Below are 72089 nucleotides of genomic sequence, written 5' to 3'. Positions count from 1 at the left end.
TTGAAGTAGTAACATTTTTAATAAAGAAAGAGTAATATGGAATTCCTGGAATTTTGTACAAACTGGGAATTTTTCCAGTTAAAAAAATAAATAATATTTTTTTTGTCCTAGAGAGTAATGTTTTGACGGTAGAACGGTTGAAGTGGGTTGAAAAATGTGGGAGGAGTAGTCGCCAGAAAAAATTATCGGTTTGGAAAACCGAGAATTCTAGAAATTCCTGGAATTTTTGTTGTTGTTGGAATTGTTTAAAGCGGGCAAGAAATATTGAAGTAGTAAACGATAATAAATAATTTCTGGAAAATCTGGAATTTTTTGGAAAATGGTAAAAAACTTGAATGGCCTGAATGAGTTGAAATAGTTGGTTTTGGAATTTTTCAAATCGGTTGAAGTAGTAACATTTTTGTTGAATGTTGAAGTAGCAACATTTTTAATTGAAAAACAGTATTATGAAATTACTGGAATTTCTTGAAAACTGGGAATTTGTCCGATTAAAACAAAAAACTTTGTATTTTGTCCTAATTAAGAGGAACGTTTTGACGGTGGAACGGTTGAAGTGGGTTGAAAAATGTGGGAGGAGTAGCCGTCAGAAAAAAGGGTGGAAATAGGGCTTTGGAAAACCAATAATTCTGGAAATTACTGGAATTTTTGTTGTTGTTGGAATCGTTTAAAACGGGCAAGAAATATTGAAGTAGTAAACAATAATAGGGAATTTCTGGAAAATCTGGAAATTTTGGGAAAATGGTAAAAAATGTGAATGGCCTGAATGAGTTAAAATAGTTGGTGTTGGAATTTTTCAAATCTGTCAAAGTAGTAACATTTTTGTTGAATATTGAAGTAGTAACATTTTTAATTGAGAAAGAGTATTATGGAATTCCTGGAATTTCGTGAAAACTGGGAATTTTTCCAGTTAAAAAAACAACTTTGTATTTTGTCCTAATTAAGAGGAACGTTTTGACGATGGAACGGTTGAAGTGGGTTGAAAAATGTGGGAGGATTAGTCGTCAGAAAAAAGGGTGGAAATAGGGCTTTGGAAAACCAAGAATTCTGGAAATTCCTATAATTTTTGTTGTTGTTGTAACCGTTTAAAACGGGAAATAAATATTGAAGTAGTAAACGGTAATAGGGAATTTCTGGAAATTTTGGATCGTCTGATCGACAGGCGGATCGGTGCGGCGTCTTCAGTAATGCGGACGCTGTATCGATCCGTTGTGGTGAAGAAGGAGCTGAGCCGGAAGGCAAAGCTCTCAATTTACCGGTCGATCTACGTTCCCATCCTCACCTATGGTCATGAGCTTTGGGTTATGACCGAAAGGACAAGATCACGGGTACAAGCGGCTGAAATGAGTTTCCTCCGCCGGGTGGCGGGGCTCTCCCTTAGAGATAGGGTGAGAAGCTCTGCCATCCGGGGGGAGCTCAAAGTAAAGCCGCTGCTCCTCCACATCGAGAGGAGCCAGATGAGGGGGTTCGGGCATCTGGTCAGGATGCCACCCGAACGCCTCCCTAGGGAGGTGTTTAGGGCACGTCCGACCGGTAGGAGGCCGCGGGGAAGACCCAGGACACGTTGGGAAGACTATGTCTCCCGGCTGGCCTGGGAACGCCTCGGGGTCCCACAGGAGGAGCTGGACGAAGTGGCTGGGGAGAGGGAAGTCTGGGCTTCCCTGCTTAGGCTGCTGCCCCCGCGACCCGACCTCGGATAAGCGGAAGAAGATGGATGGATGGATGGATGGATGGATGGAAATTTTGGGAAAATGGTGAAAGATGTGAATGGCCTGAATGAGTTGAAATAGTTAGTGTTGGAATTTTTCAAATTAGTCGAAGTAGTAACATTTTTGTTGAATGTTGAAGTAGTAACATTTTTAATTGAGAAATAGTATTATGGAATTCCTGGAATTTTGTGAAAACTGGGAATTTTTCCACTTAAAAAAAACAACCTTGTATGTTGTCCTAATTAAGAGGAATGTTTTGACGGCGGAACGGTTGAAGTGGGTTGAAAAATGTGGGAGGATTAGTCGTCAGAAAAAAGAAAAAAGGGTGGAAATAGGGCTTTGGAAAACCAAGAATTCTGGAAATTCCTAGAATTTTTGTTGTTGTTGGAACCGTTTAAAACGGGAAATAAACATTGAAGTAGTAAACGGTAATAGGGAATTTCTGGAAATTTTGGGAAAATGGTAAAAGATGTGAATGGCCTGAATGAGTTGAAATAGTTAGTGTTGGAATTTTTCAAATTAGTCGAAGTAGTAACATTTTTGTTGAATGTTGAAATAGTAACATTTTTAATTGAGAAAGACTATTATGGATTTCCTGGAATTTCGTGAAAACTGGGAATTTTTCCAGTTAAAACAAAAAACTTTGTATTTTGTCCTAATTAAGAGGAGCATTTTGACGGTGGAACGGTTGAAGTGGGTTGAAAAATGTGGGAGGAGTAGTCGTCAGAAAAAAGGGTGGAAATAGGGATTTGGAAAACCAAGAATTCTGGAAATTCCTAGAATTTTTGTTGTTGTTGGAACCGTTTAAAACGGGAAATAAATATTGAAGTAGTAAACGGTAATAGGGAATTTCTGGAAATTTTGGGAAAATGGTGAAAGATGTGAATGGCCTGAATGAGTTGAAATAGTTAGTGTTGGAATTTTTCAAATTAGTCGAAGTAGTAACATTTTTGTTGAATGTTGAAGTAGTAACATTTTTAATTGAGAAATAGTATTATGGAATTCCTGGAATTTTGTGAAAACTGGGAATTTTTCCACTTAAAAAAAAACAACCTTGTATGTTGTCCTAATTAAGAGGAATGTTTTGACGGCGGAACGGTTGAAGTGGGTTGAAAAATGTGGGAGGATTAGTCGTCAGAAAAAAGAAAAAAGGGTGGAAATAGAGCTTTGGAAAACCAAGAATTCTGGAAATTCCTAGAATTTTTGTTGTTGTTGGAACCGTTTAAAACGGGAAATAAATATTGAAGTAGTAAACGGTAATAGGGAATTTCTGGAAATTTTGGGAAAATGGTAAAAGATGTGAATGGCCTGAATGAGTTGAAATAGTTAGTGTTGGAATTTTTCAAATTAGTCGAAGTAGTAACATTTTTGTTGAATGTTGAAGTAGTAACATTTTTAATTGAGAAAGACTATTATGGATTTCCTGGAATTTCGTGAAAACTGGGAATTTTTCCAGTTAAAACAAAAAACTTTGTATTTTGTCCTAATTAAGAGGAGCATTTTGACGGTGGAACGGTTGAAGTGGGTTGAAAAATGTGGGAGGAGTAGTCGTCAGAATAAAGGGTGGAAATAGGGATTTGGAAAACCAAGAATTCTGGAAATTTCTGGAATTTTTGTTGTAGTTGGAATCGTTTAAAACGGGAAAGAAATATTGAAGTAGTAAACGGTAATAGGGAATTTCTTGAAAATTTGGACATTTTGGGAAAAAGGTAAAAAATGTGAATGGCTTGAATGAGTTGAAATAGTTGGTGTTGGAATTTTTCAAATTAGTCGAAGTAGTAACATTTTTGTTGAATGTTGAAGTAGTAACATTTTTAATTGAGAAAGAGTATTATGGAATTCCTAGAATTTTGTGAAAACTGGGAATGTTTCCAGTTAAAAAAAAACACTTTGTTTTTTGACCTAATTAAGAGGAATGTTTTGACGGTGGAACGGTTGAAGTGGGTTGAAAATGTGGGAGGATTATTCGCCAGAAAAAAAACTGTGAAAGTAGGGTTTTGAAAACCGAGAATTTTGGAAATTCCTGGAATTTTTGTTGTTGTTGGAACTGTTTAAAGCGGGCAAGAAATATTGAAGTAGTAAACGGTAATAGGGAATTTCTGGAAAATCTGGAATTTTTTGGAAAATGGTAAAAAAAACTTGAATGGCCTGAATGAGTTGAAATAGTTGGTGTTGGAATTTTTCAAATCTGTCGAAGTAGTAAAATTTTTGCTAAATGTTGAAGTAGTACCATTTTTAATTGAGAAACAGTATTATGGGATTCCTGGAATTTCGTGAAAACTGGGAATTTTTCCAGTAAAAAAAAACAAAACTTTGTTTTTTGTCCTAATTAAGAGGAATGTTTTGATGATGGAACGCTTGAAGTGGATTGAAAAATGAGTAGTCCTCAGAAAAAAGGGTGGAAATAGGGCTTTGGGAAAACCAGAAATTCTGGAAAATCCTGGAATTTTTTTGAACTTGGAAAAAAAAAGTAGTTTAAATTTCCAAGATGGTGGAATGTGTTGAAGGTAAAATGGGATGAATAGGTTGAAAAATGTGGAAATGGTGAAAGTCTGAAAAATGGCCAATTCATTTTAAATGGGAAAAATGTCCCGGAAAACTGGGAATTCTGGGAAATCTGGGAATTTTTGGAATTAGTCAAGGAAAAGCCCGCAATTGTTGAATAGGCTGAACAGTTTGAAGTGTGAACGGTTTGAATTGGATGAAAAATGTGGAAGGTAGAGCGCACAAAAATCTGGAGGAGAAGAAGAAGAAGAAGATAAAATTGAAGTTTAATAAATAGATGAATTTTGGTGTCGAAAACCATGTGTGTGAATGTTTTGGAGCATTCACACAACTAGTCAAATCAGACAGCCCTGGAAAAACACCATTTTGTTGTCGTTACCTTTTGTGGTCCCTGAGCTTTGTGCTATTGTTTGGATTGAAGCTCTTCTGCCACCTTAACAGAGTTCTAAGAAGTCAAGTATTGTTTGGGAAAAGCCGGGTAAATAAAAGCCGTTTAAGTCCTGACAAATGTTCAGAATGTGACGAATGACCTTGAAAGAAGTACTATGTTCTTCAAGTCTTACAAACACAAAGTTTACTTTGAAAAATGTCACGTCCATCATTGGTTTTATATAAGTACATCCATTGCCCTTTCAACGGAGCTGGTTAATTTGTGTACATGTAATAAAAGCATCAATCAATTCAGCGCACTTTACTGACAACTATGCAAATGCAATCAAACACAAACAAACTCCAGCTGACGAAATGAGACTCATTTCAATCAATCTTCTTGACAGACAAACTCATGTTGCGTGCGGCATGTCGTCAACATGACCTAACTCTTTCCCCACATTATACTTCAATCTCTGAATTTCACTCCAGTTCTGTGGCTCAAAGACGGTCGAACTCTGAAAGTTCCGAACAGTGATAAAGTATGCTGCTTTTGGAAAAGTATAGTTCCTTTTTTTCCCCTCTAGTCTATTTCCTTTGTCATTGCTGCAAAATGTCAAAACAATGACATGGTGGTCTGGGGCGTGACTCCAGGATGCAGAGAAGGGAGACGACATGCAGGACACAAATAATATTTAATAAGAAATAAGAAAACAAGTTGAGAAGTATCCAATTATAAAAGCAGCTACCATGAAATGCTCAGTCATTCACAAACACGGATGGGGGCGAGGGTCACCACTTTGTCAACAAATGCATGAGTGAATTGTCCAACAGGTTAAGAACAACATTTCTCAACGAGCTATTGCAAATGATTTAGGGATTTCACCATCTACAGTCCGTCAAAAGGTTCAGAGAATCTGGAAAAATCACAGCACGTAACATTGAATGCCCGTGACCTTGGATCCCTCAGGCGGTACTGCATCAAAAAGCGACATCAGTGTGTAAAGGATATCACCACATGGGCTCAGGAACACTTCAGAAAACCACTGTCAGTAGCTACAGTTTGTCGCTACATCCGTAAGTGCAAATTAAAACTCTACTATGCAAAGCGAAAGCCATTTATCAACAACACCCAGAAAAGCCTCTGGCTTCACTGGGCCCGAGCTCATCTAAGATGGACTGATGCAAAGTGGAAAAGTGTTCTGTGGTCTGACGAGTCAACATTTCAAAATGTTTTTGGAAACTGTGGACGTTGTGTCCTCCGGACCAAAGAGGAAAAAAAACATCCGGATTGTTCTCGGCGCCAACGTTCAAAAGCCAGCATCTGTGATGGTATGGGGGTGTATTAGTGCCCAAGGCATGGGTAACCTACACATCTGTGAAGGCACCATTAATGCTGAAAGGTACATACAGGTTTTGGAGCAACATATGTTGCCATCCAAGCAACGTTATCATGGACGCCCCTGCTTATTTCAGCAAGACAATGCCAAGCCACATTCTGCATGTGTTACAACAAAGTGGCTTCGTAGTAAAAGAGTGTGGGTACTAGACTGGCCTGTCTGGAGTCCAGACATGTCTCCCATTGAAAATGTGTGGCGCATTATGAAGCCTAAAATACCACAACGGAGACCCCCGGACTGTTGAACAACTAAAGCTGTACATCAAGCAAGAATGGGAAAGAATTCCACCTGAAAAGCTTCAAAAATGTGTCTCCTCAGTTCCCAAACGTTTACTGAGTGTTGTTAAAAGGAAAGGCCATGTAACACAGTGGTAAAAATGCCCCCGTGACAACTTTTTTGCAATGTGTTGCTGCCATTAAATTCTAAGTTAATGATTATTTGCAAAAAAAATTAAGTTCCTCAGTTCGAACATTAAATATCTTGTCTTTGCAGTCTATTCTATTCACTGGTTTTGGGTTTTGCATATCTTTGGCCGCAGAAGTGAAAGAGGGGTAAAAAGCCACTGCAAGCCGAGCCACAACAGGAAGTGCAACAAAAATAAGAGCGCTGGACAGGAAGAAACTACACAACTTGGCGAAAACATAACATCAGTAATCTGAGTAACAGAAATAAACATAAATACATTTTAATAAGTGTTTTTGGATTATTGTATTCATTTTAGTAGAAGAGAAAGTCAGCTGGTAATTTGTTTATTAATGAATGGCAAAACATGTTAAACTATGAAAATGCGCAACTAATTGTACTTTTTAAAAATACATTATTATTGGTAAAATAAAATAAAAACACAAATAGGTAAATCTAGGTAATCAATGTATGGAAAAACTATCAATATAATTTAATTTGTCATAAGTATTCTCCTTTCTGTCTTATTTCTGTAAATGCTCATCAATGTGTTGTCAAATATTAGGTTAATATAGTCTACATGTCATTACAATGTATACAGTAAATATTACAATATATATATATATATATATATATATATATATATATATATATATATATATATATATATATATATATATATATATATATTAGGGATGTCCGGATCCAGGATTTTGCACTTCCGATCCGATACCGATATTGTTTTTGCATTTCCGATCCGATACCGATACTGACCGATACCGATACTGACCGATACTGGCCTATCCGAGCATGTATTAAAGTTTAAAGTTATTTAGCCTACTTAGTTGTCAGAATCATAATGAAAAGGGTTTTAGTACTCTTGATAACAACTAGCCAGCTGAATTAGGGGAGTTTGAATAATACACAATGGTTGGTAACAAGAAACTGACCTGTTTATTCAAGGATAAACACAAAATAGACAAAATTATACATGACAAAACAGAAATGGCATCATTGAAACTAGGGCTGGGCGCTATGGCCTTTTTTTAATATTGCAATATTTTAAGGCCATATTGCGATACACGATATATATCTCGATATTTTGCCTTAACCTTGAATGAACACTTGATGCATATAATCACAGCAGTATGATGATTCTATGTGTTTTGATTGATTGATTGAGACTTTTATTAGTAGGTTGCACAGTGAAGTACATATTCCGTACAATTGACCACTAAATGGTAACACCCCAATACGTTTTTCAAATTGTTTAAGTCGGGGTCCACTTAAATTGATTCATGATACAGATATATACTATCAGATATATACTATCATCATAATACAGTCATCACACAAGATAATCACATTGAATTATTTACATTATTTATAATCCAGGGTGTGGAGGGGGGCGCCGGATGTAAGTGTCAAAAAGACAGCCAAAAGAGTTTGATATGAGAATAAATCTAAAGTTAAAATATAGGGTAGAAATGCACCCATTTGCAGGAAATGTAGTCTTGATTTTCAAAATTTTCTTTCAAGGCTTGCATGTCTACATTAAAACATTCTTCTTCATACTGCATTAATATATGCTACTTTTACACTTTCATGCAGAGAAGGAAATCACAACTAAAAAAATCACTAATTTTTTCATACGGTGTTGATGTGGACATTTTTGCCTCGGCATTTTGATGGTGTGGACGTGTGGCACCGAATGGAGATAAGCGTCTCGACAGACGTCACAATATTTGAACAATGATGACGAAAACTGTTTTCTCTGTCGTGTCCGTGTGTTGAAAATTGTTATTCGCTTATTTTTTTATTTGATTCTGTGAGTGGCATAGATTTGCTATGCGCAGAGGACGCTTAAACAGTGCGCAATTGCACAGGCGAGCACCTTAGAGGGAGCGTTGCTCGCACGGCTGCGCTAGCATCACAGCTAACGTTAGCCATGCTGCTACCTCTCTGCTCGGGGAGGACGTATACGTATGTGACGTATGACGTGACAGTATGTGACGTATGACGTGACAGTATGTGACGTGTGTAAGAAGGTGCACTTGCTGTCTGTGAGAGGGAGACACAGGAAAGAGTGAGAAGAGCCTGTCGTGTAATGCCAGCAGCTAAATGCAACTGCGTGAGAATCCACAGACCTGTGGATGTGTTGAAGGTGTGCTGGAAAATGTGGAACGGAAATTACGGAGCAGCAGAAAAGTGGAATGTATTATTTAAATCTGCGTTGGAAAACACGGACCGGAGTTTTTTTTTTAAACTGGATCTGGATCGGCATTTTCCCATGCCTTGCCGATACGCATTTTTTGGCAAATATCGGCAGCCGATCCGATCCAAATATCGGATCGGGACATCCCTAATATATATATATATATATATATATATATATAGTTTTGATACACAGTAAATTGTGTTACAGTAAAAACTAGTGCTGTCAAACAATGCATATAAACAAATAAAATAATCAGATCAATCATACTTGAATTTTGATTCGTCAGTACTAATAATTACTTGTTTGCATAATTTGAATTAGTTTTAAAAAAAAAATCGTAATAAATGTCGCGATTAATCTGCATTCATACACGATTAATGCCATGATTTGTCATGATTAATCGCATAAAGACACATTTTGACAGCCCGAGTAAGTCCTGGTCCTACAAAGTACAGTCAGGTGTTAATATTGGTTTAAAAAATAACAAGTGTCCTGTTGAAAAGCAATGCTCGTTTCCAAAGAAAACTACTTGGTGTAAAACGCAACATCCAAGTTGACCCGCACAAAGAACCTTGCCCGCTCTCGCCTACGTGGATCAAAATAAACACAGGCGCACACACTCTCGCTCGCATCTATTGTGATTGCTGTCTTGGTCTCGCCCCTAATTGGCAATTAAAGTGTGTCTGCAAAGCAATCAGGCAAAGGCTTGGGCAGCTGTGAAGTAGAGGAAAGAAAGCGTGTTTATAATTTTGCCGGCAATAACGTCCTGGTCTCTTGTAGAGGACATGGGTCGTTACAGTAGGAGGTATGTACAGGCAATCACCCAGTCAAAACCATATTCAAACGTAATAGGAACTTCATTGTGAAGTTACTATTAAGTGGATGTTGGAACGGTATGAATCGGTTGAGAAATGTGGGATATGGAAAGGTTTGTATATTGCCCTTTCCTTATTTTATGGCGGGAAATTCCTGGTAATATCGGGAAATCAGGTAATTTTACGAACCGGGAAACATGCTGGCTCGATTGTCCAAGGTGAGTGGAGTGTGTGGATGTTGGAACAGTTGGAATCGATTGAGAAATGTGGGATATGGAGAGCTTTGTATATTGCCTATTCGTTTTCAATGGGGGGAAATTCCTAGTAATTTTGGGTAAGCAGGTAGATTTCCTAGCCGGGAAATATGCTGGCTTGAATGTCCAGAATGAGCGGATTGTGTGGGTGTTGGAACGGTTCAAATCGGATGAGAAATGTGGGATATGGAGAGGTTTGTTTCTTGCCCATTCGTTTTCAATGGGGGAAATCCCTGGTAATTTTGGGTAATCAGGTAGATTTCCTAATCGGTAACATGCAGGTTTGAATGTCCAGGGTGAGCGGAATGTGTGGGTGTTGGAACGGTTGGAATCGGTTGAGAAATGTGGGATATGGAGAGCTTTGTATATTGCCCATTCGTTTTCAATGGGGGGGGAAATTCCTAGTAATTTTGGGTAAGCAGGTAGATTTCCTAACTGGTAATATGCTGGCTTGAATGTCCAGGGTGAACGGAGTGTGATGATGTTGGAACGGTTCGAATCGGATGAGAAATGTGGGGTATGGAGAGGTTTGTTTCTTGCCCATTCGTTTTCAATGGGAGAAAATTCCTGGTAATTTCAGGTAATCAGGTAGATTTTCTAACCGGTAACATGCTGGCTTGAATGTCCAGGGTGAGCTGAGTGTGTGGATGTTGGAACGGTTCAAATCGGATGAGAAATGTGGGATATGGAGAGGTTTGCATATTGCCCATTTATTTTCAATGGGGGAAAATTCCTGGTAATTTCAGGTAATCAGGTAATTTTACAAACTGGAAACATGCTGGCTTGAATGTCCAAGGTGAGCGGAGTGTGATCATGTTGGAACGGTTCAAATCGGATGAGAAATGTGGGATATGGAGAGGTTTGTTTCTTGCCCATTCGTTTTCAATGGGGGAAATCCCTGGTAATTTTGGGTAATCAGGTAGATTTCCTAATCGGTGATATGCTGGCTTGAATGTCCAGGGTGAGCGGAGGGTGATGATGTTGGAACGGTTCAAATCGGATGAGAAATGTGGGATATGGAGAGGTTTGTTTCTTGCCCATTCGTTTTCAATGGGGGAAATCCCTGGTAATTTTGGGTAATCAGGTAGATTTCCTAATCGGTAACATGCTGGCTTGAATGTCCAGGGTGAGCGGAATGTGTGGGTGTTGGAACGGTTGGAATCGGTTGAGAAATGTGGGATATGGAGAGCTTTGTATATTGCCCATTCGTTTTCAATGGGGGGAAATCCCTAGTAATTTTGGGTAAGCAGGTAGATTTCCTAACCGGTGATATGCTGGCTTGAATGTCCAGGGTGAGCGGAGGGTGATGATGTTGGAACGGTTCAAATCGGATGAGAAATGTGGGGTATGGAGAGGTTTGTTTCTTGCCCATTCGTATTCAATGGGGGAAATCCCTGGTAATTTTGGGTAATCAGGTAGATTTCCTAATCGGTAACATGCTGGCTTGAATGTCCAGGGTGAGCGGAATGTTTGGGTGTTGGAACGGTTGGAATCGGTTGAGAAATGTGGGATATGGAGAGCTTTGTATATTGCCCATTTGTTTTCAATGGGGGAAAATTCCTAGTAATTTTGGGTAAGCAGGTAGATTTCCTAACCGGGAAATATGCTGGCTTGAATGTCCAGAGTGAGCGGATTGTGTGGGTGTTGGAACGGTTCAAATCGGATGAGAAATGTGGGATATGGAGAGGTTTGTTTCTTGCTCATTCGTTTTCAATGGGGGAAATCCCTGGTAATTTTGGGTAATCAGGTAGATTTCCTAATCGGTAACATACTGGCTTGAATGTCCAGGGTGAGCGGAGTGTGTGGATATTGGAACGGTTCAAATCGGATGAGAAATGTGGGATATGGAGAGGTTTGCATATTGCCCATTTATTTTCAATGGGGGAAAATTCCTGGTAATTTCAGGTAATCAGGTAATTTTACAAACTGGAAACATGCTGGCTAAAATGTCCAGGGTGAGTGGAGTGTGTGGATGTTGGAACGGTTCAAATCGGATGAGAAATGTGGGGTATGGAGAGGTTTGTTTCTTGCCCATTCGTTTTCAATGGGGGAACATTCCTGGTAATTTCAGGTAATCAGGTAATTTTACAAATCGGTAACATGCTGGCTTGAATGCCCAGGGTGAGCTGAGTGTGTAGATGTTGGAACGGTTCAAATCGGATGAGAAATGTGGGATATGGAGAGGTTTGCATATTGCCCATTTCTATTCAATGGGGGGAAATTCCTGGGAATTTCAATTTATTTCTAACATGCATATGATACAATGTAATGCATCACAAGTTTGGGAAATCAGGTAATTTTACGAACCGGGAAACATGCTGGCTTGATTGTCCAAGGTGAGTGGACTGTGAGGATGTTGGAACGGTTGGAATCGGTTGAGAAATGTGGGATATATGGAGAGGTTTGTATATTGCCCATTCATTTTCAATTGGGGGAAATTTCTGGTAATTTTAGGTAATAAGGTAATTTTCCAAACTGGAAACATGCTGGCTTGATTGTCCAAGGTGAGTGGAGTGTGTGGATGGTGGAACGGTTCAAATCGGTTCAGAAATGTGGGATATGGAGAGGTTTGTATATTGCCCATTCGTTTTTAATGGGAGGAGATTCCTGGAAATTTCAGGTAATCAGGTAATTTTACAAACTGCTAACATGCTGGCTTGAATGTCCAGGGTGAGCGGAGTGTGTGGATGTTGGAACGGTTCAAACGGTTGAGAAATGTGGAATAAGGAGAGGTTTGTATATTGCCCTATCATTTTTAATGGAGGGAAATTCCTGGTAATTTCAGGTAATCGGGCAATTTTACAAACTGGAAACATTCTGGCTTGAATGTCCAAGGTGAGTGGAGTGTGTGGATGGTGGAACGGTTCAAATCGGATGAGAAATATGGGATATGGAGAGGTTTGTATATTGCCTATTTGTTTTCAATGGGGGAACATTCCTGGTAATTTCGGGTAATCAGGTAGATTTCCTAACCTGTAACATGCTGGTTTGAATGGCCAGGGTGAGCCGAGTGTGTGGATGTTGGAACGGTTCAAACGGTTGAGAAATGTGGAATATGGAGAGGTTTGTATATTGCCCTATCATTTTTAATGGAGGGAAATTCCTGGTAATTTCAGGTAATCGGGCAATTTTACAAACTGGAAACATGCTGGCTTGAATGTCTAAAGTGAGTGGAGTGTGTGGATGGTGGAACGATTCAAATCGGGTGAGCAATATGGGATATGGAGAGGTTTGTAAATTGCCTACTTGTTTTCAATGGGGGAACATTCCTGGTAATTTCGGGTAATCAGGTAGATTTCCTAACCTGTAACATGCTGGCTTGAATGGCCAGGGTGAGCGGAGTGTGTGGGTGTTGGAACGGTTCAAATCGGATGAGAAATATGGGATATGGAGAGGTTTGCATATTGCCCATGTATTTGCAATGGGGGGAAATTCCTGGTAATTTCAGTTTATTTCAAACATGCATACGATACAATGTAATGCATCACAAATTTCGGGTAATCAGGTAATTTTCCAAAACGGAAACATGCTGGTGCGAATGTCAGGGTGAGCGAAGTGTGTGGATGTTGGAAAGGTTCAAATCGGATGAGAAATGTGGGATATGCAGTCGATTGTATAATGCCCATTCATTGTCAATGGAGAGCAAATTCTGGGGAAACCGGGAATTTTGTAAAAGGGAAAACATGGAGAGTAGAGTGTGTGGATGGTTGAAAGGTCGGAATCGGGTTTAAAAATGGCGCAAATGTTGAGGATTTAGGGCATTGTAGAACTATGTATACATACGTTCATTTGAATGGGAATTTCCTGGAAATTTGGGGGATTTCAAGAAAACTGGAAATTGTCGACAATACTTATAGTAGCACAATTGTCCCAGATGATATACAATGGGTCGGTGTTGAAATCGGTTGAAACAATATTACATAATAACTGTTTGAATTGAGAATGGGTATTTCGGAATTCCTGGAATTTGGGGAAAATCGGGAATTTGTACGAAAAAAAAAATATAGAAGCATTTGTTGTCCCAATTAGGAGGAATGTTTTGAAGGCGGAATGGTCAAAAACATGGACTGTGAACACTTTTCAGGAAGAGGTGAAAATAGGGCTTTGAAAAACCAGGGCATTCTGGGAATTCCTGGAATTTTTCAAAACTTGGAAAATGGTCGTCCAAGGTGAGTCGGGTGTATTCATTTTCAATGGGAAAAATGTCTAGGGAAAACCGGAATATTTGTTGTATATTCTCTTGGGGAGCTCACGATTCTAGGTTGAGCCGAACATTTTGATACTAGAATGGTTCCAATCGAATGAAAATGTTTATTTTTTATCTAAAATCGTATATGTGTGAATGCTTGGACATTCACACAATAATAATAATAAATGCATTTTTTTTTTGGTGTAGAATCTTATATATGTGAATGCTCGGACATTCACACAATATTAATGCATAGATTATGTTTAGTGTAGAATCTGATGTGTGTGAATTATTGGACATTCACACAATAATAATAATAAATAGATAATTTTTTGGTGTACAATCTTATATATTTTAATGCTTGGACATTCACGCAATAATAATAACAACTGATTGTTTTTTTCAATATAAAATCGTATATGTGTGAATGCTTTGACATTCACACAATAATAACAATACAAATATATTGTTTTTCATCTAACATCGTATATGTGCGAATGCTTGGACATTCACATAATAATAATAATAATAATAATGATAATAATAATAATAATAATAGATTATTTTGGGTGTATAATCTTATATATATATGAATGTTTGGACATTCACACAATATTAATACATAGCTTATGTTTAGTGTAGAATCTTATATGTGTGAATTATTGGACATTCACACAACAATAATAATAAATAGATAATTGTTTTGGTGTAGAATCTTATATATGTGAATGCTTGGACATTCATACAATAATAATAATAGATGATTTTTGGTGTATAATCTTATGTGTGTGAATTCTTAGACATTCATACAATACTAACAATAAAAATATATTATTTTTTTTATCTTAAATCGTATATGTGTGAATGCTTGGACATTCACACAATAATAATAATACATATTTTTTTTTGGTGTAGAATCTTATATATGTGATTGCTTGGACATTCATACAACAATAATAATAGTAATAGATGATGTTTGATGTAGAATCATATATGTGTGAATGCTTGGACATTCTAACAATAATAATAATAAATATATATATTTTTTGGTGTAGAATCTTATATATGTGAATGCTTGGACATTCACACAATATTAATACATAGAATATGTTTAGTGTAGAATCTTATATGTGTGAATTATTGGACATTCACACAATAATAATAATAAATAGATCATGTTTTTGTTGTAGAATCTTATATATGTGAATGCTTAGACATTCACGCAATAATAACAATAACATTTTTTTTTTCTCCAGTCTAAAATTGTATATATGTGAATGCTTGGACATTCCCACAATAATAACAATACAAATATATTATTTTTTATCTAACATCGTATATGTGTAAATGCTTGGACATTCACATAATAATAATAATAATAATGATAATAATAATAATAATAGATTATTTTGGGTGTATAATCTTATATACATATATGAATGTTTGGACATCAACACAATATTAATACATATATTATGTTTAGTGTAGAATCTTATATGTGTGAATTATTGGACATTCACACAACAATAATAATAAATAGATAATTGTTTTGGTGTAGAATCTTATATATGTGAATGCTTGGACATCCATACAATAATAATAGATGATTTTTGGTGTATAATCGTATGTGTGTGAATGCTTAGACATTCACACAATACTAACAATAAAAATATATTATTTTTTATCTAAAATCGTATATGTGTGAATGCTTGGACATTCACACAATAATAATACTATTTTTTTTTTGGTGTAGAATCTTATATATGTGATTGCTTGGACATTCATACAACAATAATAATAGTAATAGATGATGTTTGATGTAGAATCATATATGTGTGAATGCTTGGACATTCTAACAATAATAATAATAAATATATATATTTTTTGGTGTAGAATCTTATATATGTGAATTATTGGACATTCACACAATACTAATAATACATAGATCATGTTTTTTTGTGTAGAATCTTATATATGTGAATGCTTAGACATTCACGCAATAATAACAATAACAATTTTTTTTTCCAATCTAAAATCGTATATATGTGAATGCTTGGACATTCACACAATAATAACAATACAAATATATTATTTTTCATCTAACATCGTATATGTGCAAATGCTTGGACATTCACATGATAATAATAATAATAGATTATTTTGGGTGTATAATCTTATATATATATATGAATGTTTGGACATTCACACAATATTAATACTTATTTTATGTTTAGTGTAGAATCTTATATGTGTGAATTAGTGGACATTCACACAACAATAATAATAAATAGATACTTTTTTTGGTGTATAATCTTATATATGTGAATGCTTAGACATTCACACAGTAAAAACAATAAAAATAAATTATTTTTTTAAATCTAAAATCGTATATGTGTGAATGTTTCGACATTCACACAATAATAACAATACAAATGTATAATTTTTCATCTAAAATCGTATATGTGCGAATGCTTGGACATTCACATAATAATAATAATAATAATAATAATAATAATACTTTTTGGTGTATAATCTTATTCGTGCAAATGCTTAGACAATAATAATATATTATTTTTTATCTAAAATCTTTTATGTGAGAATGTTTGAACATTCACACAATAATAACAATAAACATTTTTTTTTTTAATGTAGGATCTTATATGTGAGAATGTTTGGACATTCCTACAATAATACTATTAGATGATTTTTGGTATATAATCTTATATGTGTCAATGCTTGGACATTCACCCAATAACGGCGCAGTAAAAACACAATTAAATTAATTTCTGTTTAAAGAACATCCATGAAGCCATATGAGGCGTTTATCTCTTGAAAGACGGAGGGATTATCCCAGTTCCTGCTCTGAGCTGATGTTTGACTTTGAAGTTATTTTTAATCGTATTATTGCCTGGGCGGGTGCTATTTCGGAAGAAGCTGGGAATTGTTGGACGCACGTCGGCAACACGGATGCTTTAGTCACCAGACCGCCGTTGAAATGCACTCTGACGTCACTGAGCAGCACTTCTCTGGCTGATGACAGCCTCCTGCCGTGGAACATCTTATTTTAGTCAGCCTGGCCATTCTTTCAGGGTCCAATATAGCTTTCTCCCAGAGTATCTGCACTAGTGCAGTCGTTTTGAAGTATGCAAGTTTAAATATGGGTCAAGAAAGTTGTCTGAAAATTGGAAACTCTTTGGCTCCTGATTTATTCAAAGAAAAATATGTTGCTTTACAAAACCCAACACCAGTGAAGTTGGCATGTTGTGTAAATGGTAAATAAAAATAAAATACAATGATTTGCTAATCCTTATCAACCTACCGTATTTCCTTGAATTGCCGTTTCCATATGAGTTGGGAAATTGTGTTGATGTAAATATAAACAGAATACATTGATTTGCAAATCATTTTCAACCCAAATTCAGTTGAATATGCAACAAAGACAACATATTTGATGTTCAAACTGATAAACATTTTTTTTTTTGCAAATACTCATTAACATTAGAATTTGATGCCAGCAACACGTGACAAAGAAGTTGGGAAAGGTGGCAATAAATACTGATAAAGTTGAGGAATGCTCATCAAACACTTATTTGGAACATCCCACAGGTGAACAGGCAAATTGGGAACAGGTGGGTGCCAGGATTGGGTATAAAAGTAGATCCCATGAAATTCTCAGTCATTCACAAACAAGGATGGGGCGAGGGTCACCACTTTGTCAACAAATGCGTGAGCAAATTGTTGAACAGTTTAAGAAAAAACTTTCTCAGCCAGCTATTGTAAGGAATTTTGGGATTTCACCATCTACGGTCCGTAATATCAGTAAAGTGTGCAGAGAATCTAGAGAAATCACTGCACGTAAGCAGCTAAGCCTGTGACTTTTGATCCCTCAGGCTGTATTGCATCAACAGCGACATCAATGTGTAAAGGATATCACCACATGGGCTCAAGAACACTTCAGATACCCACTGTCAGTAACTACAGTTGGTCGCTACATCTGTAAGTGCAAGTTAAAACTCTCCTATGCAAGGCGAAAACCGTTTATCAACAACACCCAGAAACGGCATCGGCTTTGCTGGGCCTGAGCTCATCTAAGATGGACTGACACAAAGTGGAAAAGTGCTCTGTGGTCTGACGAGTCCACATTTCAAATTGTTTTTGGAAACTATGGATGTTGTGTCCTTCGGACCAAAGAGGAAAAGAACCATCCGGATTGTTATAGGCGCAAAGTTGAAAAGCCAGCATGTGTGATGGTATGGGGGTGTATTAGTGCCCAAGACATGGGTAACTTACACATCTGTGAAGGTGCCATTAATGCTGAAAGGTACATACAGGTTTTGGAGCAACATATGTTGCCATCCAAGCAACGTTACCATGGACGCCCCTGCTTATTTCAGCAAGACAATGCCAAGCCACGTGTTACATCAACGTGGCTTCATAGTAAAATAGTGCTGGTACTAGACAGGCCTGCCTGTAGTCCAGATTATTGAAAATGTGTGGCGCATTATGAAGCCTAAAATACCACAGCGAAGACCCCCGGACTGTTGAACAACTTAAGCTGTACATCAAGCAAGAATGGGAAAGAATTCCACCTGAGAAGCTTCAAAAATGTGTCTCCTCAGTTCCCAAACGTTTACTGAGTGTTGTTAAAAGGAAAGGCCATGTAACACAGTGGTGAACATGCCCTTTCACAACTACTTTGGCACGTGTTGCAGCCATGAAATTTTAAGTTAATTATTAATTGCAAAAAAAAATAAAGTTTATGAGTTTGTACATCAAATATCTTGTCTTTGTAGTGCATTCAACTGAATATGGGTTGAAAAGCATTTGCAAATCCGCTTGGTCAAACTCGACACTTCACCTTTCAAGGCATCATTTTCCAAAATGAAGGAGGCTAATTTCAATAATTTAAAATCGCATAAAGGGAAGAAGATAAAGAGCTATTCAGTAGGATTGAAGGTCCAAGCTATTGAATATGCTAAAAAGAACAGTAAGGAGGGAACTGCTCAGTTTATTACCTTCTAAACACATTTGTCAGTCTCATCTCGTGGCCAATACTACTGTAGTATTGTTATTTACAAGCTTGAAATGCTTATTTATGAAAAAAACAATTGTAAAATACGCTTTAAATAAACAATATCAATATGGTGTTATTATATAATTGCAATTCTTATTATAAATATTGTGTTAGTTTGTAGTGGTGGAGAGCTGACTTTTTGTTGTTGGAGTTACGTCTTTCAAAGCGCTTTATTTTGATTTTTTTTTTTTATTAATATAGCTGCGTGTGTCAAATATGAGTCATTAAATGACTCCCGCCTCATGGTGGTAGAGGGCGCTGGTGATCCCAGGGATCATTCTTGCGACTACTTGGCTGCAGAAGAAGTGACAACAACAGTTTTCTAAACTGGACTTTCAATCGAAGCAGGAGGTAATAATTAAAGGAAGATCTCCATCGAGACAGAGAGACTTTTAAAACTAAAAAAAAGATAAGGAAGACTTCTATAAACAAGTTATTGATGCTTTTATTCAGAAGGAGCGGCGCATGGACTTCATTTATAAGTAAAGGTAAGACCATAACGTTTTTTTTTTAATTAAATGTGCTTTTCATGATGGTATCCTTACATCACACTCAAATTTACATCACACTAAATTTACCGCATGCCTTTGGTAAGCGCAGGAGTGAGAAGAGGTTTTAAATTAATTAGCGCATGCTTAAACTTACCGCATGCCTTTGGTAAGCGCCGGAGTGAGGATAGGTTTTAAATTATTACCGCCCCGGCGCTAATTAAAAAAATACGGTATATTCAATTGAATAGACTGCAAAGACAAGATACTTAACGTTCAAACTGGTAAGCTTTGTTATTTTTTGCAAATCTTAGCTCATTTGGAATTTGATGTCAGCAACATGTTTCAAAAAAGCTGGCACAAGTGGCAAAAAAGACTGAGAAAGTTAAGGAATGCTCATCAAACACTTATTCGGAACATCCCACAGGTGAACGGGCTCATTGGGAACAGGTGGGTGCCATGATTGTGTATAAAAGCAGCTTCAATGAAATGCTCAGTCATTCACAAACAAGGATGGGGCGGGTATCACCACTTTGTGAACAAATGCGTGAGCAAATTTTTGAACAGTTTAAGAACAACATTTCTCAACGAGCTATTGCAAGGAATTTAGGGATTTCACCATCTACGGTCCGTAATATCATCAAAAGTTCCAGAGAATCTGGGGAAATCACGGCAAGGCCGAAAACCAACATTGGATGCCCGTGTACCTTCGATCCCTCAGGCGATACTGCATCAAAAAGCGACATCAGTGTGTAAAGGATATCACCACCTGGGCTCAGGGACACTTCAGAAAACCACTGTCAGTAACTACAGTTGGTCGCTACATCTGTAAGTGCAAGTTAAAACTCTACTATGCAAAGCAAAAGCCATTTATCAACAACACCCAGAAACGCCGTCGCATTCGCTGGGCCCCGAGCTCATTTAAGATGAACTGATGCAAAGTGGAAAAGTGTTCTGTGGTCTGATTAGTCCACATTTCAAATAGTTTTTGGAAATTGTGGACATTGTTTCCTCCGGACCAAAGAGGAAAAGAACCATCCGGACTGTTATAGGTGCAAAGTTCAAAAGCCAGCATCTGTGATGGTATGGGGGTGTATTAGTGCCCAAGGCATGGGTAATTTACACCTCTGGGAAGACACCATTAATGCTGAAAGGTACATACAGGTTTTGGAGCAACAAATGTTGCCATCAAAGCAACTTATTTTTCATGGACGCCCCTGCTTATTTGTCTTTGCAGTTTATTTAATTGAATATAAGTTGAAAAGGATTTGCAAATCATTGTATTCTGTTCCTCTGTACTTCCCATTAGTCCTGTTAAGGGAATAATTAAGTAGCTTTGGCCTTGGTTTCGCTCAAAGGAGATAAACACGACGGTCTCACCCTGTTTCTTATCTTTATGCACATTTTAATAGTTTTAGGATAGACCAGGTGCGGGGGAGCGAGAGTGGACAAGAATGTGTGCCTAACACATACGCCGAGTTAAGTTTTCTTTTCGATCCCTAACTAGACGAGGCAACAAGATGGACAAAAGAGTGACCTTTCTCAAAGAAAGTCAGTCACAAACAAAAGTCGGATTAGACACTCTTTGAAGTGAAAGACGGGAGCCAATTCATGATTGAAAGAGCCGGCACCCGGTCGAGAGTGCTTTTTTAAAAATTATCTTTTAAAGCCGCATTGCTCAACAAGTATGGCTGTGGCAGCGAGAAAGGGTTACAGACACCCGCATGGAACACAAACAGGAAGGAGAGAGACGAGAGCCAGAGGAGCGTAGAAGGATTTTTCCAATTTACCCAGGATGAGTGACAGCAGGAAAAGAAGTAAGAGTTGGACACATTTTAAAGAGTGTACACTTTGTCAAATAAAATAAATCCTTTCGAGCAGGCTCTACAAACAACCTGCGCACACAGGCATATGCAAACTAATCATCCAATAGTGTGACGAGTGGAGTCGGAGGAAAGACCAGCAAGGGACTCTGAGAATGAAGGTGCCAATGTGTCAGCTCCTGCTCCTGGTCCTGGTCCTGAGTCTGTAGCATTAGCCAGTAGACCACCACCACAGACACCTGGTAGACCAACACCACAGAACTCTAGTCTGAGGCCAGGACCCCCAGCAAAGTAAGACTCTTTTTACATTTTACAAATTCAAATGGGTCTTTTGTTTACATTAGTTATTTATTCGACACATAATTCAGTAACTAATTACTTTAAGTAACAACAAATCTGAGGAGGGGAAAGAGCCAGCTCTTTTTACTGAGCCTAGTCAAAGGAGTCGGCTCTTTTTAGTGAGCCGAGTCAAAGGAGCCGGCTCTTTTTAGTGAGCCGAGCCAAAGGAGCCGGCTCTCTTTAGGGAGCTGAGCCAAAGGATCTGGCTCTTTTTAGTGAGCTGAGTCAAAGGAGCCGGCTCTCTTTAGTGAGCCGAGCCAAAGGAGCCGACTCTTTCTGGTGAGCCGGGACAAAGGAGCCGGGCCAAAGGAGCCGGGCCAAAGGAACCGGCTCTCTTTAGTGAGCCGAGGCAAAGGAGCCGGCTCTTTTTAGTGAGCCGAGCCAGAGGAGCCAGCTCTCTTTAGTGAGCCGAGCCACAGGATCTGGCTCTCTTTAGTGGGCCGACCCAAAGGAGCCGGCTGATTTTAGTGAGCCGAGCCAAAGGAGCCGACTCTTTCTGGTGAGCCGGGACAAAGGAGCTGGGCCAAAGGAACCGGGCCAAAGGCTCTTTTTAGTGAGCCGAGCCAGAGGAGCCGGCTCTTTTTAGTGAACCGAGCCAAAGGACCCGACTCTTTCTGGTGAGCCGGGACAAAGCAGCCTGGCCAAAGGAGCCGGCTCTCTTTAGTGAGCCGAGCCAAAGGAGCTGGCTCTTTTTAGTGAGCCGAGCCAGAGGAGCCGGCTCTTTTTAGTGAGCCGAGCCAAAGGAGCCGACTCTTTCTGGTGAGCCGGTACAAAGGAGCCTGGCCAAAGGAGCCGGCTCTCTTTAGTGAGCCGACCCAAAGGAGCCTGCTGTTTTTAGTGAGCTGGGTCAAAGGAGCCGGCTCTCTTTAGTGAGCCGAGCCAAAGGAGCTGACTTTTTCTGGTGAGCCGGGACAAAGGAGCCGGCTCTCTTTAGTGAGCCAAGCCAAAGGAGCCGGCTATTTTTAGTGAGCCGAGCCAGAGGAGCCGACTCTTTCTGGTGAGCCGGGACAAAGGAGCCGGGCCAAAGGAGCCGGCTCTCTTTAGTCAGCTGAGTCAAAGGAGCCAGCTCTCTTTAGTAAGCCGAGCCAAAGGAGCTGGCTCTTTCTGATGAGCCGGGACAAAGGAGCCGGGCCAAAGGAGCCGGCTCTCTTTAGTGAGCTGAGTCAAAGCAGCCGGCTCTCTTTAGTGAGCCGAGCCAAAGAAGCTGACTCTTTCTGGTGAGCCGGGACAAAGGAGCCAGCTCTCTTTAGTGAGCCGAGCCAAAGGAGCCGGCTCTTTTTAGTGAGCCGAGCCAAAGGAGCCGACTCTTTCTGGTGAGCCGGGACAAAGGAGCCGGGCCAAAGGAGCCGGCTCTCTTTAGTGAGCCGACCCAAAGGAGCCTGCTGTTTTTAGTGAGCTGGGTCAAAGGAGCCGGCTCTCTTTAGTGAGCCGAGCCAAAGGAGCTGACTCTTTCTGGTGAGCCGGGACAAAGGAGCCGGCTCTCTTTAGTGAGCCAAGCCAAAGGAGCCGGCTATTTTTACTGAGCCGAGCCAGAGGAGCCGACTCTTTCTGGTGAGCCGGGCCAAAGGAGCCGGGCCAAAGGAGCCGGCTCTCTTTAGTCAGCTGAGTCAAAGGAGCCAGCCAGCTCTCTTTAGTGAGCCGAGCCAAAGGAGCCGGCTCTTTCTGGTGAGCCGGGACAAAGGAGCCGGGCCAAAGGAGCCGGCTCTCTTTAGTGAGCTGAGTCAAAGCAGCCGGCTCTCTTTAGTGAGCCGAGCCAAAGAAGCTGACTCTTTCTGGTGAGCCGGGACAAAGGAGCCAGCTCTCTTTAGTGAGCCGAGCCAAAGGAGCCGGCTCTTTTTAGTGAGCCGAGCCAAAGGAGCCGACTCTTTCTGGTGAGCCGGGACAAAGGAGCCGGGCCAAAGGAGCCGGCTCTCTTTAGTGAGCCGAGCCAAAGGAGCCTGCTGTTTTTAGTGAGCTGGGTCAAAGGAGCCGGCTCTCTTTAGTGAGCCGAGCCAAAGGAGCTGACTCTTTCTGGTGAGCCGGGACAAAGGAGCCGGCTCTCTTTAGTGAGCCAAGCCAAAGGAGCCGGCTATTTTTACTGAGCCGAGCCAGAGGAGCCGACTCTTTCTGGTGAGCCGGGCCAAAGGAGCCGGGCCAAAGGAGCCGGGCCAAAGGAGCCGGCTCTCTTTAGTCAGCTGAGTCAAAGGAGCCAGCCAGCTCTCTTTAGTGAGCCGAGCCAAAGGAGCCGGCTCTTTCTGGTGAGCCGGGACAAAGGAGCCGGGCCAAAGGAGCCGGCTCTCTTTAGTGAGCTGAGTCAAAGCAGCCGGCTCTCTTTAGTGAGCCGAGCCAAAGAAGCTGACTCTTTCTGGTGAGCCGGGACAAAGGAGCCAGCTCTCTTTAGTGAGCCGAGCCAAAGGAGCCGGCTCTTTTTAGTGAGCCGAGCCAAAGGAGCCGACTCTTTCTGGTGAGCCGGGACAAAGGAGCCGGGCCAAAGGAGCCGGCTCTCTTTAGTGAGCCGGGGCCAAAGGAGCCAGCTATTTTTAGTGAGCCAAGCCAGAGGAGCCGGCTGTCTTTAGTGAGCCGAGCCAAAGGATCTGGCTCTCTTTAGTGGGCCGACCCAAAGGAGCCGGCTGTTTTTAGTGAGCTGAGTCAAAGGAGCGGGCTCTCTTCAGTGAGCCGAGCCAAAGGAGCCGACTCTTTCTGGTGAGCCGGGACAAAGGAGCCGGGCCAAAGGAGCCGGCTCTCTTTACTGAGCCAAGCCAGAGGAGCCGGCTCTTTTTAGTAAGCTGATCCAGAGGAGCCGGCTCTCTTTAGTGAGCCGAGCCAAAAGATCTGGCTCTCTTTAGTGGTCCGACCCAAAGGAGCCTGCTGTTTTTAGTGAGCTGAGTCAAAGGAGCGGGCTCTCTTCAGTGAGCCGAGCCAAAGGAGCCGACTCTTTCTGGTGAGCCGGGACAAAGAAGCCGGGCCAAAGGAGCCGGCTCTCTTTACTGAGCCAAGCCAGAGGAGCCGGCTCTTTTTAGTGACCTGATCCAGAGGAGCCGGCTCTCTTTAGTGAGCCGAGCCAAAAGATCTGGCTCTCTTTAGTGGTCCGACCCAAAGGAGCCTGCTGTTTTTAGTGAGCTGAGTCAAAGGAGCCGGCTCTCTTTAGTGAGCCGAGCCAAAAGAGTCGACTCTTTCTGGTGAGCCGGGACAAAGGAGCCGGGCCAAAGAAGCCAGCTCCCTTTAGTGTGCCGAGCCAAAGGAGCTGGCTCTTTTTAGTGAGCCGAGCCAGAGGAGCCGGCTCTTTTTAGTGAGCCGAGCCAAAGAATTCGGCTCCCCACAAAGAGCCAGCTCTCTTTAGTCAGCCGAACAAAAGGAGTTGGCTCTTTTTAGTGAGCTGAGCCAAAGGAGCTGGCTCTCCGCAAAGAGCCGGAATTGCCATCACTACTCCGGAGTTCAAAGGGCTTGGTCTTCCCTTCAGCGCTGGTGTTGCCATTGTTTGTACAAACCCTGTTTCCATATGAGTTGGGAAATTGTGTTAGATGTAAATATAAACGGAATACAATGATTTGCAAATCATTTTCAACCCATATTCAGTTGAATATGCTACAAAGACAACATTTTTGATGTTCAAACTGATAAAAAAATATTTTTTTGCATATAATCATTAACTTTAGAATTTGATGCCAGCAACACGTGACAAAGAAGTTGGGAAAGGTGGCAATAAATACTGATAAAGTTGAGGAATGCTCATCAAACACTTATTTGGAACATCCCACAGGTGAACAGGCTAATTGGGAACAGGTGGGTTCCATGATTGGGTATAAAAGTAGATTCCATGAAATGCTCAGTCATTCACAAACAAGGATGGGGTGAGGGTCACCACTTTGTCAACAAATGCGTGAGCAAATTGTTGAACAGTTTAAGAAAAACCTTTCTCAACCAGCTATTGCAAGGAATTTAGGGATTTCACCATCTACGGTCCGTAAAATCATCAAAGGGTTCAGAGAATCTGGAAAAATCACTGCACGTAAGCAGCTAAGCCCGTGACCTTCGATCCGTCAGGCTGCACTGCATCAACAAGCGACATCGGTGTGTAAAGGATATCACCAAATGGGCTCAGGAACACTTCAGAAACCCACTGTCAGTAACTACAGTTGGTCGCTACATCTGTAAGTGCAAGTTAAAACTCTCCTATGCAAGGCGAAAATCGTTTATCAACAACACCCAGAAACGGCATCGGCTTCACTGGGCCTGAGCTCATCTAAGATGGACTGATACAAAGTGGAAAAGTGTTCTGTGGTCTGACGAGTCCACATTTCAAATTGTTTTTGGAAACTGTGGACGTCGTGTCCTCCGGACTAAACAGGAAAAGAACCATCCGGATTGTTATAGGTGCAAAGTTGAAAAGCCAGCATCTGTGATGGTATGGGGGTGTATTAGTGCCCAAGACATGGGTAACTTACACATCAGTGAAGGCACCATTAATGCTGAAAGGTACATACTGTGACGACCTGGTCGCATGGTGATGCGGGGTTTCGTTCTCCCAGGAATGCAGATCGGGCTTCGGACACAGCGTGCCGGTAAGAAATTATTTATTTAAGAAATACAGTATACTGGAACAAACAAAAACGTGCTCGTAGCACTTAAGGCAGAAACAAAAAGAGCTAGCAATAAAGAGCTAGAAGGTAAAAAGGAGTCTAGCGTGGAAGCTAGCAGGTTCAGAGCAGGAAACAAAAGTCGTCATCTGTTGTATAAAAACAAACTAGGAGGCAAGACAGACTGACAGGGAAGGCAGGCATAAATAATAATGTCAGTGATGACAAACAGGTGCGCGTCGGGAACACACGCGGCAGGTGAAAACAATAAGCAGCCATGGCAACAAACTCAGGTGTATAAACAGGCACTCAAGGAGTCCAAAACTAACAAAAAACACAAGTGCCTCGAAAACGTAAACAAAAATATGATCCGGGCAGCGGATCATAACACATACAGGTTTTGGAGCAACATATGTTGCCATCCAAGCAACGTTACCATGGACGCCCCTGCTTATTTCAGCAAGACAATGCCAAGCCATGTGTTACATCAACGTGGCTTCATATATAAAATAGTGCTGGTACTAGACTGGCCTGCCTGTAATCCAGACCTGTCTCCCATTGAAAATGTGTGGCGCATTATGAAGCCTAAAATACCACAACGGAGACCCCAGGACTGTTGAACAACTTAAGCTGTACATCAAGCAAGAATGGGAAAGAAAGAAGCTTAAAAAATGTGTCTCCTCAGTTCTTAAATGTTTAGTGAGTGTTGTTAAAAGGAAAGGCCATGTAACACAGTGGTGAACATGCCCTTTCCCAACTACTTTGGCACGTGTTGCAGTCATGAAATTCTAAGTTAATTATTAATTATTACACCAACTCTGAAACCACGCATAGCAACACCTGTTGCAGGATTGTGGCACAACAAAAACCACAACAACCTCAGGCAACATCAGTGCAAACGCAGAAGAATAGCTATTAAGTAGTTTAAGTAATTGGGTTATCGGAATGGCTGACGAGGTTCCATCAAGCCGGGCTGCGTTAAACTAGGAGCGGGGGGCGGTGTGGGGGGTTGTGGAACCTGATGAGGCCAAACGCGTGGAGTTCATGCACTGATGAACATCTAAAAGTGACCAATTAACTGCATAAAGCAGGGGAGCCACAATCAGCGCTGATGAAAAATGATGGCTGCACGTTGATTGGGGAGGTCACGCAGGATCCGGGGTTAACGAGCATGAGGACGACCGCTGGTGAACATGTTTTGTCCGTTGGAGAGGACGTGACGATGGTTGTTGTTAAACCCAACTGTGCTGTAATTAGAGAATGTGTCTACCTCTACTCTGCTTTTATGATAAAAACTGAACATTCGTTTATTGATCCGTCATTAGGATAACATTTAGTTGTATCTTAAAGGGGAACATTATCACAATTTCAGAAGGGTTAAAACCCATTACAAATCAGTTCCCAGTGGCTTATTTAATTTTTGGAAGTTGTTTTTCAAAATTTTACCCATCACGCAATATCCCTAAAAAAAGCTTCAAAGTGCCTGATTTTAACCATCGTTATATACACCCGTACATTTTCCTGTGACGTCACATAGTGAAGCCAACACAAACAAACATGGCGCATAGAACAGCAAGCTATAGCGACATTAGCTCGGATTCATACTCGGATTTCAGCGGCTTAAGCGATTCAACAGATTATGCATGTATTGAAACGGTAGCGAAAACGAAATTGAAGAAGAAACTGAAGCTATTGAGCCATATCGGTTTGAACCGTATGCAAGCGAAACCGACGAAAACGACACGGGAGGAAGCGAAGACGAATTCGGCGATCGCCTTCTAACCAACGATTGGTATGTGTTTGTTTGGCATTAAAGGAAACTAACAACTATGAACTAGGTTTACAGCATATGAAATACATTTGGCAACAACATGCACTTTTCATCAATTAATATATTCTGTAGACATACCCTCATTCGCTCTCTTTTCCTGAAAGCTGATCTGTCCAGTTTTGGAGTTGATGTCAGCAGGCCAGGGAAGCTAGGGTCGATATTCTTCTCTTGATCATCTTCGGTGGCATAAGGGACGGTGTGAGCCAAGACATCCAGGGGGTTTAGCTCGCTCGTCTGCGGGAACAAACTGCCGCCATTGCTTGCCGTGCTACCGAGGTCCTTTGTCCCTGAATTGCTCACACACTCCGGCAGATTCAATGGGGGTCTGGCGGCAGATTTCTTTGACTTTATCGTTGGAAATGCATCTGCTTTGAGTGTCGCAGGATATCCACACATTCTTGCCATCTCTGTCGTAGCATAGCTTTCGTGGGTAAAGTGTGCGGAACAAACGTCCAATTTCTTGCCACTTTGGCATCTTTGGGCCACTGGTGCAACTTGAATCCGTCCCTGTTCGTGTTGTTACACCCTCCGACAACCGACAACACACTGACGAGGCATGATGTCTCCAAGGTACGGAAAACAGTCGAAAAAACGGAAAATAACAGAGCTGATTTGACTCGGTGTTTGAGAAAATGGCGGATTGCTTCCCGATGAGCGAATAATAGAAAGGCGCTTAATTCGCCAAAATTCACCCATTTAGAGTTCGGAAATCGGTTAAAAAAATATATGGTCTTTTTTCTGCAACATCAAGGTATATATTGACGCTTACATAGGTCTGGTGATAATGTTCCCCTTTAATCATAGGATACGTTGGACGAAATACTTTACTGCTGTGATCGTTCATCCGTCATTATTATAACATTTAGTTTTATCTTGATCATAGGGCACATTGGACAAACTACTTTACTGCTGTGATCGCACGCTCAGTGTTGAGTTTGGTCACAACGAACTCTGCTTTGTTTACTCAGATAGTTTGTTCAATGGTGGACACGGTCATCCGAAACCCACTGGTGCGCATTGCTGGCTTGCAAGTGAACTCGGGTGCGGTTTGGTTCAATTGAGCTAAAATAGGAAAAGCTATGTAGACTAAAGATACAATGAAAGAATAGCAAGCAGGGATTAGAGAAAATGCACTGCTCTCTCAGAGTGTGTGTGATCATGGCACAATTTTAAAACATCTTGGATTTTATTTATTTTTATTTATTTTTATTCCTTCTGTCCGGACAAGCATGGCAAGACGGCGTGGCGCAGTGGAAGAGTGGCCGTGCGCGACCCGAGGATCTCTGGTTCAATCCCCACCTAGTACCAACCTCGTCATGTCCGTTGTGTCCTGAGCAAGACACTTCACCCTTGCTCCTGATGGGTGCTGGTTAGCGCCTTGCATGGCAGCTCCCTCCATCAGTGTGTGAATGTGTGTGTGAATGGGTAAATGTGGAAGTAGTGTCAAAGCGCTTTGAGTACCTTGAAGGTAGAAAAGCGCTATACAAGTACAACCCATTTATTTATCATTTAAGATCAGAAATACTCATCAAGAACAAGACGGAAATCATTGTATTTGACTCCAAAGTATAACAGAATACTCCGCCCAGTGACATGGACCCCGTAGTGCCTTATTTCAAACGCACAGTCACAAATCTTGGTTTTAACTTCCACAAAGATTTTAAATTGGAACAGCAGATACACTCCGTTGTACAATCCAGTTGTTATCATCTAAGACTATTTTAGCAAAAATTGAATCAGTTTTATCTTTTAACGGCTTTGAGCGGGTAATCCAGGCTTTTGTTTCACCACGTTTGGACTACTGCAAGTACCTCTATGTTGGAATGAACCAGACCTTAATTGCTCGATTGTAATTAGTCCAAAAGGCTGCTGCTCACCTTTTAAATATCGTTGTTGGCTTTTAAAATCGTTTAACGGTTTAGTGTGTCCAAAAGTTTGGACACACCTTCTCCTAATTCAATGTGTTTTCTTTATTTTCATGACTATTTACATTGTAGATTGTCACTGAAGGCATCAAAACTATGAATGAACACATGTGGAGTTATGTACTTAACAAAAAAAGGTGAAATAACTAAAAACATGTTTTATATTCTAGTTTCTTCAAAATTGCCACCCTTTGCTCTGATTACTGCTTTGCACACTCTTGGCATTCTCTCCATGAGCTTCAAGTATTCTCTCGATGAGCTTCAGGAAGTTGCTTTTTGACATGAAACTAATAAAAACAAATGTGCCGTGTGGAGATAGAGCGCTTTTGGGAGGCGCTGAGAAGACGGACAAATCCTAAAGTGCTGCCGAGTCTTTTATGTCTTTTTCCGAGGCGCCTGCGGTCTGCGTGTACGGGATTCTGTCACCTTCACGGGGTTTAAATCGCCGCAAATCCGCTCGGTGCCGGACGGCGGCTGGCGTGTGTGAGGGGGCAAGGGTGGGGGATTACGTACACAAACTGTTCAAACGGTTTCAGTTTTGTTTGTTCCTGGAGACCCTGAACGCATCAACATCCCATTTTAGTCACCTGTCCAGCTCAACTTCTTTTTTCTTTTTTTTTCTCTTTTTTTTTTTTATTAAACAATGTACATAAAAGTCAAGGCACTTTAAACATATTCAACAATTTCACACATCAGGTTGAGCAAATTTCGACTTTGACATAACATGTCAAGGAAAGAAAATGAAAGCAAAACCAAGCATTAAAGATAATAATTAAAAAGTTAAAGTAGCAATGATTGTCACACGCACACTAGGTGTGGCAAAATTATTATCTGCATCTGACCCATCACCCTTGATCACCGCCTGGGAGGTGAGGGGAGCAGTGAGCAGCAGCGGTAGCCACACCCGGGAATCATTTTTGGTGATTTAAAGCCCGAATTCCAACCCTTGATGCTGAGTGCCAAGCAGGGAGGTAATGGCTCCCATTTTTTATAGTCTTTGGTATGACTCGGCCGGGGTTTGAACTCAGGGCGGGCACTCTAACCACTAGGCCACTGAGTAGGTTAATTCAAAAAGAAAAAAAGACAATTCAATAAATATATCAATTTAAGGGCTTTTGTACTTTTAATTAATTTTTTTGATAATTTGAAACCATTAAGCCAATTAGAAAATGTAGGTTTTACTTTCAAAAATCGACATTTATGTATGAAAAATGTTGCTTGCAGCATAATACTTCTCGAGCTCAACTTGGTTACCGTGTTTTCCGGACCATAGGGCGCACCGGATTATAAGGCGCACTGGCGATGAGCGGGTCAGGTCAGGTCTATTTTCATACAAAAGGCGCACCGGACTATAAGGCAAATTAAGGGAGTCATTTTTTAATTAATTTTTCTGAATGTAAAACACTTCCTTGTGGTCTACATCAGTGTTTTTCAACCACTGTGCCGTGGGAGATTATGTAATTTCACCTAATTGGGTTAAAAATATTTTTTGCAAACCAGTAAATATAGTCTACAAATGTGCCGTTGTTGAGTGTCTGTGCTGTCTAGAGCTCGGCAGAGTAACCGTGTAATACTCTTCCATATCAGTAGGTGGCAGCCGGTAGCTAATAGCTTTGTAGATGTCAGGAACATGGTTTGTGGTGATCACAATTTGCGGGAGGCAGCGTGTAAAACGATATCTAACGCTTAAACTAAAAGTAAATAAGAGGCGAGTGCCGCTAAGAAAAGGCATTGAAGCTTAGGGAAGGCTATGCAAAACGAAACTAAAGCTTAACTGGCTGCAAAGTAAACAAAAACAGAATGCTGGACGACAGCAAAGACTTACTGTGGAGCAGACGGCGTCCACAAAGTACATCCGTACATGACATGACAGTCAACAATGTCCCCACAAAGAAGGATAGCGTCTGCACAACTTAAATAGTCTTGATTGCTAAAACAAAGCAGGTGCGGGGAATAGCGCTCAAAGGAAGACATGAAACTGCTACAGGAAAATACCAACAAAAGACGAAAAGCCACCGAAATAGGAGCGCAAGACAAGAACTAAAACACGACACACAGGAAAACAGCAAAAAAGTCCAAATAAGTCAGGGTGTGATGTGACAGGTGGTGACAGTACACCTACTTTGAGACAAGAGCTATAGTCATGCATGCTTGGTTATGGTTTGAATTGATATCCAACAATTGCGAGAACGACTTTTTATGGTCAATATCGACTACTGAGTTTCATTTTTCAATGATTTCTGCTGGTTGTGTGCCTCGGGATTTTTTTAATGTAATAAATGTGCCTTGGCTCAGAAAAGGTTGAAAAATACTGGTCTACATAACATGTAATGGTAGTTCTTTGGTCAAAATGTTGCATAGATGATGTTTTACAGATCATCTTCAAGCCGCTTTCTGACGGTCGCTTCAGGATGCGCCGTTTTGTGGGCGGTCTTATTTACGTGGCTCACCTTCGACAGCGTCTTCTCCCCGTCATCTTTGTTGTAGCGGTGTAGCGTGCAAGGACGGGAGTGGAAGAAGTGTCAAAAGATGGCGCTAACTGTTTTAATGACATTCAGACTTTACTTCAACCAATAACGGAGCAGCGTCTCCTCATCCGGAAACAACAACAAGGAAAAAGCGTCCGACTGGAACTCTAGTAACTAAAGTTCCTTGGGTGAATAATGTAAACTCACTACACCGGTATGTTTTAGCGCTTCCATGGCAAGTTTACTGACAGATATAAGTAAGAACTTTACACTACTTTATATTAGAAATGGCAACAGCGGAGGATGAATGTCCCATAACAAGAAGATAGAGAAAAAGAAGAAGCTTATCAAATACAAAGTCACCACGGACTACAAAGGCGGACGCACGCAATTTTTCAGGACTTATGCAGATCCCAAATACAGATCAGCAGGTACCAGAACGTAAGAAATGTTGCTTTTGCATAATATTGTGAAACAAAACGCCAGATAATGTCTTATAATAATACTCCTATGTTGAAGCACAGTACAATCCATCAAGTGGTGTGACTTCATAGCTTACCAAAGTCGTACTAAAAGATTTTGACAGATTTTTGAGCGCCGTGTGTAATGTTCTATATTTTCAATGGAACATAAAACAATGTTGGTGTTTACTTGAGTCATATTGCAGTCTACAAGTATCTCTTATGTGTGACTGCCATCTACTGGTTACACTTATCATTACACCATGTACCAAATAAAATTGCTTCGAGGCCAGTAAACACAAACAAAATGATTCCGTACATTAGACACACCGGGTTATGAGGCGCACTGTCGAGTTTTGAGAAAACGAAAGGATTTTAAGTGCGCCTTATAGTCCGAAAAATACGGCACTTCCTCAGCTGTCGCTACCCTATCGATGCCGGAAGATCGGTCCACGCATGCGCGAAGGTCACGCCACTTGCTGGACTTGCATTGTTTGGAGGCGGAGCCTTGCAACGTCATGTTCTGTGATATTCGAATGTTGTCGATAAATATAGCTTACTTCTGTGTAAAAGGGAACAAGAATATACACATAAACAAAGGGTAGTGTCAGAATAATTGTATCTAAGTTATCACACAACTTTGTGTTTCAACGAGTTCCCGGCGATCAGACAAAAGCTGTCTTTGATCTTGCCAATCAAAAGGCTTGCAAAACTCCACTGTGTAGGATGGGAAGCGACATGACGGTGTTAGTTTCTTTAATGTATTGTAATCCACAGAAAGATCCGAGATTAACAAAGCGGAGAGGAAGCAGGACCTTAACCCTCTCCAGACACCTTTTCCTTGAACTGTTTTGTAAGCAAAGGCGACGGCTGTTTACGACCCCCTTCCTTTAGAAACAGCTGTCGCCATGTAGTCAGGGAAAGTCCAAATAAAAGAGGAGTACAATCTTTCATCAGAGCGTAGTGGAAGACTGTAAAAAGAGTACAGCCCAGACCTTTCTCCTCAATGAGCTAAATTGAATTTTGTATCTGTTTAATTCCTTGCTTCTTGTCTGTTTAATAGATGTCATCGGGGTTTGAACCTGACAGGTAGATTGAAAAAAAACAGAAAGTATTACTGCCACTTTTTCAACCACTTTCACTCCTCCGTCATTGCAATTAATGATAGTTTTTTTGTTTTTTTTTTAAACAAGGCTCTTGTTGTAACTAAAATCTATATATGTGCCCTGACAAAAAGTAGACTTTTAAATGATCAATATTTTGATGTATAAAGTAGTAAAAAACAGATAGATTTATTTCCCATTTAAGGCTGCTGAGCACATTGTTCATGTTTCCGTACGGTTTCCAAATAAACATGTAGTCTTGAACAACGTTTGTTTTGTATGTACTCATTATTTGATATTGTTATTCAAATAAAGATTACAAAAAAGAAAAACATGGTAACACTGATGGCGTGCACGAAAATAACTGCCGTAAAACAAGTAGACGGAAGTGACGCAGTCTTCGCCCATGGACTTCGATCCCTCAGGCGGTATTGCATCAACAAGCGACATCAGTGTGTAAAGGATATCACCACATGGGCTCAGGACCACTTCAGAAAACCACTGTCGGTAACTACAATCGGTCGCTGCATTTGTAAGTGCAAGTTAAAACTCTACTATGCAAAGTGAAAGCCATTTATCAACAACACCCGAAAGTCCAAAGTGGATCTAACATAATGAAGAGAGTCCAGTCCATAGTGGATCTAACATAATAGTAAGAGTCCAGTCCATAGTGGATCTAACATAATAGTGAGAGTCCAGTCCATAGTGGATCCAACATAATAGTGAGAGTCCAGTCCATAGTGGATCTAACATAATAGTGAGAGTCCAGTCCATAGTGGATCTAACATAATAGTGAGAGTCCAGTCCATTGTGGATCTAACATAATAGTGAGAGTCCAGTCCATAGTGGATCTAACATAATAGTGAAAGTCCAGTCCATAGTGGATCTAACATAATAGTGAGAGTCCAGTCCATAGTAGATCTAACATAATTGTGAGAGTACAGTCCATAGTGGATCTAACATAATAGTGAGAGTCGAGTCCATTGTGGATCTAACATAATAGTGAGAGTCCAGTCCATAGTGCATCTAACATAATAGTGACAGTCCAGTCCATAGTGGATCTAACATAATAGTGAGAGTCCAGTCCATAGTGGATCTAACATAATAGTGAGAGTCCAGTCCATAGTGGATCTAACATAATAGTGAGAGTCCAGTCCATAGTGGATCAAACATAATAGTGAAAATCCAGTCCATAGTGGATCTAACATAATAGTGAGAGTCCAGTCCATTGTGGATCTAACATAATAGTGAGAGTCTAGTCCATAGTGGATCTAACATAATAGTGAGAGTCCGGTCCATAGTGGATGTAACATAATAGTGAGAGTCCAGTCCATAGTGGATCTAACATAATAGTGAGAGTCCAGTCCATTGTGGAGCTAACATAATAGTGAGAGTCCAGTCCATAGTGGATCCAACATAATATTGAGAGTCCAGTCCATAGTGGATGTAACACAATAGTGAGAGTCCAGTCCATAGTGGATCTAACATAATAGTGAGAGTCCAGTCCATAGTGGATCCAACATAATAGTGAGAGTCCAGTCCATAGTAGATCTAACATAATAGTGAAAGTCCAGTCCATAGTGGATCTAACATAATAGTGAGAGCCCAGTCCATAGTGGATCTAACATAATAGTGAGAGTCCAGTCCATTGTGGATCTAACATAATAGTGAGAGTCCAGTCCATTGTGGATCTAACATAATAGTGAGAGTCCAGTCCATTGTGGATCCAACATAATAGTGAGAGTCCAGTCCATAGTGGATCTAACATAATAGTGAGAGTCCAGTCCATAGTGGATCCAACATAATAGTGAGAGTCCAGTCCATAGTGGATCTAACATAATAGTAAGAGTCCAGTCCATAGTGGATCTAACATAATAGTGTGAGTCCGGTCCATTGTAGATCTAACATAATAGTGAGAGTCCGGTCCATAGTGGATGTAACATAATAGTGAGAGTCCAGTCCATAGTGGATCTAACATAATATTGAGAGTCCAGTCCATAGTGGATCTAACATAATAGTGAGAGTCCGGTCCATTGTAGATCTAACATAATAGTGAGAGTCCAGTCCATAGTGGATGTAACATAATAGTGAGAGTCCAGTCCATAGTGGATCTAACATAATAGTGAGAGTCCAGTCCATTGTGGAGCTAACATAATAGTGAGAGTCCAGTCCATAGTGGATCCAACATAATATTGAGAGTCCAGTCCATAGTGGATGTAACATAATAGTGAGAGTCCAGTCCATAGTGGATCTAACATATTAGTGAGAGTCCAGTCCATAGTGGATCCAACATAATAGTGAGAGTCCAGTCCATTGTAGATCTAACATAATAGTGAAAGTCCAGTCCATAGTGGATCCAACATAATAGTGAGAGTCCAGTCCATAGTGGATCTAACATAATAGTGAGTGTCCAGTCCATTGTGGATCTAACATAATAGTGAGAGTCCAGTCCGTAGTGGATCTAACATAATAGTGAGAGTCCAGTCCGTAGTGGATCTGGCATAATAGTGTGAGAGTCCAGTCCATAGTGGATCTGGCATAATAGTGTGAGTCCGGTCCATTGTAGATCTAACATAATAGTGAGAGTCCGGTCCATAGTGGATGTAACATAATAGTGAGATTCCAGTCCATAGTGGATCTAACATAATATTGAGAGTCCAGTCCATAGTGGATCTAACATAATAGTGAGAGTCCGGTCCATTGTAGATCTAACATAATAGTGAGAGTCCGGTCCATAGTGGATGTAACATAATAGTGAGAGTCCAGTCCATAGTGGATCTAACATAATAGTGAGAGTCCAGTCCATTGTGGAGCTAACATAATAGTGAGAGTCCAGTCCATAGTGGATCCAACATAATATTGAGAGTCCAGTCCATAGTGGATGTAACATAATAGTGAGAGTCCAGTCCATAGTGGATCTAACATAATAGTGAGAGTCCAGTCCATAGTGGATCCAACATAATAGTGAGAGTCCAGTCCATTGTAGATCTAACATAATAGTGAAAGTCCAGTCCATAGTGGATCCAACATAATAGTGAGAGTCCAGTCCATAGTGGATCTAACATAATAGTGAGAGTCCAGTCCATTGTGGGGCCAGCAGGAGACCATCCCGAGCGGAGACAGGTCAGCAGCGCAGAGATGGATGTTGCCATCCAAGCAACGTTATCATGGACGCCCCTGCTTATTTCAGCAAGACAATGCCAAGCCACGTGTTACAACAGCGTGGCTTCATAGTAAAAGAGTGCGGGTACTAGACTGGCCTGCCTGTAGTCCAGACCTGTCTCCCATTGAAAATGTGTGGCGCATTATGAAGCCTAAAATACGACAACGGAGACCCCCGGACTGTTGAACAACTTAAGCTGTACATCAAGCAAGAATGGGAAAGAATTCCACCCGAAAAGCTTCAAAAAAATGGGTCTCCTCAGTTCCCAAACGTTTACTGAGTGTTGTTAAAAGGAAAGGCCATGTAACACAGTGGTAAAAATGCCCCTGTGACAACTTTTTTGTAAGTTAATGATTATTTGCAAGGAAAAAAAAGGTTTGTTTCTCAGTCGGAACATTAAATATCTTGTCTTCGCAGTCTATTCAATTGAATATAAGTTGAAGAGGATTTGCAAATCATTGTATTCTGTTTTTATTTACCATTTACACAACGTGCCAACATACACATCTGGAGCATCATAAAACTCTTCGTCAACAAACATCTTTCATAAAGCGTGAAGCTGACTTCAACTCATTGTTCTGGCCGCCGTTTCCATGCCGTTTTTCTTTCCTAACCACCCAGCTGTCCTTCTGCAGCGCACACACGGACAAGCTGACCTTTACGTCCACTCATTAAACTCATCTACCACCCGCTGATCGGGGAGATAACACCTCCCAACCCTATGGCCATCCCTTGCAGGGGAGGCCCGGCGGCAATCAGCCTCCCGCCGGGTTCTCATTCATCATACCTGAGCAGAGGGTGGTAGTTAAGACTTGGTGTTGTGTACAGAATGGCAAGAGCCTTGCATCATACCCAACACACCCCGCACATTTCAGCAAACATTGCTATTAGGAAAGATATATCTACAAATAGGACAATACTATATGAGAGGAGTCAGTGTGCAGCTAGATGTACTGAATAGGACCAAGTAAGTAGACACTCGCCAAATATGGTGGTGCTTGTGTCATTTTCTGGGGCTGCACGAGTGCTGCAGGCACTGGAGAATTGTGGTTTATAGACCCAAAGATGAATTGCAACCAACGCCACATTGCAGATTTAGTTTTTTAAGCATATGGTATGTACTTTGGGACTAAATGAAGCATTGTCAAGCATAAAAATGACTAAACAGACTAAAAATATCAACACTACAGGAGTAGTATGTGTCTAATTGTGTATGATGTCTATTATATTGGATTAGATGGATGTAAATGTGAATATGTGGGTGTTATTTCATGTTTACAAGATCAAATTAGGTTTTAAAAAAGGTTATAAAAACACGTTTTATGCTGTTAGTTTATGCAAAAAAAAAAGTTTTTAACTAAACACGAGGATCCGAAACAATGTAATAGTTTACTAAATTAAAACAATTGACAGCAAAACGCTGTTTTTAATTACGCAAACCAAAACAACTAAAAGTAAAACCATTTAAAATATGACACAAACCAAAATAACTAAAGACGAAACAATTTACAATTACACAAACCAAAATAACACCAAAAAATGTACAATTACACAAACCAAAATAACTATTTACAATTACATAAACAAAACTAAGACGAAAAAATGTACAATTACACAAACCAAAAAAACTATTTACAAATACATAAACAAAACTAAGACGAAAAAATTTACAATTACACAAACCAAAAAAACTATTTACAATTACATTAACAAAACTAAGACGAAAAAATGTACAATTACACAAACCAAAAAAACTATTTACAATTACATAAACAAAACTAAGACGAAAAAATGTACAATTACACAAACCAAAAAAACTATTTACAATTACATAAACAAAGCTGAGACGAAAAAATGTACAATTACACAAACCAAAAAAACTATTTACAATTACATAAACAAAACTAAGACGAAAAAATGTACAATTACATAAACCAAAAAAACTAATTACAATTGCACAAACCAAAGACCAAAAAATGTACAATTAAACAAACCAAAAAAACTATTTACAATTGCACAAACCAAAATAAGACCAAAAAATGTACAATTACACAAACCAAAAAAACTATTTACAATTACAAAAACCAAAATAAGACCAAAAAATGTACAATTACACAAACCAAAAAAACTATTTACAATTACACAAACCAAAATAAGACTAAAAAATGTACAATTACACAAACCAAAAAAACTATTTACAATTGCACAAACCAAAATAAGACCAAAAAATGTACAATTACACAAACCAAAAAAACTATTTACAATTACACAAACCAAAATAAGACCAACAAATGTACAATTACACAAACCAAAAAAACTATTTACAATTGCACAAACAAAAATAATACCAAAAAATGTACAATTACACAAACCAAAAAAACTATTTACAATTACACAAACCAAAATAAGACCAAAAAATGTACAATTACACAAACCAAAAAAAAACATTTACAATTGCACAAACCAAAATAAGACCAAAAAATGTACAATTACACAAACCTAAAAAAAATATTTAGAATTACATAAACAAAACTAAGACCAAAAAATTTACAATTACACAAACCCAAAAAACTATTTACAATTGCACAAACCAAAATAAGACCAAAAAATGTACAATTACACAAACCAAAAAAACTATTTACAATTGCACAAACCAAAATAAGACCAAAAAATGTACAATTACCCAAACCAAAAAAACTATTTACAATTACACAAACCAAAATAAGACCAAAAAATGTACAATTACACAAACCAAAAAAACTATTTACAATTGCACAAACCAAAATAAGACCAAAAAATGTACAATTACACAAACCAAAAAAACTATTTACAATTACACAAACCAAAATAAGACCAAAAAATGTACAATTACACAAACCAAAACAACTATTTACAATTGCACAAACCAAAATAAGACCAAAAAATGTACAATTACACAAACCTAAAAAAAATATTTAGAATTACATAAACAAAACTAAGACCAAAAAATTTACAATTACACAAACCAAAAAAACTATTTACAATTACACAAACCAAAATAAGACCAAAAAATGTACGATTACACAAACCAAAAAGCTATTTACAATTGCACAAACCAAAATAAGACCAAAACATGTACAATTACACAAAGCAAAAAAACTATTTACAATTACACAAACCAAAAAAACTATTTACAATTGCACAAAACAAAATAAGACCAAAAAATGTACAATTACACAAACCATAAAAACTATTTACAATTACACAAACCAAAAAAACTATTTACAATTGCACAAACCAAAATAAGACCAAAAAATGTACGATTACACAAACCAAAAAGCTATTTACAATTGCACAAACCAAAATAAGACCAAAACATGTACAATTACACAAAGCAAAAAAACTATTTACAATTACATAAACAAAACTAAGACGAAAAAATGTACAATTACACAAACCAAAAAAAAAAACTATTTACAATAGCACAAACCAAAATAAGACCAAAAATGTACAATTACACAAACCAAAAAAACTATTTACAATTACACAAACCAAAACAACTATTTACAATTGCACAAACCAAAATAAGACCAACAAATGTACAATTACACAAACCAAAAAAACTATTTACAATTGCACAAACCAAAATAAGACCAACAAATGTACAATTACACAAACCAAAAAAACTATTTACAATTGCACAAACCAAAATAAGACCAAAAAATGTACAATTACACAAACCAAAACAACTATTTACAATTACATAAACAAAACTAAGACGAAAAAATGTACAATTACACAAACCAAAAAAACTATTTACAATTACACAAACCAAAATAAGACCAAAAAATGTACAATTACACAAACCAAAAAAACTATTTAGAATTACACAAACCAAAATAAGACCAAAAAATGTACAATTACACAAACCAAAATAAGACTAAAAAATTTACAATTACATAAACCAAAAAAACTATTTACAACTACACAAACCAAAATAAGACTAAAAAATGTACAATTACACAAACCAAAAAAACTATTTACAATTACACAAACCAAAATAAGACCAAAAAATGTACGATTACACAAACCAAAAAGCTATTTACAATTGCACAAGTCAAAATAAGACCAAAAAATGTACAATTACACAAAGCAAAAAAACTATTTACAATTACACAAACCAAAAAAACTATTTACAATTGCACAAACCAAAATAAGACCAAAAAAATGTACAATTACACAAACCATAAAAACTATTTACAATTACACAAACCAAAAAAACTATTTACAATTGCACAAACCAAAATAAGACCAAAAAATGTACGATTACACAAACCAAAAAGCTATTTACAATTGCACAAACCAAAATAAGACCAAAACATGTACAATTACACAAAGCAAAAAAACTATTTACAATTACATAAACAAAACTAAGACGAAAAAATGTACAATTACGCAAACCAAAAAAACTATTTACAATTACAAAAACCAAAATAAGACCAAAAATTTACAATTACACAAACCAAAAAAACTATTTACAATTACACAAACCAAAAAAACTATTTACAATTGCACAAACCAAAATAAGACCAACAAATGTACAATTACACAAACCAAAAAAACTATTTACAATTGCACAAACCAAAATAAGACCAACAAATGTACAATTACACAAACCAAAAAAACTATTTACAATTGCACAAACCAAAATAAGACCAAAAAATGTACAATTACACAAACCAAAACAACTATTTACAATTACATAAACAAAACTAAGACGAAAAAATGTACAATTACACAAACCAAAAAAACTATTTACAATTACACAAACCAAAATAAGACCAAAAAATGTACAATTACACAAACCAAAAAAACTATTTAGAATTACACAAACCAAAATAAGACCAAAAAATGTACAATTACACAAACCAAAATAAGACTAAAAAATGTACAATTACATAAACCAAAAAAACTATTTACAACTACACAAACCAAAATAAGACTAAAAAATGTACAATTACACAAACCAAAAAAACTATTTACAATTACACAAACCAAAATAAGACCAAAAAATTTACAATTACACAAACCAAAAAAACTATTTACAATTACATAAACAAAACTAAGACGAAAAAATGTACAATTACACAAAACAAAATAAGACCAAAAAATGTACAATTACACAAACCAAAATAAGACCAAAAAATGTACAATTACACAAACCAAAAAAACTATTTACAATTGCACAAACCAAAATAAGACCAAAAAATGTACAATTACACAAACCAAAAAAACTATTTACAATTAAATAAACAAAACTAAGACGAAAAAATGTACAATAACACAAGCCAAAATAAAAGATGAAACAATTTACAATTACACAAACCAAAATAACAAAAGTCGAAACAATTTATGGTTACACAAACCAAAATAAGACGAAAACATGCACAATTACACAAACCAAAAAACCATTTACAATTACACGAATCAAACTAAGACGAACAAATGTACAATAACACAAACCAAAAAGATGAAACAATTTCCAATTACACAAACAAAACAAAAAGACAAAACTTAAAATTACTCAAACCAAACTAACAAAAGACAAAACTTACAAATCTGCGAACCAAAATAAAAGTACAATTATGTCACCTACTACGAAACACAAAACCAGTGAAGTTGTCACGTTATGTAAATGGTAAATAAAAACAGAATACAATTATTTGCAAATCCTTTTCAACTTATTAATTAATTGTATAGACTGCAAAGACAAAATATTTAATGTTCCAACTGAGAAACAAACATTTTTTCTGCAAATAATCATTAACTTGCAAAAAAGTTGTCACAGGGGCATTTTTACCACTGTGTTACATGGCCTTTCCTTTTAACAACACTCAGTAAACGTTTGGGAACTGAGGAGACACATTTTTGAAGCTTTTCAGGTGGAATTCTTTCCCATTCTTGCTTGATGTACAGCTCAACGGGGTCTCCGTTGTGGTATTTTAGGCTTCATAATGCGCCACACATTTTCAATGGGAGACAGGTCTGGACTACAGGCAGGCCAGTCTAGTACCCACACTCTTTTACTATGAAGCCATGTTGTTGTAACACGTGGCTTGGCATTGTGTTGCTGAAATAAGCAGGGGCGTCCATGATAACGTTGCTTGGATGGCAACATATGTTGCTCCAAAACCTGTATGTACCTTTCAGCATTAATGGTGCGTTCACAGATGTGTAAGTTACCCATGCCTTGGGCACTAATACACCCCCATACCATCACAGATGCTGGCTTTTGAAATGTGCGCCTATAACAGTCTGGATGGTTCTATTCCTCTTTGGTCCGGAGGACACAACGTCCACAGTTTCCAAAAACAACTTGAAATGTGGACTCGTCAAACCACAGAACACTTTTCCACTTTGCATCGGCCCAGCGAAGCCGGCGGCATTTCTGGGTGTTGTTGATAAATGGCTTTGGAGTGGATTTTAGAGTTTTAACTTGCTCTTACAGATGTAGCGACCAACTGTAGTTACTGACAGTGGTTTTCTGAAGTGTTACTGAGCCCATGTGGTGATATCCTTTACATACTGATGTCGCTTTTTGATGCAGTACTGCCTGAGGGATCCAAGATCACGGGAATTCAATGTTGGTTTTCGGCTTTTTTCCTGATTCTCTGAACCTTTTGAGGAAATTACGGATATATCTGGTTGATAAATGTTGTTCTTAAACTGTTCAACAATTTGCTCACGCATTTGTTCACAAAGTGGTGACCCTCGCCCCGTCCTTGTTTGTGAATGACTGAGCATTTCATGGAAGCTGCTTTTATACCCACCTGTTCCCAATTAGCCTGTTCACCCGTGGGATGTTCCAAATAAGTGTTTGATGAGCATTTCTCAACTTTTTTGCCACTTGTGACAGCTTTTTTGAAATATGTCACAGGCATCTAAATGAGTTAATATTTGCAAAAAATAACAACGTTTTCCAGTTCAAACGTTAAAAATCTTGTCTTTGCAGTCTATTCAATTGAATATAAGTTGAAGAGGATTTACAGATCATGGTATTCTGTTTTTATTTACCATTTACACAACGTGCCAACTTCACTAGTTTTGGGGTTTCCATATTCACAAATAACAAAATTACAACTGTTATTTGTACGTTTCATTATTTCGCCTTTTGTTCATTCATGCAACTGTAATTTCTTTCATGAAGTGAAAACGTGTTTTGTTTTTCTGAGACACCGTACGTTCAAGCCCGGAACCGATTAACAGCGCTTGACGAGGGACGACTATCAGTCATCAATCAATCAAAGTTTACTTATACAGCCCTAAATCACGAGTCAAAATTGTATGTAAATTATCAAAAAACTTTCTGTTCTCTGAGTTCCCAATGAACAGACAAGAGGCTGTCTTTTTTTACACCAAGCAAAGGCTTGGAAAATTCCGTTTTGTCCGATGGGAGGAGACGGGACGGGGTTATCTATTGTTATCGAAGACCTGCTCAAGCTGAATCCAGGACTAGCCCAAGCCCGAGGCATCTTTTTCATTTGTGTTAATGTGACCGAAAACAATGACTCTTTACATACTCCCCAGATGTTGTTGTGTAAACAGGGAGTGTCCAAATAAAGGAGGAGACGTACACCTTTCTCGTCAGAGCGTGGGTGACACTGTAAGAGGTTACAGGTCGACACGTTTCTCCTCAATTGAGCAACATTGATTTCTGCCTCTGTTTGATTCCTTGCTTCTTGTCTTGTTTAATAAATGTCACCAGTGTTTGAACCTGACACCTTATAATGTGACACACATGCAAAACGTTGTCTAATCGTTGAATTTAGCAGATATTTGCATCAAAATTAAATTAATATAAAGTTTTAATTACTTCACGTGTGATTTCTGTTCGTGTTTTGACATCAAAATGTGTGATTTTCTTCCATTATGTCAGTTATTTCATAAGAATGTTGGATAGTTTTTTGATCAAATACACTTAGATTGTTCAAATCACTAAGTATAGGTGTTGTTCTATGGTATGTAAATGCATTTAATCATGAAAGACACGCTCCAGGTGTGCCTATGCTAATTGCATTGTTCCTTCTATGGGTCGGTGAAAAAAGAGGGTCCTTGTTTACCTGCAATTTGCATAAGTAGCGCTCAGAAAGTGGGTTTTGGTGTACTTTTGTTCCATTTACCTCCAAGACGGGCCCGACTGAAGTGCTCCGTGTTTTCCCCGCTCCGTATTGATCTGTTAATTGTGAGGCTTTGGTGTGGACATGAATGAGTGCCGTGGCGCTGGTAAAACCAGCAACAAAAAAACAAAAACAAAAAAAAAAACACGCAGGCTCCTAATTATCACCCCCTAAAAAAATAACAAGCAGGGTCCCGAGTGGATGCTACAAACGGAGGAAGTGCTTCAAAGTTACCTGAGAGAATTCAGCGGGGAGGCTTTAGCAGCGGGGAAGTTCTGTTGAACAAGCTAATGAAGAAGTCTTTCATGTGCAGATCTAAAATCATCGCCTAAATGAGCTTGGAATGCTGCATGATGGGAAAAAAAAAGAGTTGGCATACAGTAGTTCTGGATCTGCGATATTGTTTTATATTGCTGAAAAACAACTATTGTACTCTTCTTATGTGACATTTTGGACACATTACGTACAAATTAGACTACACAAAAGGTAAATAAACGAAATGAAAACACCCTAAATGTAATGTTTTTATTTACATGTACTTTTAGTGTATTTACATGTAGTTTCAGTGTATCTACATGCAGTTTTAGTGTATTTACATACAGTTTTAGTGTATTTACATGTAGTTTTAGTGTATCTACATGTACTTTTAGTGTATTAACATGTAATTTTAGTGTATCTACATGCAGTTTAAGTGTATTTACGTGTACTTTCAGTGTATTTACATGAAGTGTCAATCTATCATAGTGTAGATTGTGTATTTACATGTAGTTTTACTGTATCTACTTGTAGATTCAGTGTATTTACATGTAGTTTTGGTGTATCTACATGTAGATTCAGTGTATCAACATGCAGTTTCAGTGTATTTACATGCAGTGTCAATCTATCATAGTGTAGATTCAGTGTATCTACATGTACTTTCAGTGTATCTACATTTAGTTTTAGTCTATTTACATGTAGTTTTAGTGTATTTACATGAAGTGTCAATCTATCATAGTGTAGTTTCAGTGTATCTACGTGCAGTTTCAGTGTGTTTGGATGCAGTTTCAGTGTGTTTACGTGCAGTTTCAGTGTATCTACATGTAGATTCAGTGTGTTTACATGCAGCTTCAGTGTGTTCACATGCAGTTTCAGTGTGTTTATGTGTAATTTCAGTGTATTTACAGCAATTGTCAATCTATCAGTGTACTCTCGGTGTATCTACATGCAGTTTCAGTGTATCTACATGCAGTTTCAGTGTATCTACGTGTAGTTTCAGTGCGTCTACATGCAGTTTCAATGTCTACATGCAGATTCAGTGTATCTACATGCAGCTTCAGTGTATCTACATGTACTTTCTGTGTATCTACATGTAGTTTCAGTGTATCTACATGTAGATTCAGTGTATCTACATGCAGTTTCAGTGTGTTTACGTTTACTTTCAGTGTATTTACAGGAATTGTCAATCTATCATAGTGCAGTTTCTATGTATCTACGTGCAGTTTCAGTGTATCTACGTGCAGTTTCAGTGTATCTACGTGCAGTTTCAGTGTGTTTACGTGCAGTTTCAGTGTGCTTGCATGCAGTTTCAGTGTATCTACATGCAGTTTCAGTGTATCTACATGTGGATTCAGTGCGTTTACATGCAGCTTCAGTGTGTTTACATGCAGTTTCAGTGTGTTTATGTGTACTTTCAGTGTATTTACAGCAATTGTCAATCTATCAGTGTAGTTTCGGTGTATCTACGTGCAGTTTCAGTGTGTCTACATGCAGTTTCAGTGTGTCTACATGCAGTTTCAGTGTGTCTACATGCAGATTCAGTGTATCTACATGCAGCTTCAGTGTATCTACATGTACTTTCAGTGTATCTACATGTAGTTTCAGTGTATCTACATGTAGATTCAGTGTGTTTACGTTTACTTTCAGTGTATTTACAGGTATTGTCAATCTATCATAGTGCAGTTTCAGTGTATCTACGTGCAGTTTCAGTGTATCTACGTGCAGTTTCAGTGTGTCTACATGCAGTTTCAGTGTGTCTACATGCAGTTTCAATGTCTACATGCAGTTTCAGTGTGTCTACATGCAGTTTCAGTGTGTCTACATGCAGCTTCAGTGTATCTACATGTACTTTCTGTGTATCTACATGTAGTTTCAGTGTATCTACATGTAGATTCAGTGTATCTACATGCAGTTTCAGTGTGTTTACGTTTACTTTCAGTGTATTTACAGGTATTGTCAATCTATCATAGTGCAGTTTCAATGTATCTACGTGCAGTTTCAGTGTATCTACGTGCAGTTTCAGTGTATCTACGTGCAGTTTCAGTGTGTTGGCATGCAGTTTCAGTGTGTTTGCGTGCAGTTTCAGTGTATCTACATGCAGTTTCAGTGTATCTACATGCAGTTTCAGTGTATCTACATGCAGTTTCAGTGTGTTTACATGTGTTTACGTTTATTTTCAGTGTATTTACAGGATTTGTCAATCTATCATAGTGAAGTTTCAGTGTGTCTACATGCAGTTTCAGTGTGTCTACAGGCAGATTCAGTGTATCTACATGCACTTTAAGTGTATCTGAATGTACTTTCAGTGTATCTACGTGACGTTTCAGTGTATCTACGTGTAGTTTCAGTCTATCTACGTGCAGTTTCAGTGTTTTTACGTGCAGTTTCAGTGTATCTACGTGCAGTTCAGTGTGTTTGCATGCAGATTCAGTGTATCTACATGTAGATTAATTGTATTTACATGCAGTTTCAGTGTGTTTACATGCAGTTTCAGTGTATCTATGTGTAGTTTCAGTGTATCTACGTGCAGTTTCAGTGTATCTACGTGCAGTTTCAGTGTGTCTACATGCAGTTTCAATGTCTACATGCAGTTTCAGTGTGTCTACATGCAGATTCAGTGTATCTACATGCAGCTTCAGTGTATCTACATGTACTTTCTGTGTGTCTACATGTAGTTTCAGTGTATCTACATGTAGATTCAGTGTATCTACATGCAGTTTCAGTGTGTTTACGTTTACTTTCAGTGTATTTACAGCAATTGTCAATCCATCATAGTGTAGTTTCAATGTATCTACGTGCAGTTTCAGTGTATCTACGTGCAGTTTCAGTGTATCTACGTGTAGTTTCAGTGTATTTACGTGCAGTTTCAGTGTATCTACGTGCAGTTTCAGTGTGTTTACCTGCAGTTTCAGTGTATCTACGTGCAGTTTCAGTGTGTTTGCATGCAGTTTCAGTGTATTTACGTGCAGTTTCAGTGTATCTACGTGCAGTTTCAGTGTATCTACGTGTAGTTTCAATGTATTTAAGTGCAGTTTCAGTGTATCTACGTGCAGTTTCAGTGTGTTTACCTGCAGTTTCAGTGTATCTACGTGCAGTTTCAGTGTGTTTGCATGCAGTTTCAGTGTGTTTGCGTGCAGTTTCAGTGTATCTACCTGCAGTTTCAGTGTATCTACATGTAGATTTAGTGTATCTACATGTAGATTCAGTGTATCTACATGTAGTTTCAGTGTGTTTACGTTTACTTTCAGTGTATTTACAGGATTTGTCAATCTATCATAGTGCAGTTTCAGTGTGTCTACATGCAGTTTCAGTGTGTCTACATGCAGTTTCAGTGTTTACATGCAGTTTCAGTGTGTCTACATGCAGTTTCGGTGTGTCTACATGCAGTTTCAGTGTATCTACATGCAGATTCAGTGTATCTACATGCAGTTTCAATGTCTACATGCAGTTTCAGTGTGTCTACGTGTAGATTCAGTGTATCTACGTGTAGTTTCAGTGTATCTACATGTAGATTCAGTGTATCTACATGCAGTTTCTGGGTGTTTTTGTTTACTTTCAGTGTATTTACAGGTATTGTCAATCTATCATAGTGCAGTTTCAATGTATCTATGTGCAGTTTCAGTGTATCTACGTGCAGTTTCAGTGTATCTACGTGTAGTTTCAGTGTATTTACGTGCAGTTTCAGTGTATCTATGTGCAGTTTCAGTGTTTACCTGCAGTTTCAGTGTATCTACGTGCAGTTTCAGTGTGTTTGCATGCAGTTTCAGTGTGTTTGCGTGCAGTTTCAGTGTATCTACATGTAGATTCAGTGTATCTACATGCAGTTTCAGTGTGTTTACATGCAGTTTCAGTGTGTTTATGTTTACTTTCAGTGTATTTACAGGATTTGTCAATCTATCATAGTGCAGTTTCAGTGTATCTACATGCAGTTTCAGTGTGTCTACATGCAGTTTCAGTGTGTCTACATGCAGTTTCAGTGTGTCTACATGCAGTTTCAGTGTGTCTACATGCAGTTTCAGTGTTTACATGCAGTTTCAGTGTGTCTACATGCAGTTTCAGTGTGTCTACATGCAGTTTCAGTGTGTCTACATGCAGTTTCAGTGTTTACATGCAGTTTCAGTGTGTCTACATGCAGTTTCAGTGTTTACATGCAGTTTCAGTGTGTCTACATGCAGTTTCAGTGTGTCTACAGGCATATTCAGTGTATCTACATGCACTTTCAGTGTATTTGAATGTACTTTCAGTGTATCTACGTGACGTTTCAGTGTATGTACGTGTAGTTGCAGTATATCTATGTGCAGTTTCAGTGTATCTACGTGCAGTTTCAGTGTATCTACGTGCAGTTTCAGTGTATCTACGTGCAGTTTCAGTGTGTTTGCATGCAGTTTCAGTGTATCTACATGTAGATTCAGTGTGTTTACATGGAGTTTCAGTGTGTTTACATGCAGTTTCAATGTGTTTACGTGTACTTTCAGTGTATTTACAGCAATTGTCAATCTATCAGTGTTGTTTCGGTGTATCTACGTGCAGTTTCAGTGTATCTACGTGCAGTTTCAGTGTATCTACGTGAAGTTTCAGTGTACCTTCGTGTAGTTTCAGTCCATCTACGTGCAGTTTCAGTGTATCTACGTGCAGTTTCAGTGTGTTTACGTGCAGTTTCAGTGTGTTTGCATGCAGTTTCAGTGTATCTACATGCAGTTTCAGTGTATCTACATGTGGATTCAGTGTGTCTACATGCAGCTTCAATGTGTTTACATGCAGTTTCAGTGTGTTTACGTTTACTTTCAGTGTATTTACAGGTATTGTCAATCTATCATAGTGCAGTTTCAGTGTATCTACGTGCAGTTTCAGTGTATCTACGTGCAGTTACAGTGTGTCTACATGCAGTTTCAGTGTGTCTACATGCAGTTTCAGTGTGTTTACGTGCAGTTTCAGTGTGTTTGCATGCAGTTTCAGTGTGTTTGCATGCAGTTTCAGTGTGTTTGCATGCAGTTTCAGTGTGTTTGCATGCAGTTTCAGTGTATCTATATGCAGTTTCAGTGTATCTACATGTAGATTCAGTGTGTTTACATGCAGCTTCAGTGTGTTTACATGCAGTGTCAGTGTGTTTACATGCAGTGTCAGTGTGTGTACGTGTACTTTCAGTGTATTTACAGCAATTGTCAATCTATCAGTGTAGTTTCAGTGTATCTACGTGCAGTTTCAGTGTATCTACATGCAGATTCAGTGTATCTACATGCAGTTTCAGTGTATCTACATGTACATTCAGTGTTTTTACATGTAGATTCAGTGTATCTTCATGTAGATTCAGTGTATCTTCATGTAGATTCAGTGTATCTTCATGTAGATTCAGTGTATCTTCATGTAGATTCAGTGTATCTTCATGTAGATTCAGTGTATCTACATGTAGATTCAGTGTATCTACATGTAGATTCAGTGTGTTTACATGCAGCTTCAGTGTGTTTACATGCAGTGTCAGTGTGTTTACGTGTACTTTCAGTGTATTTACAGCAATTGTCAATCTATCAGTGTAGTTTCAGTGTATCTACGTGCAGTTTCAGTGTATCTACATGCAGATTCAGTGTGTCTACATGCAGATTCAGTGTATCTACATGCAGTTTCAGTGTATCTACATGTACATTCAGTGTTTTTACATGTAGATTCAGTGTATCTACATGTAGATTCGGTGTATCTTCATGTAGATACAGTGTATCTACATGTAGATTCAGTGTATCTACATGTACATTCAGTGTATCTACATGAAGATTCAGAGTAAAACAACTTGCACTGAGCCTTGTTTATAAAATCCGCTACACCTCTCTGATACTGAAGTACATGTCAAACTACTTCCTTAACGTAAATGACCGCCATAACCACAACTCATTCTCTTTCTATGCCACATCAATATGGAATGCACTCCCAGCAGGTGTAAAAGAAAGTGCATCTCTATCCTCCTTCAAAACCGCACTAAAAGAACACCTCCAGGCAACTACAACCCTAAACTAACACTCTCCCTTCCTCATCATACCTCTTTGGATTGTAAATAATCAAATGTAAAACAATCAAATGTAGTCACTTTTTCTTATAATTTCTATATTCCACACCCCGGATTGTAAATAATGTAAATAATTCAATTTATATACTGTGATGATTATCTTGTGTGATGACTGTATTATGAAAATAGTATATATCTGTATTATGAATCAATTTAAGTGGACCCCGACTTAAACAAGTAGAAAAACTTATTGGGGTGTTACCATTTAGTGGTCAATTGTACGGAATATGTACTTCACTGTGCAACCTACTAATAAAAGTTTCAATCAATCAATCAATCAACAACATAGCTGTAAACCTGGCTTCACCTAAGGAAGGCACACGTGACATACACAGAGCCTAACCAGGCAGATTTGAATTGTTGTTTTAGGCAGTAGACGGGATCTTCAAGACAGAAGTGTACCAGAGATGTTCCGGTAACAAATGTGTCCGCATTGTTCAGTTTAATGCGACATGCACTTGATTTAATGAATTATCGTGGCCAATCACACCCAAATTACGCATCAATGTGATGGATTCAAGTAAAACATTTTTTTAAAGTTACGACAGACATTCTGACAATACAATTGCAATTGTGTCAAAATTTCAAGTGATTAATCTGATTTTTTTTTTTAAATGACAGCACTGTTGAGTGTACATTATTATTTGCAATATTCCTCACTATAGCTTTCATGTGCATGTTCAGTGAGCACATAATCCTCGCTGGTGAGAATGTTTATGTTGGCAAGTATAATCCTCCATTTTCTTTACATAACAATACGCTCCCTCTTGTTGTTAAAAGGTATTCACCTTCTTGGTAAACAGTCGGCGACGACGGAATGCTAATCCTCTGTGACGTGCTGGAAAATGATGCTCGGGAATAAAGGCCACCTTGACTCTGCAGTAATTACAGGCTCCACATCACTAGCCGCCAATTACTGCACCGACTTTGGATGATTTTGTTGCCATGAGCGAGATCTAAGGCTGCTTCGGACGAGCCTCGGGGAGCGGAGCGCTTCCTCTGCGAGACCAAAAAAAAAAAAGCAAAAAGAAAATGAGGTAACCTTTCTAATAACACGCGTAAAAATAATAAGGTCTGTTCCTGTGTGTGACATTTACAATGATTGGTTTCAGCAACTTTCAAAAACGTTAATTGAGTTATTGTTTTACAGATTAAATGAGTCCAATATTAGGGTCCGAGTAATAAATGTTCAGTTTTGAAAAGGTGTAACAGTAAGCATATTAGGACATATTAGGAGTGCACATAACACAAACAAATAGTTTCACGTTGATTTTCAAAAATATATGAAAAATAAAGAATAAATAAATAAATAAAAATAAATAAATAAATATATATATATATATAAATATATATTAGAGGTGTCCGATAATGGCTTGTATGCCGATATCCCGATATTGTCACACTCTTAAAGGCATACTTGCCGACCTTCCCGAATTTTCCGGGAGACTCCCGAAATTCAGCGCCTCTCCCGAAAACCTCCCGGGACAAATATTCTCCCGAAAATCTCCCGATTTTCAGCCGGAGCTGGAAGCCACGCCCCCTCCAGCTCCATGCGGACCTGAGTGAGGACAGCCTTTTTTTTATGACGGGAGGACAACAGGGTGACAAGAACTAAATCATCCAGACTAGAGATAAATTGTATTATTATGTTTATCTTACCTAAAAATAAATATATTTATTAATTAAAAAAAACAAAAACTAAATACATTTTTACTATATTTTGCTAAAAACATCAAAATTAATTGTATTTTTATTTGTATTTTTTCATGACTCCTTATTACATCCAGCCATAGAATTATACATTAAAATAAACATATTTGAAATAATTGATTTTAAATTATCATAATAATTAATTTAAAATGACCATATTTAATTATTAAAATAATTGCTTGTTTATCAACAACTTTAACATTTTATTCATTACATTTTGAAACTCTCAGAAGCCAAGTTATGTTACATTCCTTAATATTTATTTATGCAAGTTTGAAGTATCAATTATCTAAACACAGTTTGTTTGCATATTTTCAGGATGTAGATATATATATATACATATATATATATATATATATATATATATATATATATATATATATATATATATATATATATATATATATGTATGAAATACTTGACTTGGTGAATTCTAGGTGTCAAAATACTCCTCCCCTCTTAACCACGCCCCGCCCCACCCCTGACCACGCCCCCACCCCCCACCTCCCGAAATCGGAGGTCTCAAGGTTGGCAAGTATGCTTAAAGGGGAACATTATCACCAGACCTATGTAAGCGTCAATATATACCTTGATGTTGCAGAAAAAAGACCATATATTTTTTCAACCGATTTCCGAACTCTAAATGGGTGAATTTTGGCGAATTAAACGCCTTTCTAATATCCGCTCTTGGAGCGATGTCACATGGGGAAGCAATCCGCCATTTTCTCAAACACCGAGTCAAATCAGCTCTGTTAATTTCCGTTTTATCGACTGTTTTCCGTACCTTGGAGACATCATGCCTCGTCGGTGTGTTGTCGGAGGGTGTAACAACACGAACAGGGACGGATTCAAGTTGCACCAGTGGCCCAAAGATGCGAAAGTGGCAAGAAATTGGACGTTTGTTCCGCACACTTTACCGACGAAAGCTATGCTACGACAGAGATGGCAAGAATGTGTGGATATCCTGCGACACTCAAAGCAGATGCATTTCCAACCATAAAGTCAAAGAAATCTGCCGCCAGACCTCCATTGAATCTGCCGGAGTGTGTGAGCAATTCAGGGACAAAGGACCTCGGTAGCACGGCAAGTAATGGCGGCAGTTTGTTCCCGCATACGAGCGAGCTAAACCCCCTGGATGTCTTGGCTCACACCGTCCCTTATGCCACCGAAGATGATCAAGAGAAGAATATTGACCCTAGCTTCCCTGGCCTGCTGACATCAACTCCAAAACTGGACAGATCAGCTTTCAGAAAAAGAGCGCGGATGAGGGTATGTCTACAGAATATATTAATTGATGAAAATTGGGCTGTCTGCACTCTCAAAGTGCATGTTGTTGCCAAATGTATTTCATATGCTGTAAACCTAGTTCATAGTAGTTAGTTTCCTTTAATGCCAAACAAACACATACCAATCGTTGGTTAGAAGGCGAGCGCCGAATTCGTCCTCGCTTTCTCCCGTGTCGCTGGCTGTCGTGTCGTTTTCGTCGGTTTCGCTCGCATACGGTTCAAACCGATATGGCTCAATAGCTTCAGTTTCTTCTTCAATTTCGTTTTCGCTACCTGCCTCCACACTACAACCATCTGTTTCAATACATGCGTAATCTGTTGAATCGCTTAAGCCGCTGAAATCCGAGTCTGAATCCGAGCTAATGTTGCTATAGCTTGCTGTTCTATGCGCCATGTTTTTTTGTGTTGGCATCACTATGTGACGTCACAGGAAAATGGACGAGTGTATATAACGATGGTTAAAATCAGGCACTTTGAAGCTTTTTTTAGGGATATTGCGCGATGGGTAAAATTTTGAAAAAAACTTCGAAAAATAAAATAAGCCACTGGGAACTGATTTTTAATGGTTTTAACCCTTCTGAAATTGTGATAATGTTCCCCTTTAATTACCGATTCCGATATAAACCGATACCGATATATACAGTGGTGGAATTAACACATTATTATGCCTAATTTTGTTGTGATGCACCGCTGGATGCATTAAACCAGGGGTCGGGATCCTTTTTGGCTGAGAGAGCCATATAATATTTTTTAACACTGAATACAACTAAATGCGTGCATTTTTAAGTAAGACCAACATTTTTTGAGTACAATAAGTCTCTTATTCTTTTTAATAACATTATTATTCTGAAGTTAACCAATAATAAATAAAATACATCTTACCATTAATGCGACTTCTTGAACAGGTGCGGTAGAAAACGGACAGATGGATTAAAATGCATTAGAAAGTTGTATATTTTCAACGTTATTTTTAACACTGCCAGCGGAATTATTCATTACTTATCGTGTTAAACCATGTCAGCTAAGATTTATCTGAGAGCCAGATGCAGTCATCAAAAGAGCCACATCTGGCTCTAGAGCCATAGGTTCCCTACCCCTGCATTAAACAATGTAACAAGGTTTTCCAAAATAAATCAACTCAAGCTATGCAAAGAAATGCCAACATGGCACTGCCATATGTATTATTATTATTATTATTATAATATATATATTTTTAAATATATTTGTTTATTTTATTTATTTTTTATTTATTTTTCATATTTATTATTGAAGTCAGTAAGTGCATTATTTTTTTTAACATGCCTCAAAACAGCAGCTTGGAATTTGGGACATGCTCTCCCTGAGAGAGCATGGGGAGGTTGAGGTGGGCGGGGTTGGGGGGAGGGTTGAGGTAAGGGGCAGCGGGGGGTGTATATTGTAGCGTCCCGGAAGAGTTAGTGCTGCAAGGGGTTCTGGGTATTTGTTCTGTTGTGTTTATGTTGTGTTACGGTGCAGATGTTGTCCCGAAATGTGTTTGTCATTCTTGTTTGGTGTGGCGCATGTTTGTAACAGTGTTAATGTTGTTTATACGGCCACCCTCGGTGTGACCTGTATGGCTGTTGACCAATTATGCCTTGCATTCACTTATGTGTGTGAAAAGCCATAGATATTATGTAATTAGGCAGTGCCTTCAAGGTTTATTGGCGCTCTGTACTTCTCCCTACGTCCGTGTACCACTCCGTACAGCGGTGTTTTGAAAAGTCATGCATTTTTTGTTTGCTTAAGGCCCTTTTTTGTCTGAGAAACTTCACCAAAATGTTCTACAAAAATTAGGGGTTCTGGGTATTTGCTGGATGCATTAAACAATGTAACAAGGTTTTCCAAAATAAATCAACTCAAGTTATGGAAAAAAAAATGCCAACATGGCACTGCCATATTTATTATTATTATATATATATATTTTTTATATTTTTTTATTTTATTTTATTTTTAATTTTTTTTCATATTTATTATTGACGTCACAAAGTGCATTATTTTTTTTAACATGCCTCAAAACAGCAGCTTGGAATTTGGGACATGCTCTCCCTGAGAGAGCATGGGGAGGTTGAGGTGGGCGGGGTTGGGGGGAGGGTTGAGGTAAGGGGCAGCGGGGGGTGTATATTGTAGCGTCCCGGAAGAGTTAGTGCTGCAAGGGGTTCTGGGTATTTGTTCTGTTGTGTTTATGTTGTGTTACGGTGCAGATGTTGTCCTGAAATGTGTTTGTCATTCTTGTTTGGTGTGGGTTCACAGCGTGGCGCATATTTGAAACAGTGTTAAAGTTGTTTATACGGCCACCCTCAGTGTGACCTGTATGGCTGTTGACCAAGTATGCTTTGCATTCACTTGTGTGTGAAAAGCCGTAGATATTATGTAATTAGGCAGTGCCTTCAAGGTTTATTGGCGCTCTGTACTTCTCCCTACGTCCGTGTACCACTCTGTACATTGAAACAGATACCGATAATGTTCGATATTACATTTTAAAGCATTTATCGGACGATAATATCGGCAGTCCGATATTATCGGACATCTCTAAATATGAGCGTCGGTGCTTCAAACCTTCAGATTTTAGATTGATTTATTCCTGACGGTACCGGCGACGTACGGTGTCATGTGACCTGCCGCCACGGAGCGAGACGCCAATTAAAGTTGCTTACCACCCCCCGTCGGTTTTCCTGAAGTCGTCTGGTTCGGGTTATGTTCCTCTATTAGAAGATGTATTGCCTTAATAGATTCAATTTCTTGATTACACAGATAAATATTGGATTACCCAAGGAGCACTTGTTGTCAAGCGGGATCCATGACGCACATTAGCATTTCCCAAATTAGTTCAAGTTTGGATTCATAGGTTGTTGCTCGGAGGAGCAAAAAAAGGGGATGGCAATCCTCCCAAGTCATTAAAATGACAGTTTACACAAGGCTGACTGAGCACGCTCGGTGCAGAGGGGGATTTTCCCCGACATGTCTGTGAGGTGAAACAAAATTAGACACACCGAGCTGTTTCCACGTGGCTTTAGCGCAATTAAACTGATTGTTTATTATTAACCGGGAGTTGGTATTGGCGGACAAAGCCACCACCGTTTTTGTGTCTTTGTGGCGCCGTGACTTTAATAATCGAGTGCGGGTCATTTTAATCAAGCCTGGCGTGATGTGATGAGGTCTGGGGAAAAAAAGCTAACGTTCCCGCACTGATTTCTGCATGAACGGGAGCTTGTACAGTTCCAGGCGCCTTTTTCAAGGTGAGATCCAGCCAAGGACTTCAAGGACTTCAACGAAGATAAGATGCCAGCACGCAGACGAAGCAGAGACGAGGCAAAACCACAAGGCCCCAGCACATTCCGTCACGTATTGTGCGCACTGGAGCTGCTTTGCATGATATATGTACAGTTCCAAGCGCCTTTTTCAAGGTGAGATCCCACCTTTTTGTCGCGTCGAATAATTGTGCGAAAAAACCCCAAACAGAATTATTATATTAACTGTTGATGAGAACAATGAGTATGGTCGGGTTGACCTGACAAGGTGTCTGTTCCCATTAGGTCTTGGAGCCAAGGGCCCGATGATTTCCACTTAAACGGAATGGCGGACAGAATTTAATTAAATTAAAACGGAATCTACCATTAAATGCGAAAAGTCGCGGAAAAGTGACAATGTGTGTATAAGAAACAAGTGTCAAACTCAACTCAAGGCCCGGGGGCCAGATGTGGCGCACCACTGTTAGAATATTTATTATGTATGCTTAAAGTCCGTTGCTATAGTTGTTAGCTATTGTGCTCAAGCTGTACTTTTTCTATCTGTGCAAGGATAAAACTTATTGTCTGAGGCGGGGCCTCAGCCGCAGACGTTATCTTTGTTTTAGCCCGCTAACAGCCAAGGACTTCAAGGACCTCAACGAAGAAAAGATGACAGCACACAGACGAAGCAGAGACAAGGCGAAATCACAAGGCCCCAGCACATTCCGTCACGTATTGTGCGCACTGGAGCTGCTTTGCATGATATATGTACAGTTCCAGGCGCCTTTTTCAAGGTGAGATCGCACCTTTTAGTCGCGTCGAATAATTGTGCGAAAAAACCCCAAACAGATTTCCACTTAAACAGAATGGCGGACAGAATTAAATTAAATTAAAACGGAATCTACCATTAAATGCGAAAAGTCGCGGAAAAATGACAATGTGTGTATAAGAAACAAGTGTCAAACTCAAGGCCCGGGGGCCAGATGTGGCGCACCACTGTTAGAATAATTATTATGTATGGTTAAAGTCCGTTGCTATAGTTGTTAGCTATTGTGCTCAAGCTGTACTTTTTCTATCTGTGCAAGGACAAAACTTCTTGTCCGCAGACGTTATCTTTGTTTTAGCCCGCTAACAGCCAAGGACTTCAAGGACCTCAACGAAGATAAGATGACAGCCCGCAGACGAAGCAGAGACAAGGCGAAATCACAAGGCCCCAGCACATTCCGTCACGTATTGTGCGCACTGGAGCTGCTTTGCATGATATACGTACAGTTCCAGGCGTCTTTTTCAAGGTGAGATCCCACCTTTTAGTCGCGTCAAATAATTGTGCGAAAAAACCCCAAACAGAATTATTATATTAACTGTTGATGAGAACAACGAGTATGGTCGGGTTGACCTGACAAGAAGTCTGTTCCCATTAGGTCTTGGATCTTTGTGTTGCTCATCGGTTTGGAGCCAAGGGCCCGATGATTTCCACTTAAACGGAATGGCGGACAGAATTTAATTAAACTAAAACGGAATCTACCATTAAATGCGGAGTATAAGACACAGGTGTCAAACTCAAGGCCCGGGGGCCAGATGTGGCGCACCACTGTTAGAATAATTATTATGTATGGTTAAAGTCCGTTGCTATAGTTGTTAGCTATTGTGCTCAAGCTGTACTTTTTCTATCTGTGCAAGGACAAAACTTCTTGTCTGAGGTGGGGCCTCAGCCGCAGATATTATCTTTGTTTTAGCCAGCTAACAGCCAAAGACTTCAAGGACCTCAACGAAGAAAAGATGACAGCACGCAGACGAAGCAGAGACAAGGCGAAATCACAAGGCCCCAGCACATTCTGTCACGTATTGTGCGCACTGGAGCTGCTTTGCATGATATATGTGACCACTCCGTTTAGAGACGGCCTCAGTGATGTTGACTGGGGATCTCCTGAATAAATAGAGGGACGCGGGAGCTGTACTTTAGAGCGTAGGGCGAGACTGTGACTATGCGTTCACCTCACGAGCTAAATTGATCTCTGCATGATTCCTTGCTTCTTGTCTGTTTAATAGATGTCATCAGTGTTTGAACCTGACAGCCACTTTATTTTATTTGGCCCTCGAAACCCTGGAAATGATATGTATCAATAAAGTAATTTAACTTTTCTTACTAAATGTATTCTTTCTTTCTATTTTGGGAGAGAAAAAAAATGTCGTCGCAAATTAAATATTGTCTAATTATGCAAAAATATATTATGAAACATTCAAACCATTTTTTAAACATGCATAAATACTAATAATAATGATTTCAAAGAAAGTTATCTATCAAAGTGTGCAATGTAAAAGTAGCAATAGGTAAAAATGGTGAAATGTATTGTTGTTTTTACACCATTTTTCTCTTATTATTTTTTTACTGTAATAAACTGTGGTGTCGTTTTGGCATTTATAGTAATACACCGAAATATCTAAAGTTGTTGATATGCGGTAAAAAAACAAACAAACTGGCAGCTCAGGTGCCAAAATGTTACTGTATTTTTTTACTTTTTTTTATTTACAGTAAAAAAAACAAATGTACATTTTACAGTAAAATTCTGGCAACTGAGCTGCATTTTTTGAAACCATAACAGCATTCAAATGTGAACTTTACAGCACAGATAAGAACGAAATTTTGTTACATAAGCTCATGGTAGTGCAGGATAAATAAATAAATATATATAAATAATATATAAATATATATATATAAAATAAATAAATATATATAAATATTACCGTAAAATACACTACATTTTGAGGGGAAATTGTTGCAACATAACATATTTTTTATACATTTTAGTTTTTAAAAACTCTACTAATAAAATGCATTAAACATTGTGTAATAATAATATTCACTGTTAGAAGCGGCCCAATGGGGGCCAAACATAACTGCAATGTGGCCCTCAGTGAAAACGACTTTTGACACCCCTGATATAAGACCATCCTCACAAACACTCACTGGCTCCCACCAAAACGACAATCCAACCACTAAATGCATATTTGGCCAACGTTATCTGTATTTATTCAACACGGCTAAACTGGCTGGAATAAAAGAAAAATAAATTGAATGGCACAAAAACAACCCTTGGGTCTCTTGAGGGTTTTAACACGGTAGCAAATACACAGTTAATGACCTTTTATCTTCAAGTAGACATTTTGAGGAATACATTCGAACTTCCAATGAAATGCAGGCAGTTTTGCGGGGCCCGATAACAACGTTGACATTTGAAAACATTTCAGCAGCGCTGCAAACGGTATTTGGTAACAAGATGTCAAAAAAAAAAAAAGGGAACGATAAACAGAACAGAAAGGCAGCAATTGAAAAAGGTATGTGGTATGTGGATGAGATTAGGGCTGCCTTGACACTGCATGCTAGGATGTCCAATTCACATTCTTTGGTCAAATCTGATCTTTTTATGTCACCTTTTATTGGGAAATGTCTAATGTGAACGTAATCTGACCCGTCTGACTGCTGACGGAAGTAAACATGGCTCCAAATCGAGCAGGCCTCAGTCCTGGCGCATTTTTTTTGGCAGTTTCAATGATTCTGTGTGATCAAAGTCAACATTTTCCCAATGAAATGATTGCGCGAAGAAGATGAAGAAGGAAGAGGGCGAGCATTTTGGCTCCCGTGGTTTGTCGGACATTTTCTACGACGTGGTGGAACAATGACATGAGTTCCTTAAAGAAGATTTGCCCGTTTTCTGCTCATTTGTTTTGCAATCGTCTATTTTGGCAAATAATTACGAGGCTTATCGCTTTTTTGGGACGAATCGGTCGGATAAACCATACTTGCCAACCTTGAGACCTCCGATTTCGGGAGGTGGGGGGTGGGGTGGGGGGGGCGTGGTCGGGGGTGGGGGGCGTGGATTGGGGCGTGGCTAAGAGGGGAGGAGTATATTTACAGCGAGAATTCACCAAGTCAAGTATTTCATATATTTATATGTACACAGTATATATATATATATATATATATACATATATATTCTGTATGTGTATATATATATATATATATTTATATATAATAAAATACATATATATATATATATATATATATATATATATATATATATATATATATATATATATATATATATATATATATATATATATAGCTAGAATTCACTGAAAGTGAAGTATTTTCTTATATATATATATATATATATATATATATATATATATATATACATATATATATACATGTATATATATATATATATATATATATATATATATATATAGCATGGCTAAGAGGGGAGGAATATATTTACAGCTAGAATTCACCAAGTCAAGTATTTCATATATATATACAGTATATATATATATATACAGTATATATATATATACATATATATATATATATATACATAATAAAATACATAAATATATATATATATATATATATATATATATATATATATGTATATACATATATGTATATTTATATATAATAAAATACATATATATATATATATATATATATATATATATATATATATATATATATATATATATATATATATATATATATATATATGTATATATATATATATATGTATATTTATATATAATAAAATACATATATATATATATATATATATATATATATATATATATATATATATATATATATATATATAAAATTGCGATCTAATAAATAAACCAAACCCGAAAACTCAAAATTGCGCTCTAGCGTCTCCTAGGAATAAAACACAGACAAAACCGCTCCTAGGAAGAAAACACAGACAAAACTGCTTGTAACTTCCGGTAGGAATGTCGTAGAGACATGTAGGTCTCACTTAGAACTACATTTCATAAATTCACAACCCCCAGCAAAAATCAACAGGAAGTTTGCAATTCCCCTTTCAAAACAAAAGTGGGGTCAAAACAGTCACCTTTTTTTTAAACATTATCTCCTCTGAGCGCGTTTGTCGTGTCGGCTTCAAACTAGCACAGGAGAGAGATTAAACCCTTCTGATTAAAAGTTGTTGAAAGAGTTTTCATTACTGCTACGGTTTGGATTTTACGAGCCTTCAAAGAACCGCTGCGCTGATGCCGCTGCCATCTCAAGATGGCCGCTTAAAACAGTGAGGGTAAATATATGTTGACTGGGTAAAGGCAGAAAGCACAAGTGTGACCCTAATATGCAGAGAAGGTAGGTAATGTGCGGGTGAAAATAGGTGGAATGGGTACAGGCAGGAAGTACCAGCGTGACCTTACTGTGCAGATAAGGTAAAATTACAGATTACATAGATATATTGTATGGGTGAAGGAAAGAAGCACCAATGTGTCCCCAGGATGCAGGGAAGGTAGGTAATGTGCAGGTAAATATATGTTGAATGGGTAAAGGCAGGAAACACCAGCAAAAGTCGGTCCCGTCCATCGCTGCTTGCAGCTTTAATTATTGTTATTATTCTGATTCTGAAAAAAAAATCTGCGGCTCAGTGAGCAGCAGGGCTACGGCGTGTAAGCAGGTGTCCTATGGGAGATAGTCCGCCATCAGCAAATCAGTACACTCCCCCGGTCCAGCAGGCGCTCCTTTGCCACACTGCACCTCCGAGGATTATGTCGGGAAAGGAAGCGATACAGAAGCGAGCATGTCGGGGAAGGAGAGCGGAGTGTGTAATTTTTAAATTTGCAGACTCCAAACTGTGACTATGGCTTTTTTTTTGCATGTAGTTCTGTTCGACTTCTAAGGCACGCTTGTCCAAAAAAAAAAAAAATGCTGGTTGAAATCCGGATTGCACACCTTTCATCTTTTAAAGTAACACTGATGAAATGTACGATGCAGCTGGTGCCCGCTTTTTAATTTTTTTTTTCCGACATCAAATACCAGCTGGCCCCGCCGAAAAAAAAATCTGTCTGAGGTTCCTTTGGCGGGTCATTCAGTGCCACTTTCATTCATCCCTGACCCCCCCCGAGAGCTGCTCGACCCGTGCCGGCCCGACTGGGCTACCGGCCTGACTGCCATCAGAGGAGAAGGACACTTCACATGGAAGGAGCGAGAGGCTGTGGAGGATGGGGATGGTAGATTGGAAAAGCTCAAAAGAAATATAACGAGCAGAGACCGTGATGGTTTCAGAGAAGACCTCTTCGACCTACAACTAGTTCACGTCTTCATGCACCAGTGTTTTTCAACCTTTTTTGAGGCAAAGCACATTTTTGTCATAAAAAAAAAAATACGGAGGCACGCCACCAGCAGAAAACGTTAAAAAATTTACAAACCCTGTTTCCATGAGTTGGGAAATTGTTTTAGATGTAAATATAAACGAAATACAATGATTTGCAAATCCTTTTCAAGCCATATTCAATTGAATGCACTACAAAGACAAGATATTTGATGTTTTTTTGCCAATAATCATTAACTTAGAATTTCATGGCTGCAACACGTGCCAAAGTAGTTGGGAAAGGGCATGTTCACCACTGTGTTACATAGCCTTCCCTTTTAACAACACTCAGTAAACGTTTGGGAACTGAGGAGACACATTTTTGAAGCTTCTCAGGTGGAATTCTTTCCCATTCTTGCTTGATGTACAGCTTAAGTTGTTCAACAGTCCGGGGGTCTCCGTTGTGCTATTTTAGGCTTCATAATGCGCCACACATTTTCAATGGGAGACAGGTCTGGACTACAGGCAGGCCAGTCTAGTACCCGCACTCTTTTACTATGAAGCCACGTTGATGTTGCACGTGGCTTGGCATTGTCTTGCTGAAATAAGCAGGGGCGTCCATGGTAACGTTGCTTGGATGCTCCAAAAGCTGTATGTACCTTTCAGCATTAATGGCGCCTTCACAGATGTGTAAGTTACCCATGTCTTGGGCACTAATACACCCCCATACCATCACACATGCTGCTTTTTCAACTTTGTGCCTATAACAATCCGGATGGTTCTTTTCCTCTTTGGTCCGGAGGACACGACGTCCACAGTTTCCAAAAACAACTTGAAATGTGGACTCGTCAGACCACAGAACACTTTTCCACTTTGTGTCAGTCCATCTTAGATGAGCTCAGGCTCAGCAAAGCTGACCACGTTTCTGGGTGTTGTTGATAAATGGTTTTCGCCTTGCATAGGAGAGTTTTAACTTGCACTTACAGATGTAGCGACCAACTTTAGTTACTGACAGTGAGTTTCTGAAGTATTCCTGAGCCCATGTGGTGATATCCTTTACACACTGATGTCGCTTGTTGATGCAGTACAGCCTGAGGGATCGAAGGTCACGGGCTTTGCTGCTTAAGTGTAGTGATTTTCTCCAGATTCTCTGAACCCTTTGATGATATTACGGACCGTAGATGGTGAAATCCCTAAATTCCTTGCAATAGCTGGTTGAGAAAGGTTTTTCTTAAACTGTTCAACAATTTGCTCACGCATTTGTTGACAAAGTGGTGACTCTCGCCCCGTCCTTGTTTGTGAATGACTGAGCATTCCATGGAATCTACTTGAATACCCAATCATGGCACCCACCTGTTCCCAATTTGCCTGCTCACCTGTGGGATGTTCCAAATAAGTGTTTGATGAGCATTCCTCAACTTTATCAGTATTTATTGCCACCTTTCCCAACTTCTTTGTCACGTGTTGCTGGCATCAAATTCTAAAGTTAATGATTATTTACAAAACAAAAAATGTTTATCAGTTTGAACATCAAATATGTTGTCTTTGTAGTGCATTCAATTGAATATGGGTTGAAAATGATTTGCGAATCATTGTATTCTGTTTATATTTACATGTAACACAATTTCCCAACTCATATGGAAATGGGGTTTGTAACTCCACCAGGTCGTCGTGCCTTATTTTGGGTTTGTCTGTGTTTTCCTGTGCGCAGTTTCATGTCTTCCTTTGAGCGCTATTTCGCGCCATACTTGCCGACCCTCCCGAATTTTCCGGGAGACTCCCGAATTTCAAAGCACGCCCCCTCCAGGTCCGTGCGGACCTGAGTGAGGACAGCCTGTCGTCACGTCCGCTTTTCCTTCATATAAACAGCGCGCCGACCCAGTCAGGTTATAACATCTACGGCTTTTGGAGAGTGCACAACTGCACACACAACAAGAAGGAGACGAAACAGAAGAACAAAGAAGAGACAGTCATGGGGACGACGAGTGACAGAGAATAGAACGAGGATGGACAATTCAACCCTAAACTCACTCCTTTTCTGCAAATTAAATTTCACAGATGCTGCCCATACCTATGCTCCTTCAAAGGCTGTGCTACTGGCTGCAAAGCATTGCACTTTCAAGTACAACAATGAGTAGAGGAGTGTTATGTGAGTATATGTGTAAATAAATGACCACTGAAATTCAAATATTTCTTGTATTATATATATATATATATATATATATATATATATATATATATATATATATATATATATATACAAACCCCGTTTCCATATGAGTTGGGAAATTGTGTTAGATGTAAATATAAACGGAATACAATTGTTTGCAAATCATTTTCAATCCATATTCAGTTGAATATGCTACAAAGACAACATATTTGATGTTCGAAATGATAAACATTTTTAGAATTTGATGCCAGCAACACGTGACAAAGAAGTTAGGAAAGGTGGCAATAAATACTGATAAAGTTGAGGAATCAAAACACTTATTTGGAACATCCCACAGGTGAACAGCCAAATTGGGAACAGGTGGGTGCCATGATTGGGTATAAAAGTAGATTCCATGAAATGCTCAGTCATTCACAAACAAGGATGGAGCGAGGGTCACCACGTTGTCAACAAATGCGTGAGCAAATTGTTGAACAGTTTAAGAAAAAACTGTGTCAACCAGCTATTGCAAGGAATTTAGGGATTTCACCATCTACGGTCCGTAATATCATCAAAGGGTTCAGAGAATCTGGAGAAATCACTGCACGTAAGCAGCTAAGCCTGTGACCTTCCATCCCTCAGGCTGTACTGCATCAACAAGTGACATCAGTGTGTAAAGGATATCACCACATGGGCTCAGGAACACTTCAGAAACCCACTGTCAGTAACTACAGTTGGTCGCTACATCTGTAAGTGCAAGTTAAAACTCTCCTATGCAAGGCGAACACCGTTTATCAACAACACCCATAAACGCCGTCGACTTCTCTGGGCCTGACCTCATCTAAGATGGACTGAGACAAAGTGGAAAAGTGTTCTGTGGTCTGACGAGTCCACATTTCAAATTGTTTTTGGAAACTGTGGACGTTGTGTCCTCCGGACAAAAGAGGAAAAGAACCATCCGGATTGTTATAGGCGCAAAGTTAAAAGCCAGCATCTGTGATGGTATGGAGGTGTATTAGTGCCCAAGACATGGGTAACTTACACATCTGTGAAGGCGCCATTAATGGTGGAAGGTACATACAGGTTTTGGAGCAACATATGTTGCCATCCAAGCAACGTTACCATGGACGCCCCTGCTTATTTCAGCAAGACAATGCCAAGCCAAGTGTTACAATGAAAAATTGAAAATGTATATATATATATATATATATATATATATATATATATATAAGAAATACTTGAATTTCAGTGAATTCTAGCTATAAATATACTCCTCCCCCCTTAACCCCGGCCCCGCCCACCTCAACCTCCCGAATTCGGAGGTGTCAAGGTTGGCAAGTAAGACTATACCAATACCTTTCCAGGTTCACCCCATGCTTACAATAGTACAATCCTATTGGTAATTCAATCAATTGTATTTTACAATTTGCACTTATGAAATCAACACAGTTTGGGCCCAAGAACGTCCAACAACTTGCATATTTCCCACACCGCGATGCAATGATTTGTGTGGCTTGTCAACACAAAAACCACCGCCGACTATCGACAGCGAAGGCAAACGACGAGAGGCGGGGAAAACGAATCCCGTAAAAGGCGAGCGATACGTTTTCATCACGGAGCTGTTTTGAGAACGTGCCAAAGGAGGATTTCTGGATGTTTCTCCTCGAAGGCAGAAAGGGAGGAAATGATTACTGTCGGACTAAAAAGTCCTTTGTTATTTCAGCGCATTAATGCAAACAGCTTTGGAGAGCAAGGAGCAACACAGTCAAGTGAATATTAATGGCTGAATGAAAATGTCTTTCCGACGACTGTCGCCTCGACATGACAGCTGTCTGCACTCATAAAAAAACAAGTGCTATTCCGGGAGTGCGGTTCAGAAGCGAGCCCAAGGCCTTGCTCAGGGGCCCCAGCTAACGATGGCAGATTATTTCCGTCCTTGAGAACACCTTAAGACTCATGCATCATGGGAAGTCGCATATTTGCATTTGATGGTGCGGTTTTTTTTGTTTTGTTTTTTTCCTACAAACGGTCTCAGGTAATTTAGTCGTGAGATCTGTAAAAAAACATCCTGACTTACAAGCTATTTTAGCTGGAGACTGACGTGACTTTGGCATTATCAACTCATTCTGCTTGGGAAAACAGACAAGGACGTTAAAATACCTAAACTGTGCACGTTTATCCATGAAAATATAGAGGAGCTGCTGATAGTGTTACGTAAAAGTCCACTCTCCAAGGCAAATGCAGTACAATATGTTTACATGACGTCCTAAAACGACTGTAGTTGTTTGTAGTACTTTCTATTGGACTGTTTTTTTTTGTCATATTTCTTGTCTGAAAATATTTTTTTTCTTTCGGAAAGACGTGTTACCAGTGACAGGTCATACGATACAGAAGCATTGATACACCATGAATCAAGAAAAAGTTGCAATGTTGACTTTAAGAACACAAAATTACCATTTTTTTTCTCAATAAATAATCCATCCATCCATCCATCCATCTTCTTCCACTTATCCGAGGTCGGATCGCGGAGGCAGCAGCCTAGGTAGGGAAGCCCAGACTTCCCACTCCCCAGCCACTGAGTCTAGCTCTTCCGGGGGATCCCGAGGAATTCCCAGGCCAGCCAGGAGACATAGTCTTCCCAACGTGTCCTGGGTCTTCCCCGTGGTCTGACGTACCCTACTGACCAGATGCCCGAACCACCTCATCTGGCTCCTCTTGATGTGGAGGAGCAGCGGCTTTACTTTGAGCTCCCCCCGTATGACAGAGCTTCTCACCCTATCTCTAAGGGAGAGCCCCGCCACCCGGCGGAGAAAACTAATTCGGGCCGCTTGTACCCGTGATCTTGTCCTTTCGGTCATAACCCAAAGCTCATGACCATAGGTGAGGATGGGAACGTAGATCGACCGGTAAATCGAGAGCTTTGCCTTCCGGCTCAGCTCCTTCTTCACCACAACGGATCGATACAGCGTCCGCATTACTGAAGACGCCGCCTGTCGATCTCACCATCCACTCTTCCCTCACTCGTGAACAAGACTCCGAGGTACTTGAACTCCTCCACTTGGGGCAGGGTCTCCTCCCAAACCCGGAGATGGCACTCCACCCTTTTCCGGGTGAGAACCATGGACTCGAACTTGGAGGTGCTTATTCTCATCCCAGTCGGCTGCGAACCAATCCAGTGAGAGCTGAAGATCCTGGCCAGATGAAGCCATCAGGACCACATCATCTGCCATCTGCAAAAATCAGAGACCCAATCCTAGAGCCACCAAACCGGATCCCCTCAATGCCCTGACTGCGCCTAGAAATTCTGTTATGTTGTTGTTATGTACAGAATGGTTGACAAAGGGCAGCCTTGGCGCAGTCCAACCCTCACTTGAAACGTGTCCGACTTACTGCCGGCAATGCGGACCAAGCTCTGACACTGATCGTACAAGGAGAGGTTCGCAACAATCGGACAGTCCGATACAGTCCCATACTCTCTGAGCACTCTCCACAGGACTTCCCGAGGGACACGGTCAAATGCCTTCTCCAAGTCCACAAAGCACATGTAGACTGGTTGGGCAAACTCCCATGCACCCTCAAGGACCCTGCCGAGAGTATAGAGCTGGTCCACAGTTCTACGACCAGGACGAAAACCACACTGTTCCTCCTGAATCCGAGGTTCGACTATCCGGCGTAGCCTCCTCTCCAGTACACCTGAATAGACCTTACCGGGAAGGCTGAGGAGTGTGATCCACGATAGTTAGAACACACCCTCCGGTTCCCCTTCTTAAAGAGAGGAACCACCATCCCGGTCTGCCAATCCAGAGGTACCGCCCCCGATGTCCACGCGATGCTGCAGAGTCTTGTCAACCAAGACAGCCCCACAGCATCCAGAGCCTTAAGGAACTAATAATAATGAATCACAATCAATGTTATGAATTATTGATCTATTGTAGGCTCCATTTATATCACATCAAATATTGGACTTTTAATTATTTTTGGAGAACGCCGGTGTGGTTTTCTTTGACAAAAAGGACATTAAACCAACTAAAATGTAATAAAAACTTAGAATCAAAACATAGATTTTTAAAGATCTAGAGATTTTAAGTATTTTAAAGTAAAAAAACACTTTAACACTTTTGAATCCCTGAGAATTGTAATATTTTTTGTTGATTTTCTTTTTTAAATAATGATGACCCCAAAAGGGACAAGCAGAAGAAAATGAATGAATCAAAATCAATGTTGTGATTTATTGACATATTATATCACATCAAATATTCCACTTTTAATTATTTTTGGAGAAAATTTTGGTGTAGTTTTCTCGGACAAAAAGGAGCTTAAACAAACAGATATTTAATATAATAAACTTCTACTCGACTGATAGATTTTTAAGGATCTTGAGATTTTAAGTATTTTAGAGTACAACCAAAAAATAACACTTTTGGATCCCTGAGAATTTTAATACATTTTTGTTGATTTAAAAAAAAAAGATGAATCAAAATTAATGTGATTTATTGAGTGAGCTATTGTAGGCTCCAATTATATCACATTAAATATTGCACTTTTATTTATTTTTGGAGAACATTTTGGTGTAGTTTTCTCTGAAAAAAAGGGCCTTAAGCAAACAAAAATGTAATAAAAACTTATAATCGACGGATATATTTTTAAAGATCTAGAGATTTTAAATATTTTAAAGTAAAAAACAACTAACACTTTTGAATCCCTGAGAATTTTAATATTTTTTTGTTGATTTTCTTTTTTAAATAATGATGACCCCAAAAGGGACAAGCGGTAGAACATGAATGAATCAAAATCAATGTTGTGATTTATTGACATATTATATCACATCAAATATTCCACTTTTAATTATTTTTGGAGAACATTTTGGTGTAGTTTTCTCTGACAAAAAGGGGCTTAAACAAACAGATATTTAATTAAAAAAACTTCTACTCGACTGATAGATTTTTAAAGATCTTGAGATTTTTCAGTATTTTAGAATAAAAACAAAAAATAACGCATTTGGATCCCTGAGAATTTTAATACATTTTTGTTGATTTAAAAAAAAGATGAATCAAAATTAATGTGATTTATTGAGTGAGCTATTGTAGGCTCCAATTATATCACATTAAATATTGCACTTTTATTTTTATTTTTGGAGAACATTTTGGTGTAGTTTTCTCTGAAAAAAAGGGCCTTAAGCAAACAAAAATGTAATAAAAACTTATAATCGACGGATATATGTTTAAAGATCTAGAGATTTTAAATATTTTAAAGTAAAAAACAACTTAACACTTTTGGATCCTTGAGAATTTTAATACATTTTTGTTGATTTTCTTTTTTAAATAATGATGACCCCAAAGGGGACAAGCGGTTGAAAATGAATGAATCAAAATCAATGTTGTGATTTATTGACATATTATATCACATCAAATATTCCAATTTTAATTATTTTTGGAGAACATGTTGGTGTAGTTTTCTCTGACAAAAAGGGGCTTAAACAAACAGATATTTAATTAAAAAAACTTCTACTCGACTGATAGATTTTTAAAGATCTTGAGATTGTAAGTATTTTAGAATAAAAACAAAAAATAACGCATTTGGATCCCTGAGAATTTTAATACATTTGTTGATTAAAGAAAAAAAAAAGATGAATCAAAATGAATGTGAATTATTGAGTGAGCTATTGTAGGCTCCAATTATATCACATTAAATATTCCACTTTTATTTATATTTGGAGAACATTTTGGTGTAGTTTTCTCTGACAAAAAGGGCCTTAAGCAAACAAAAATGTAATAAAAACTTGGAATCGGCGGATGGATTTTTAAAGATAAAAAAAACAGTTGTTGAATATTACATTATATCCTGTAATACAACAATATTGTTGTAAACATAAAAAAAATTGTTGTTGAATATTACATTACATACAGTAGAACATAAATATTTTTCTAAAGATGAAGACAAATATTTGCTAAATATGACATTGTATACTGTAGTACAAAAATATAATTGTAAAGATGAAAAACTGTTAAGTTATCCATTAAAAAAAAGC

Source organism: Nerophis lumbriciformis, linkage group LG21 (genome assembly GCF_033978685.3).
Source record: "Nerophis lumbriciformis linkage group LG21, RoL_Nlum_v2.1, whole genome shotgun sequence".
In the NCBI taxonomy this organism is placed as follows: domain Eukaryota; kingdom Metazoa; phylum Chordata; class Actinopteri; order Syngnathiformes; family Syngnathidae; genus Nerophis; species Nerophis lumbriciformis.
Note: the sequence above shows the minus strand (reverse complement) of the source record.